The sequence below is a fragment of the Meriones unguiculatus genome (genome assembly GCF_030254825.1).
Source record: "Meriones unguiculatus strain TT.TT164.6M chromosome 13 unlocalized genomic scaffold, Bangor_MerUng_6.1 Chr13_unordered_Scaffold_47, whole genome shotgun sequence".
Lineage (NCBI taxonomy): Eukaryota > Metazoa > Chordata > Mammalia > Rodentia > Muridae > Meriones > Meriones unguiculatus.
Window position 1 is genome coordinate 1,338,462 of NW_026843653.1, and position 72,089 is coordinate 1,410,550.

General features: G+C 38.4%; 2 protein-coding genes across 5 annotated transcripts; both read left to right on the top strand.

The window, feature by feature from the left end:
• Nucleotides 1–5,605: 5,605 nt before the first annotated feature.
• On the top strand, nucleotides 5,606–8,132 carry LOC132651333 (zinc finger protein 431-like; the record flags this gene model as incomplete). Its single annotated transcript, XM_060376555.1, has 3 exons — nucleotides 5,606–5,726; nucleotides 5,939–5,973; nucleotides 7,554–8,132. Coding segments are annotated over 3 exons (735 nt in total), but the record flags the coding sequence as incomplete, so codon positions are not given.
• Nucleotides 8,133–26,479: 18,347 nt separating this feature from the next.
• LOC132651344 (vomeronasal type-2 receptor 26-like) lies at nucleotides 26,480–41,143 on the top strand. Of its 4 annotated transcripts, none has more exons than XM_060376563.1 (4): nucleotides 26,480–27,046; nucleotides 33,871–34,065; nucleotides 39,374–39,665; nucleotides 40,227–40,329. In XM_060376563.1, exons 2-4 carry the CDS (start codon nucleotides 33,899–33,901, stop codon nucleotides 40,308–40,310), a joined length of 543 nt encoding a protein of 180 aa, XP_060232546.1. In that variant the 5' UTR covers nucleotides 26,480–27,046; nucleotides 33,871–33,898; the 3' UTR covers nucleotides 40,311–40,329. The 4 variants fall into 4 exon arrangements, with proteins under 4 accessions (XP_060232546.1, XP_060232544.1, XP_060232547.1 ...); XM_060376561.1 differs by lacking the exon at nucleotides 26,480–27,046 and adding an exon at nucleotides 29,468–31,013 and having other exon boundaries at nucleotides 40,227–40,331; XM_060376564.1 differs by lacking the exons at nucleotides 26,480–27,046; nucleotides 40,227–40,329 and adding exons at nucleotides 29,480–31,013; nucleotides 40,932–41,143 and having other exon boundaries at nucleotides 39,374–39,543.
• The last annotated feature ends 30,946 nt before the right edge of the window (nucleotides 41,144–72,089 follow it).

Consider the following 72,089-nt stretch of genomic DNA (forward strand, 5'->3'; position numbering starts at 1 on the left):
ATATGAAGCTGAGAATTGTTCTTTCAAGTTCTTTAATGAATTGTGTTGATATTTTGATGGGAATATCATTGAATCTGTAGATTGTTTTGTTACGATGGCAATTTTTACTATGTTGGTCCTACTGATCCATGAGTACGAGAGATATTTCTATCTTCTGGTTTCTTTTTCAATTTCTTTCTTCAGAGGCTTGAAGTTTTTGGTTTTGTTGTTGTTGTTGTTCATATAGGCTTTTTACTGGCTTGTTGAGGATAACACCAAAATACATTTTTTTAATGCCTATTGTGAAGGGTGTTATTTTCCTATTTTTTTTCAGTCCATTTGTCTTTGGCATACAGGAGTGTATTTTTTTCAGGTTCCCTACAGTAGAATTTTGGGGGTCATTTTTGTATACTGTCATATCATCTGTGAATAGAGATACTTTGACTTCTTCCTTATCACTTTGTATCCCCTTAATTTCCTTTAGTTGTCTTATTGCCCTAGATAGGACTTTGAGTACTGTATTGAAGAGATTTGGAGAGAGTGTGTAGCCTTGTCTTTTCCCCAAGTCCAGTGGAATTGACTTAACAATCTTTTCATTTAGTTTGATGTTAGCTATATACTATTCTGTATATATTCTGTATATTTTCTGTATACTATCTTTACTCTTTTTAGATATGTGCCTTTGTCCCTGGTCTCTCCAAGACTTTAAACAAGAATAACTGTTGGATATTGTCAAATGCTTTTTCAGCATCTAATGAAATGGCTTTTTTTTCAATTTGTTTATACAGTGGATTACATTGATGGATTCCATATACTTAACCACCCTCGCATGCCTGGGATGAAGCCTACTTGGTCATGGTGGATGATACCTTTGATATGTTCTTGGATTTGGTTTGCAAGTATTTTATTGAGTATTTTTACATCATTGTTCATAAAAGAGATTGGTCTGAAGTTCTCTTTCTTTTTGGGGATCTTTGAGGATTTATCAAGTTGACTGTGCTCTCACCAAAGGAATTTGGTCATGTTGCATCCATTTCTATTTTATGAAATAATTTGGAGAATATCAGTATTCACTCTTCTTTGAAGGTCTTGTAGAATTCTGCTCTGAAATCATCTGGCCCTTGGCTTTTTTTTGGTTGGGAGTATTTTGATGGATGCCTCTATTGCCTTATTTACTATAAGACTGTTTAATATCTTTACCTGATGTTGATTCAACTTTGCTAAGTGGATTTTAAATAGAATTGTATATTTCATTTAGATTTTCAAATTTTGGGGCATATAGGCTTTTGACATAAAAGGTAATGGTTCTTTGGATTTTCTCAGTGTCTATTATATCTTTTTCTTTCAGACTTTGTTGGTTTGGATAGTATCTTTCTACCATTTACTTAGTTTGGCTAAGAATTTGTCTGTGTTTTTTATTTTCTCAAAGAACTAGCTCTTGGTTTCGTTGATTCTTTGAATTATTATCTTTGTTTCTAATTTATTGATATCAGCCCTGAGTTTGTTTTTTCCTAGTGGTCTACTCTTGCTGGGTGTGTCTGCTTCTTTTTTCCTAGGTCTTTCAGGTATACCATTAAGTTGCTTGTATGAGATGTCTCCAATAGCTTATGATGGCCTTTGTTGCTATTCAAACTCCTCTTAGGACTGCTTTCATTGCATCGCATATGAAGTTGAGAACTCTTCTATCAAGGTCTGTAAAGTATTCTGTTGGTATTTTGATGGAAATTGCATTGAATCTGTAGATTGTTTTTGGTAAGATGTCCATTTTTACTATGTTAACTCTGCCAAGCCATGAGTATCAGATAGTTCCATATTCTGATATCTTCTTCTAATATTTCTTCAGAGACTTGAAGTTTTTTCATACAAGTCTTTGACTTAATTGATTATGGTCACACCAAAGTACTTTATGTCCTTTGAGGCTATTGCGAAGGGTGTTGTTTCCCTGATTTATTTCTCAGCCCTTTTATCTTTTGTATACAGGAGGGCTAAATTTTTTATGAATTAATTTTGTATCCAGCCACTTTGCTGATGCTGTTTATCATCTGTAGAAGTTCCCTAGTAGAAGTTTTGGAGTTATTCAGGTATACTATCATATCATCTGCAAATAGTGATACTTTGACTTCTCCCTTTCCAATTGGTATTCTTTTGATCTCCTTTAATTGTCTTATTGCTCTAGTAAGGACTTCAAGAACTATGTTGAAGAGATATGGAGAGAGTGGACAGCCTTGCCTTGTCCCTGAGTTCAGTGGGACTGCTTTAATTTTCTCTCCATTTAGCTTGATGTTGGCTATAGGCTTGTTGTATATTGCCTTTACTATGTTTAGGTATGTGCCCTTTATCCCTGATCTCTCCAATACTTTAAACATGAATGGATGCTGGATTTTTTCAAATGCTTTTTCAGCAACTAAGGAGATTATCATGTGTTTATTTTTCTTTCAATTTGTTAATATTGTGGATCATATCAATGGATTTTTGTATATTGAACCACCCCTGCATACCTGCCATGAAGCCTGCTTGGTTGTAGTGGATGATATCTTTGATGTGTTCTTTTATTGGGTTTGCAAAGTATTTTGTTGAGTATTTTTGCATCAATGTTCATAAGGGAAATTGGCCTGAAATTGTTTTTTATGCTGCGGTATCCAGGGCTGCTTGCTCCTGGATAACTGGGTTCTGGAGATGCCATATTGCTCTGTCGTTTGTTGGTTGAGCTTTTATGCTGGCCTTTATCCATTTGGCTATCTTAGGTGTTGGGTGTTAGTTTCTGGTGGTTCCTAGAATCCTGTGCTGGGGAGAAGGAGAATCCCTTTGGCAGGAAGAAGATTTTTTCAAAGGAGGCTTCCTTAGCTTTTGGGGTACGGTCACTGAATGACAGGTGTTTTTCAGGAATTGTCACAGCTCACCTTAGGCATACAGACCTTAGTGGAAATTTTCCATGTTAGTCATGGGGGCTCTCTTCTCACCCAGAGAAATCCTGGAGACAGCTCCCCTGATGCTGGGGTTCTTGCTGTAAATTTAGTGAGCTGAAGCTGTAATCTGGGTACCCCATGGTTTGGTCAGTTTAGTTAGGGATAACTGGTTGTCCCTTGGAGCAGTATCTGGGGGTTGTTCTCAGGGAACCTAGGCTTCTGTAGGTCTGAGTTTGGAGCTCTGTGCCCCAGTACCCAGGTGGTAATCAGTGGCAGGTGAGCACCACTCTCATGTGTACAGCAGGAGGCTAGAGTCTGGAGCCTGTAGATAACCAGAAACTTTTCTGGAGCTAGGTGTCCTAAAGTAGGGCCAGATATTTCCCCCACCTTTGGGTTTTCTCCCAACAGAAAGATCCAGTCTGTACTGTTGGGGGATGTAGAGTGCATAGGCACTTGCTTGTGAATGGTGGCTCCAAGCTGGTGACTGGACAGGAACCTGGAAAATTTTTCCGATAATATTCCCATATGTGGTGGTGGTAGTGGTGGTGGTAGTGGTGGTGGGAGGGTCAGCTGAGTGCTCTAAGTTGGGACCTGCTGTTTCCCTCCCTGTGGGGTTTTCTTTCTACAGGGAAACCCATCCTTTAGTTCCCTGGGGCACACAGTTCTGTCTGTGATGGAGAATTGGTTACGTGGGTCTGGCGGGTGAAGTCCCACTCAGGGATGGCTGCTGTGCACCTGCAAGTCTACAGGACCTTTTCCATGGATAGACTGGATGACATTCAGTCAGTCCCACTTGCTTCCTTCCCTGTGGGTTTTTCTTGAGAGTGGGACTCCCAGTCTCTTGTGCTCTGGGGCACACAGTTCAGCCTGGGAAGGTGATCAGGACACACTTCTTGGGTCTATTTTCTTGAAAACTTTATTCCTGCCAAAACAGCCCAGGAAATTTTCCAGGGATTAGCTGGGTGCTCTGAGGTTGAACCCAATTGTTTTTCTCATCATTGGGTTTCTTATCACCTGGTAAACACAGTCAATGTTGTTTAGGGACCAACTGTTCCAACTATTTGTCACTGTGCAGTCTCTGTTATCCCACTGATCAGTATGCAATCAGCCCTACCATCTGGAATCTGTTTTTAATTTTTACTGAATATGAGTATTTTGATTGAAGTCATGAATATGAACCTCTTGTGTGCCTGATCGTCACAGTAGTCCAAAGATGTGTTCAGAACTTATGAACTTATAGCAATTGATAATAGTGGGTCCCAGTTAAACACTGACATTTCAGACCAATTATTTGCAAGAGCAGCAAGAGCTCCTCACTGCTGAGCCATCTCTCCTGCCTTATGTTGCTTACATATATCATCATTTACATTGCTAATATTTTCATCTTTCTATTTTTAGCTATTTAAACATGCATTCCTTTTAGTAAGATCTTATTAAAGTTACAGTTTAAGCTAGGGCATTGTAGATTTCTGAAAATTGAATACACAACTGGAGTGAATGTATAATTCCTTGTAGAAGCTTCAGTAAACACCTCTCAGTTCTTTCCATGTTTTATGTTTGTTTTATTGATTTAAAGGGGAGACTCTGTCTTACTATATAGGTCTGGCTGTCCTAGAACTCTTTGTATAGATCATGCTGGCATCCAATTCAATAAGATATACCTGTGTCTGCCTCCTGAGTGATGGAATTAAAGGCATGACAGAATATACCCAGCTTGTCCATCATTTTTTTTGTAGTTAGTAACTGTTCATATTTCTCTGATGTGTACTTAGTACTGTTCATCTGTTAATTTCTCTCTGTGTGTCTCTGTCTCTCTCTTTCTATTTTGCTCTCTTCTCTCTGTTTGTCTTTGTCCACATTAATTGCCATGAGTATTCCAAACCTCTATCCTATTCAGATATGGCACAGTTAAACTTTTTTATTCCGTTTTATTCTAAAATGACTTAGTGATAACATTCACACTTATTTTTTTAATAGAAAAGTTTTAATCTTTATTTTAAACTATAGCCTATACATGTTTTAAAAAGGAAAATATACAAAACAATGATCAAAGAATAATCATGTGTTCTATGCCTTTTCTTTTGTCTGGGAACTCAGAAATATGATGTTATCAGGTATGATTATTGTTGCTTGCCACTCACATTATTTTTATCCATCTATTCACTGTAATACAATTTCCCCTCCACAAATATATGAGCCCCCATTTTCATATATTGGTATGCCACATCTCTGATCCCTGGTCAAAACATGATATCCAGTGCCATGTTGTCTTTTGATTGACACCACCCATCTGTTCACTGTCACCTGATAGCCACATCTCATTTGTTGCTAGATAAAATATGATGACTGTGTTTTTTCCTTCTACCTGTCTCATGACAGGGTCCTGACCTACTTGCCCAAGTAACTAAAGATGATTCATACATTACTCAAGAACCCAACTAATGTCTAATTCATATTCATGCCTTACAAACTAATGAAACGCCTTTAACAAAGGTTTCCAAAGCATGCCTTTGGTTTTCCTTACAATCTAACCTTTAAGCTTTTTCTTCTCCTCTTGTTCACCTCATGCACAACACCCAACTATCTAACACTAGCACTTCTGTGTCAGAAAATAAATGGAAGCAGCACTAGAATTATATGATTCTATTGCCAATGAAGTATAAATTAATATTGTTGCTACTCTTTCTGTTGTACAAATGCATGGCATATTTTAGGATTCAGTGACCTTCAATGATGTGCATGTGAAATTCAGCCAAGAAGAGTGGGCTTTGCTGGAACCATCACAGAAACAACTCTACAATGATGTGATGCTAGAGACCTGTAAAAACCTCACTGCTATAGGTAAGACAGCAAATTTTCTTTCACTTTTAAAATAAGGAGACAAGTCTTACTTTGTTATTTATCCTTTTCTATGATTCCAATTGAGAATGAGGAGGAATGAGGTGACTAAATCAGGCATGGTTCTAAGGGTCATAGAAGATAGTGATTTAAGTTTTGCTTTAATAATAATATGATATTTCCAGTCATATATATTTTCTGGTACTCTATTTTAGGATACAATTTGGAAGACCATACCATTGAAGAACATTTTCAAAGTTCTACAAGTAATAAAAGGTAACTTTATGTGCACACTGATATAGATATGAATCTTAAGAAATTTTAATGTGTCCTGGAAGTTTGGTTTTTTTTGTTTGTTTGTTTGTTGGCTGCTTTTTATTTTCTGTTTTTGAAATAGTTTTTTTATTCTGTGTAGCTGTGGCTTGACTTAGACTTGCTTGTTAGAACAATGTGATCTCAAAATCACACAGATCTGCCTGCTTCTGCCTCCACAAATGCTGGGATTAAAGGAATGTACCAGCACACCTGGCTGTGTCCAGGAGGTTTTAAAGAAAAACAACAGTGTAAAAAGAGCACTACTTTAAGTGTACTGATGATCATTAAAATCTCATAATTCCACGTACCTCAATGTCAGGTATCTGATTTGTGTTTGCAAGGTACTCCCCTAAGATAGAAGAAAATAAAATAATGTTGTAACAGAAAATACCATTGAAATCATATAGACATTACAGCTACTGAGTTAAACTGCCAATCTGTTTAGTCTCATTCTATCTACTCAGATATTGTAAGAGATATACACATTGAATAGGTGATCAGTATGTTTCAAAACCTTCTAATGAGCAGATATTTCATAGTACAACCAGTGTTACACATATTCATGTAGTAACACTGTAAAGTTTAGTGAAAGGAGCAGCTTCTGAGAGTCAATAATAAAATTGTGGAGTAACCTTAATCCCTATATGACATGTCTATGATGAACAAAAAAAAAACGTGTTAATTCAATGTGGAAATCTTTTATTATTCTTGTAATTTAAATTGGTATATCATATGTCACAATGTTTATAAGACACATGAGCATAGAGATATTGAAAGAAGCAGTGTAACTATGTTTCTCCAAGAATAATTAATTTTGTAAAAGTCCCCACTTTGAGTAGATTTTCTGAATGTGATAAAAGATAACAGTTAATTGGTTTTGCAACTTCACTGAGAATTCATTAGCAAAATCATACTGCTGAAAATACCTAAGAATGCTAGAAATTTGGAACTTCTTCTGCTTGTCCTGGCTCACTTTGTAAATGAAGTGTCATTCATACTGTACAAAAATTTGTGAATGGGATTGCTTTGGTAAAGCTCTGAATTATTACAATACTCTTCATATACATGAGAAAACCTCTTATAGAAAAATGATGCTATAAAAGTGAACCACATAATAAATGTTCTTACCATCACAGAGATCTGCAAAAATACCCATAATGAAGGGGAATGCCATGAATGAAAACAAAATAATAAATGTTTAAGATTTGATTCTTCTTTATCATTAGACCAAATTATAAAATTGATTCATATAGATAAATATATTTACTAGTGTAATCAAATGACTGTGGTCAATATTTCACATGTGCCAATTATCTTTGCAGGCATGAAACAGTCGTACTGGAGAGAAACCTTTTAAACGCACTCTACGTGGTAAATCCTTCCACCATACCACTGTTCTCATAAGCCATGAAAGAACACACACTGGAGAGGAGCCTTACAAATGTAATCAATGTGGTAAAGCCTTTAAAAAAAAACAGTCAGCTCATACAGCATAAAAGAACACATACTGGAGAGAAACCTTATGAATGTAACCGGTGTGGTAAAGCCTTTGCACAAAACAGTCATCTCATAAGCCATAAAAGAACACACACTGGAGAGAAACCTTATGAATGTAACCAGTGTGGTAAAGCCTATGCACGAAACAATCATCTCTTAAGCCATAAAAGAACACACACTGGAGAGAAACCTTATGAATGTAACCAGTGTGGTAAAGCCTTTGCACGAAACAATCATCTCTTAAGTCATAAAAGAACACACACTGGAGAGAAACCTTATGAATGTAACCAGTGTGATAAAGCCTTCGCACATAACAGTACTCTCCTACTGCATAAAAGAACACACACTGGAGAGAAGCCTTACAAATGTAACCAGTGTGGCAAAGCCTTTGCAGTAAACAGTACTCTCTTAAGCCATAAAAGAACACACACTGGAGAGAAATCTTATAAATGTAACCAGTGTTGTAAAGCCTTTGCACAAAACAGTCATCTCATAAGCCATAAAAGAACACACACTGGAGAGAAGCCTCACAAATGTAACCAGTGTGGCAAAGCCTTTGCAGTAAACAGTACTCTCTTAAGCCATAAAAGAACACACACTGGAGAGAAATCTTATAAATGTAACCAGTGTTGTAAAGCCTTTGCACAAAACAGTCATCTCATAAGCCATAAAAGAACACACAATGGAGAGAAACCTTATGAATGTAATGAGTGTGGTAAAGCCTTTGCACGCAATAATAATCTCATAAGCCATAAAAGAACACATACTGGAAAGAAACCTTATTAATATACCCAATATGATAAAGCCTTTGCATAGCTGTCTCAGGAAACATGAAAAAACGCACAGTGGAGAGTAGCCTGGTGAGGATAATTAGTGTGATAAAACCTTTGCATATAACAGTCATCTCCTAAGACAACAACACATTCTGGAGGGAAACCATATGAATTAACTGTGTGGCAAAGCCTTTGTACATAACATCTCCTAATACATAAAAGAAAACATACTGGAAAGAAGCTATCTGACTTTAACCAATGTGAAAAAACTTTTGCACTTCAGAATCATCCTCACACTCATGAAAGAAATCCTAATGGACAGTGCTTTTAACATGGTGAAACCATTCCATATTTGTATAATCTTCATCATCATGAAAGGATTCATACTGGAGAGAACTTTTGAATGTGTTAAAATGGTGAAGCCTTGCACAAATCTAGAGTCATCATCATCATAAAAGTATACTTACTGGAGAGGAAGTATTTGACTATAAGCAATTTGGAAAGGCCTTTGTGTTCTTTGGTCTACTGAGATCCAACAGTACTGAAAAACTAACTCAATGGAAATGACTTCCCTTTTGTGAAGGGGAAGGGGAAAGGGAATAGGGGCAATAGGAATGGAGGGTAGTAATGGGGGAGTGAAGGGAGTGGGACTACATTTGGAATTTAAAGCAAATAAACTTATTTTTTAAAAAGAATACAATGAATGGTGAATATCAATTACATGCAAATGTATTATAAAATGTGTTTAGGGAAGACTTATTGATAAATCTAATTGTCAACATTTACTGTTTTCAGTTGCCTCACTTTAGACAAGAAAAGTTCAGTCCAGTGGATGAATATGTAGGGAATGGTGAACTAACACCACCCAGGAAGTTCTCTGAGAGTAATATAACAGTGGTAGTCTGTAGAAGTTTCTTTGTGTATACATATATATATTGTTCCAGGGGTTCTATTGAAAACCATCACAAGCCAGACTGAATTTTGAGATGTGAAGGAGGAGGTTTTCTCTTCCATGTATGACCCTGCTGCTGGCCTAGTTGTGTAACCATGTAAGGGTGAGTTTTCTGTGCCTGACTTCAACTGGGGAGTGTCTTTAGACATAGATGCTACTAGCCAAATTTGATAGATGGCTTTTGACACTGATCCCTGCTAACTCTCTCCTCCTTTTAAATATAGGATGATTAGGATCTGTGCTCTTGTTCATATGATAGGAATGTGCTATTTAATGCAAATCAAGCATTCTTGAAGTACCTAGTTTTGAACGATTATATACACCTCTCCATGGAGCATCCCAATCATTTCCCAAGGGGTATATAGCCTCTGTTTTCTGGAATTCAATTTGAACTTATTTCCTGAGGTGGTTCCTCTATACAGAAGGAGAAGCAAGTTCTTTGAAATGCTTGTGATCAAATGTTTCAGACTTCATAGCATTTCATATTTCACATGTTTCTGGATGTGAGGTGGTCAATTAAACATTGTCTTGTGAGTGGGACTCTGTAAAATGAGTTATACTTAGTGTTAATTTCACAGTAAGGTTGCAGGCAAGCTTCAGGATATGGAGTCATCTGACGTGAGCAGTGTGGCCTATGGAGAAGTAATAAGAGCAGAAATATTACTTCCTTGTTTTAACACCTGAGTAGTATTGTGATAAGACATGGGTGGATGGCAGAGGAGGGAAACTCACCTTTTGAGTGGACTAGGGGAAGAGAATAGAGGGAAGAGAAAGGATGTGATCAGTAGGAGTTGAGGGAGGGGCCTTCAGTCAGGATATATAATGAATAAACTGTGAAAAAATTAAAAAAGAATTAGAAAAACAAAACCAGAGAGCAAAAATTTGAGTTCAGTCTGGGTAATTGACCTTGCTCAAAAAAAAGATATAAAGAAAGAAAAGATTAAGCATCTTACCATGGTCTTCCTTCTTGATTACCTTCCCTAGGTCTACAGATTTTAGTATGAGCATCCTATATTATATGTCTAATATCCACTTATATGTAAGTATGTACCATGTGTGTCTTTTTGCTTCTGAGATACCTTACTCAGGATGATAATTTCTAGATCTCACCATTTGCCAGCAAATTTCATGATTTCTTTGTTTTTAATTACTGTGTTGTATACCATTGTGTAAATGTACCGTAATTTCTGTATCCATTCCTCAACTGAGGGACATCTGGCTTGTTTCCAGCTTCTGGCTATTACAAAGAAAGCTGCTATGAACATGGTTGAGCAAGTATCCTTGTTGAATACTTGAGCATTTTTTGGATATATGTCTAGGAGTGGTATAGCTGGATATTGAGGTAGCACTATTCCTAATTGTCTGAGAATGTAACAGGAGTCTATCACAGAGGTCCACTGAAAGACTATACCCAGCAGGGTATCAAAACATATGCTGAGATTCATAGCCAAATATTTTGCAGAGTGCAGGGAATGTTATGAAAGAAAGGGGAGATAGAAATATCTGGATGGAACAGAAGCTCCACAAAGAGAACAACAGAATCAAAAGGTCTGGGCACAGGAGTCTTTTTGAGACTGATACGTTAAACAAGGACCATGCATGGAGATAAATTAGAACCCCTACACAGAAATAGTCCAATGCATCTCTGTATCCAAGAAGGTTCCCAATAATAGTACTAGGGACCATCTCTGACATGAACTCATGGGCTAGTCCTTGGATCAGCTCCACCTGAGTGGGGAACTATCCTTCCAGTCCACAGAGAAAGACAAAGAAGCCAGTCCTGATGAGACCTGATTGACTATAGTCAGATGGAAGGGGAGGAAGTCCTCCCCTATCAATGGACTGGGGGAGAGACATAGGAGAAGAAGAAGGAGGGAGGGTGAGATTGAGAGGGGATGGTGGAGGGGCTACTGCTGGGATACAGAGTGAATAAACTGTAATTATTAAAATAAAAAAGAAAAGAAAAATTAAAAAAAAATGTTTAATAAAAGAAAGGAGAATCAAAGATGGTGGTACCAAGAGGACAGTTTCTGCAGAGAAGTAGAGCAGTGACTACACAGCAAGCAACAGACCAAACTCTGAGCCCTAAAACAACAGCAATTGAGTTTCCAAGTTAAGAACAAACCCCACGGAGTGGGAAGTAATCGCTTCTTTTCTCAGGCCACCCAGAAAAACCATGGAAGAGTTCCTGGGTCCCTGCAGGCAATAGGTCACCAGCCCAGAGCCACATGACTGTGTGCTCTGGTCACCATCCCAGAATGTACTGTGGGCCCCACAACACCAGAGATTGGGATTTGCAGGCTAGAAAAAACCCCATGGAGTAGGAAGCAATCAGGACTGACCTCAGGTCACCCAGAAAATCCCTGAAAAAGGTCTGGGCTCTAGAAGGTGCTCAGGCCAGAGAGCTGCTTGTCTGCCCAAATCACTGTCCCACACAGAACTGTGGGCACCAAAACACCAGGGACCAGGTTTCCTGTTGGGAGCAAACCCCATGGTGAAAGAAACATGAAGTCCAACCTCAGGGCATCCAGTGGAATTCCCCCACACTCCCCCAACAACTTCTCATGAAAAGTTTTTGAGTTCCTTCAGATGCCCAGTCAGCAGCATAGAGCCACTTACCTGCTCCTGTGTGTTCTACTCAACATCCTAGACTGAATTGTGGACCCGAAAACAGGACAGACTGGGTCACCCTGTTGGGAGGTAACCATAGGGTGGGGGAAACATCAGTTCCAAACTCAGGACAGCAGTTCAGGAAAAGTTTCTGGGTTCCCACAGGCTCCAGGATCTAGCGTCCTGCTGCATGCATGACTGCTGCACTCACCTGCTGCTGATTACCACTTGGGTACTGAGGCACAGAGCTCCAACCTCAGATCTACAGAAACCTGGGATCCACAGATCAACACTAGACAAAACAGTCCCAGCATGATTCTTAAATCCCTAGCAGGGTGGCAGTTCTACCCTAGCCTCGCTCTAACAACAGAGGAAACACTCTGTCTGTACACCCTCAGCCTCAGGGACACAGAGCTAAAGTCAGTTTCACTGTTATCTGCAGTCTGTGCCCTGAAGCACAAAATGCGGACCTGAAACCATTCAAGAAAAAGACTGGCAGGCATGAAGGTGCAGACTTGTAATTGGAGGACAAGAAGCTGAGGGAGGATGATGAGTTCCAGACCAACCTGGTCTTCATGTTTCCAACTGCTTGTCCCATCAAAACCCATAGAACTGGACTGAAGATATGGTTTAGTAGTTAAGACACATGCTGCTCTTGCAGAGGACTGGGTTAGGCTCTCAAAACCTGTATCAGGTGGATCACAATGACCTCTAGCTCTTTGGCATCTCTTACCCTCTTCTGGCCTTTGCCAGGCATGCATACCCACATTTACACAGATAAATAAAAGAAATCTACTTAAAAACTGAGAATGACAGACAGAGAGAGATGGACAAGTGGACAAAGCATGAGCTCGCCCTGCACTGGAGACTACTACTGTGCCTAAGACCCCTCACTGTGCCTGCCAACGTGCTGTGACCATCGACCTGCTGCAGCTCCTGCACCCATTGACCTGCTGCAGCTCCTGCTAACCCTACTGTCAAGTCCATCAAACCTTCTTCTACTTTCTCTGTTCATCACTGATCACTAGTTCACTCTTTTTTTTTTCTCTTTCTTGAGGTGTGGTCTCATATTCTCTTAATCTTGGTCTGTAGCTGAGGGTGACCACAAGCCTGAATAGTCTTTTGAGCTTTTGATCTTAGCCATTCTGATGGGTGTAAGGTGATATCTCAGGGTCATTTTGATTTGCATCTCTCTGATAACTAAGGGCATTGAGCATTTTTAAGTGTTTCTCTGAGATATTCCTCTACAGAAAATTCTATTTTTGGCTCTGTCCCCATTTTTTATTGGATTACTTTTGATTTAAAACAATGTTTTTGAACAATTTTTGAACCACGTTTCTTTGGAAGAAATAACAGTTTTTCACAACAATATGTGTGTGTAATAGATATATGACAAAAATTATAGATGATAGATGTGAGATAGATGGCTAGATAACTGAAATAATATGTGTGCAACAGTAGGAGGGATACTTGTTTAAAACATCGTGATAGCCTAGGGTCAAATGGAAGGGGAGTAGGACCTTGCCTATTAGTGGAAAAGGGGAGGGACTAAGGCACGGAAGAGGGAAGGAGGATGTGAGCAGATGGAGATGAGGGAGGGGGCAAAGCCACAGTATAATTTGAATAAATTGTAATAAATGATAACAATAATAAACAGTAATGTAAAAAAAAGCATCATGAATTTTATATTCATCTCCAAAGGTTATGAATTCCTAATTCTTTTAAACTGTTAAAGGTCTATGTGAAAAAAGGCAGCATTCAAAATCATTAAGACTGTGAACCTTAGAGTATAAGACATGCAAAAATCACAGCAGATTTTAAAGATGAATGCACTGTATTGAGATATAGTCAGAAGTTGCATGCACAGAGAATTCAGAAAGTTTTGAAAAGTGGAGAGGACTACACATGCTTATTAATATATAGCAAATTTTATATATTAATCCTAGAGACACAAAAAAATTTGACTGAAGAGATACTCTATCAATTTCATAATAAAATATGCAGTATACATTGAACATATAATAATCATGGACAAATTATTCAAAATTAGAATGCCTGTCTTTGAAATGATTGTATTTTGGTAAAATTAAAAATTTTTAGCTCTTACAAAGTGTTTAATTTCATTAATACATGTCATTATACAGTTCTAATTAAGATAACAAAATTCCACCAGACTGTAAAGTTCCTCATTAAGATATTCTACTGAATAATAGTGATATTAAAATTATGACATTTGGTTATGAGTCTCAGCATCTGCTTTGATACACTGCTAGGTAGAGTCTTTCCAAGGCCCTCTCTGGTAAGCTCCTGTCCTGTTTCTCGTTTTCCTCTACTTCCAATGTCCATCACATTTGTCTTGCTAAGTGAGGACTGACCATCTTACTCCAGAACCTCCTCTTGTTTAGCTTCTTTAGGTATACATATTTTAGTATGTTTATCCTATATTATAAGTCTAATACCCACTTATAAGTGAGTATATACCGTGTGTGTCTTTCTGCTGCTGGGATACCTCACTCAGGATGATCTTTTCTATATTCTACAATTTGCCTGCAAATTTCACGATTGCCTTGTTTTTAATTGCTGAGTAGTATTCCATTGTGTAAATGTACCACAGTTTATGTATCCATTCATCCTTTGAGGGACATCGGGGCCATAAACAAACTTTGGGCAGAGTGTAGGGAATCATATAAAAGAAGGGGAAGTTAGTAAGACCTGGAGAGGATGGGAGCGCCACAAGGACCAAATATATCTGGGCACAGGGGCCTTTCCTGAAACTTGATTCTCCAACCAAGGACTATGCATGGATATAACCTAGTACCCTTGAGCAGACATAGACCATGGCAGCTCAGCATCCAAGTGGGTACCCTAGTAAGGGGAACAGGGACTGTCTCTGACATGAACTCAGTGGCAGACTCTTTGATCTTCTACCCACCCCTGATGGAGGAGCAGCCTTGCTAGGCCACAGAGGAAGACTTTCAGCCAGTCCTAGTGAGACCTGATAAGCTAGGGTCAGAGGGAAGGGGACAAAGACCTCCCCAATCAGTGGACTTAGAGAGGGGCAGGGAGAAGATGAGGGAAGGAGGGTGGGATTGGGAGGGAATGAGAGAGAGGACTACAGCTGGTATACAAAGTAAACAACATGTAATTAATATAAAAAATAAAAATTATTAAAAAATGACATTTGAATATTGGAAACAAAAACACAACAGAAGGAAATCTATATAATGGCATGTCATAACTAAACCCATTACTATTGAAAAGGGCATGAATAGGTGTGATGAAAATAATCAGGCCTTCCTAATAGTTGAAAGTAGTTAGGTCCCAGGGAGTGAAAATATCCAAAAATTCCAGTCCTAGACCTGCTCAACATGCATTATCAAAGAAATTCTGGTGATTAGAACCAAATAATCAACAAAAAACCAAACATATAAAAAATAGCATTCATCAAAAATTTGTGAAATATTTCTTGTCCATCAAAGTAGCCATTCTCCTTGCTCCAACAAAAGGGACCTGAGGATCTCTATTGACCTGTGGCTCCTATCAGGATACCAACACCCATGGTGGCCTCCAGGCTACCTAAAGGGGAAGTACATGTACTTGTCACACATCTCAAAATGCACGTCTAGTTTCCTGTCCCTTCCTAATCATCCTTATCTCTCTTTGCACTATCCAAATCTCCTAAATATTCTAGAAATACCCTGTCTTTTTTCCACTAATTAATTTATTAATTTTTTATCTTCATAATAGGCCCCTCCATTCTCGCCTCACAGTCCCAAAATCATTTTCCCCTCTCCCATTCCTTCTTTCTCATCAGAGACACACCCTAAATGTACCAACCTACTCTGACACATCACATCAGGCAGGAGTAAGAGCATCCTGTCTCACTAAGGACAGGCAAGACAGCACCACTAGGGGAAACAAAACTAATGGCAAGCAAGAGTCAAAGAAAGCTCTCAGTCCAATCGTTAGAGTACCCACATGTTGAGTAACCTGCACATCTGCTACATATACATGTAGAGGGACCTAGGTTCAGCTTGTGCATTTATGAAAGCACAGTTTGTCTCTGTGTAAGCTATCTCTACTTTTCTCCTAATAGTCTCCATTCTCTTCTAGGCAGTCTTGGTCATATCAAGTCTGCTTCTTTTACTCTCTGCTCTTAACTCTTTCAGGTGCTTCTGAACATTTTCCCTCTCTGAGTCATAATAAAAAACATTCCCTCTAATAACGAAGTGGCTACTATTTTGCTTGTCTCTTTGCTGTCCCTGCTCATACAGTTTGAATATTTAAAGTACATATTTTATTAAGTGAATATTACTATGCCTAAATCGTGTTACACCATTCAAGGAATATGTACTGAGAAGCTACAGTTTTTACTTGTGGAGGATTAAAGATACCTGTGAATAGAAGAGTCAAAGAGAGGCATTGGCAATGGTTGTCATCAAACACACCAGGCAGTAATGTAAAGGTATTTTATAAACTATTGTCAACTCAGTTTTATGATGAACTTGAAATTAAATGAGTATGACTGGAAAGTCATTCCTATCTAGCTGAATCCATGTTAAAATACTGACAAATAAATGTTTAAAACCATAATGTTGTTGTACTTTGGGCTGAAATCTGACCAGTTTCCAACAAATCTTTGTTGGCATAGTGGGGAAAATAACTAGATGAAACAGAAAATAATCTCTCATAACTTAGGCTGATAGTTTTGAAGAAACACAGATATCATTTTCTTGTATAGCTCAGAGCACACCTCTCTGACATGATAACTTTGTTTGGGGTAATGGTATTGACTATTTCACACAGGAGTGGTTGTCATAAAGCAACTGTTAAGAATTAGGTCATATGTTGTAGAGAAATCAAGACCAAAAACTTCCAGAAACCACTAGTCTATCAAGAAAATAATAATAGTAATTTTAAAATACCTTCAAAGTGGAGCCTGGAATAGAGAAACTCTCATTGAGCATGAAATTATACTTTTCTTTGCTGGTTCTAACCAAAAATGGCTACAGCAGTCTGTATACAAACCACTGAAGTGTAAACATTGTGTAGTAGTCGGGGAGAAACCACTGTGATGTCAACATCCCAAGGCTCAGGCCATAACTGACAAAGTGACACATGCATTTCATTTCCTTCAAATTTTTGACTTTAAATCACTCTTTTTGATCAATTTTTGAAACACATGTTTTTGGAAGAAATAACATTTTCACAACCTTTTGTGTGTGTCCCTGTGTGTATAATAAATATATGATATAGATGATAAACAGATGATAGATGTTAGAGAGAAGGCTAGATAACTGTAATAATATGTGTGCAACAATAGGAGGAATACTTGTATAAAACATCGTGATAGGCTAGGGTCAAATAGAAAGGGAGTAGGACCTTTCCTATCAGTAGGCTAGGGGAGGGGGTTAGGAGCAGAAGAGAGAAGGAGGGTGTGATTGGATGGATATGAGGGAGGGGGACACAGACACAGTACAATTTGAATAAATTGTAATACATGATAATTAACAGTAATGTAAAAAAAGCATCGTGAAATTTGTATTCATCTCCAAAGATTATGAATACCTAATAGCTTCAATAGCTTCAAACCTCATTACCACAAGTAAACAGTCAACAGGTCATACAACTTGCTAAGAGAGAAAGAAAGGAGACTAGGCCACCAGTCTGCAATCAAAGGCATTAACCTGTTTTCCAGTAACGCCGTATTTTCCCAAGGTGTTACCTCATTAGTATTTGTAGCTGAAAAAGAATGACAAGGCTTTGAAAGTCTTTAGCAGCAATTCCCTAGACTTCAACACTAAAACACAGTGTTTACAGCTTCCTGAAAGCTAATTCTGGTGGACATGATACCTATTTCTCCTAATTTTACTTACAGAATACAAAGAAAAATTATTCTATTTTTTTTGGAAATATTGAATATTAAGTTAAGTTCTGTGTTTCCCTTTCCTAAGGTAGAATGTGCACCTTATGAAACTAAAACCTGCTTTACTTATGGAATTTATTCACTCTTTTTCTATGGTTTAACAGTTGTTCTGGTTTGTTTCTCTGTTGCTATGATAAACACTGATCAAAGCAACTTTGGAAAGGGTTTATCTGGCTTATAATCCATTGAGGAAAAACAGGGCAAAAACTCAAAGTAGTGACTGAGGCAGAAAGCATGAAGGAACAACACTCATTGGCTTGCTCAGTTACCTTTATTATACAACCCAGGCCCACCTGAAGGAATGGTAACAAACACAAGCAGGAAGGTACTTCCACAATGGACTGGGCCCTCCTACATCAATTAGCGATTGCCCCCATGGCAATCTGATGGAAAGCAATTTTTATTTAAGGTTCCTTTCTCTCAGGTGAGTCAACCTGACAGTTCAAGTTAGCCATTATAACAGTCTTTGGCTATAGAAAAAAACAGGGCTGGGCATATAGCTCAGTCTCGTAGGGAGGTAAGAAGTGGGGAGGAAAGAGAAGGAGCAAGAAAAGGAGGGGAAAGAGAGAAAATGTGTGTTTTCTAGGCACAGTCACTAGTACAGGGAAAAAAGAAGGGAAGAAGGGAGGAAAAGAAGAAAGAAAAGGAAATAATAAGGCAAAACAGGGCCTTCTAATATTCTTCAACACCCAGGACTGAGAAATGAACTTGGGGCCTCACTAGGCAGGTGATTCACTATACTGAGCTATGGCCACAGACATTTTTCTAATTTTATTTTTGTTTGAGATTAAGTTTCCCAGTCAGGCCTTGAACTCATTCTGTAACTCACAAAAGCCTTGAACTTGGCATCTTCCAGCATCTGTCCCCCAAATAGCTGGGATTATAGACATGTACCACCAGGCTGAACAAAGAAATTGTTTTTATGAAAAAAAAAAAAAAAAAAAAAAAACGAAAAAGATTTAAACAAAGAAAGCCATGCGAAGAGAAGAAAAAAAAAATAGAATTATGGTGCCATAAATGGTAGAACAATGGGGACCACCAGAAACTAGAAGAGATGAATATTCTTCCCTGAAAGCCTTCAAAGGAGGTTACCTCCTGACAAGTAAATTTCAGAGCAACCCCCCAAAATTATGCAAGAATAACCACCTGTTGTTTTAAGCCTCCACATTTATGATACTTTGTTATAGCAGCCCCTATGCTGGAAAACTAACTTGTAACTAGTATGTAATATATCATTAAGAAACAGAGTTAAGCCTGATGGTGATGGCCAACACTTTAGTTCCAGAATTTGGGAGGCAGAAACCAGCAGATCTGAGTTATGTGACAACCAAGACTACACAGAGAAACTCTATTTCAAAAATTTAAAATATAAAAAGTGAAAATGAAATAAACTCAGAGAGGAAGATAAAATGATTTTGTAAAATAAAGATTTGAACTCAGGGAGGCAGAGACAGGTGGATCTTTGAGATTTACAGGCCAGCCTGGTCTACAAAATGAGTCCAGGATAGCCAAGCTACAAAGATCAACCCTGTCTCAAAAAAATATTTCCTTTGTATTTTCCTCTTAAAATGTAATGTTTGCAAGTACCAGTGGCAACTACCTAGTGAGTTACAGGCCAGACTAGGCTGCAGAGATCCTGTCTCAGAAGGAAAGAAGGAAGGAAGGAAGGAAGGAAGGAAGGAAGGAAGGAAGGAAGGAAGGAAGGAAAGTAAAAAGCCAGACCAAACTAGTACATGGAACTGGTCTTTTTTTAAATTTAAATAAAACACATTCAAAGTATTCCAAACATATGTTCATACCTATCACAATGAGATTTCTCACATGTGGGGTGTTTAATCAGCTAACCTCAATTCTTATCATTTCTTCTACCAATATTCTGTAATTTGGTTAGTAAAACAACAATCAAATAAAAAAACTCAGAGTTAAAAATTATCCTTTATGCCAAGCAGTGATGGCACACACCTTTAATCCCAGCAGTGCTCAGGAGGCAGAGACAGGCAGATCTCTGAGTTTGAGAACATTCTTGATTTACAGAGGAAGTTCCAGGATAGTCAGGGCTACACAGAGAAACACTATCTTGAGAAAACAAACAAACAACAGCAAACAAAAACTGAAAAAAAGGAAAAAAAAACTGTATAAATTCTCAGAAGAGTACATCATTCATTAGCGTAAACTTGCAGTTCATGATTTGCTGTTCAATGATGGAGTTAATTACTCACAAGAAAAAATGGGAGGCCACAGGAAGGAGGGAGACTTTACAGTCTTCTCTTATCTGTACATTGCATATAACTGATCATCTGTACATTCAACCACAAAGTTCTTCAATAACTGCTTCTCTCAGTGATGCCCTCAATTGGTTAAATATGACACTGAAAAGCATTCCTTCACTATCAATGTTCCTGGACCCTGATAACCCATCCAGTCACCTTATACCTTTTTTGCCAGCATGAAACTGAAAACTCAGATTTATAGTGCTTTAAACATATGTTATTATTTATCATGTTAAAAACAAAGAAAAACAAAATACAAACCAGCTATCTAGATCTACTATAGCAACCCTACTGTCAGTCATTAGTTATCCAGGATCCTTCTAGCTCTTTGCTCTGTTACTCCTACCCAAGATGGCTGCTACATCTCCAGTCCTTTGCTTGCTTGCTTGCTTACTTGCTTGGATTGGGTTTCTCTGGGTAGGTTTCCTGGCTGTCCTGGAACTAGATTTATAGAACAGGCTGGCCTTTAATGCAGAGATCCAAATGCCTCTGCCTTGCTTCCCAAATTCTGGGATTAAAGGTGAGCCAGCACCTCCCAGCTGATCTCCAGTCTCAGCTAATGAAAGGCTGGGAATACACACCATTACCTCATTAGAACACATTTGAAACATTATATTTATCAGTCCACTTATATTCAGCTAATGTAGACATAGTCACATGATTATGTCTGTTAAAAATTTTAAGAGAGCTGGAGATGACTCAGTGATTAAGAGTACTGCCTGTTCACCAAGTGATGCAAGCCTTTAATCCCGGTGCTTTTGAGGCAGAGGCAGGTGGATCTCTGTGAGACTGAGGCAGAATTCCAGAACAGCCAGGACTACACTCACAGAGATACCATTTTTATGGCCCTTTTCCTCCCCCACAAAAAAGAAGGAAAAAAAAGAAAAAAGAAGAGAAATCTAAAAACTTTGTTTTAATTTGAAAACAGTCTCCTCTGTACAGCCATGTAACTAGACAAAAATTATGGCTCATATCACCTACAAGAAAAATAATATCTATTAGGGAGAGCTGAATATCTCTTCCAAGTTGACCAAATGCATTTGCTGCTCCTCTTCTTCAATCCCCTAAGCAATGGTGTACCCCAAAGCCTGGGCCTTCGTCATTTATTCATATCTTTGCTATGCTTGTAGACAGGAGACCAGCATAACTGTCATCTGAGAGGCTTCATCCAGGAAATAATGGAAACAGTTGCACAGACCCACAGTCAAACAAACATTAGGCAGAACTCTGGGAATCTTGTGGAAGAATTAGAGGAAGGATTGAGGGAGCTGGAGAGGTAGGACACCACAAGAAGACCTACATAGCCAGCTTACCTGGGACCATGGGGCCTCATAGAAACTGAACCACCAACAAAAGAACATGCCTGGACTAGCCCTAGGCCTCTTACACATATAAAACTGATGGGCTGCTTGTCCTCAAGTCAGTCCCCTAGCAACTAGAGCAGGAGCTGTCTCCGACTTGGACTCTGTTGCCTCCCTTTGGATCCCATTTCCCTAGCATGGCTACCTTGTCTTGCCTCAGTGAAAGAGGAGGTACTAATCCTGATATAACTTGATGTGCCTGGGTGGGCTGGTTGGGGGAGGTACAGGGAAAATGTTTGGGAGGTTGTGACTGGCAAGGGATGAGGGAGTGGAGTTGTGAGTGGGCTGTAAAATGGACAAATAAATAAATTAATGAAGAAAAATATAACTGACCTATAGTCATCAAAGTGACAAGATCATTAAAAAGATGAGGGAACTGTTCCATATTGAAAGAGACTAAAGAGATAAAAGACAATGCAACACTTAAATGTACCAGCTTCTTTTGACATTTATGTGAGTAATAACATAGTCAATAAATCCCACATTAAATGGAATACTATGCCACCGTGAATTTCTTATTTTAATAACTGCACTGTCATTATGTATGACAACATTCTGTTTGCATAAAATTGACACTAAACCACTCAGAGTGACAGGGCATTAAGGTCACCAGCTTCTCTCAAAATGTCCAAAGTAAAACAGCAATTAAGTGTGTACCATACTTGGAACTTTTTTCAAGTTCGTTATTGTTTCAAAATTGTTGTGGGGAAGTTGCGTGTGGTCTTTAACTCCAGCATATGGGAGGCAGAGGAAGGGAGATCTCTGTAGGTTCAAGGCCAGCCTGATCTACATAGGGAATCCCAGGACAGCCAGGACTCTATAGAGGAAATTTGTCTAAAAAAAAAAAAAAGAAAAAGAAAAGAAAACAAAATTAAATAATATTGTTGTAGGGGGAAGAACAATGTAACTAAAAACAGAACAAGATTAAAAACAAAACTGATATTCCATACTAGCATTCTGGGTAAGACTATGTCTGTAAGAGACTGACAAGTGAAATGACATGACATTTTGGAGCAGCAGGAAGATTCTCTAAGTACAGCACAATGTCTTCTTTTTTTTAGCCTGTGTGTGTGTGTGTGTTCATGATGCCGGTGAAGCATGCATACTAGGGAACACATAGGAAGGTTAGAAGACAACTCTGTGCAATCACTTCTTGCCTTCCACCTTTTCATAAATTCAGGGATCGAACTCAGTTCTCCAGGCTTGCCCAGCAAGAGCCTTTATCTGCTGAGCCATCTCACCAACCTACAAGCGATTCTCTTGAGTGACCTCAATTAGGCAGTAGTGAGAAAAAATATGAACGATTCCTTCTCTTAAACAAATTCGTAGGGATAAATAAACAATAAAAAGAGATGAGTAGAACAGCAGTACTCTAGTGCTACCAACGACCAACAATCAGCAAAACAACCTAAGCACCTCCTGAGACAAGGGGCTACAGAGCTGGTAGCTAACATTCCTTGCAAGTGTAAAACTGGAATTACCATGAAATAAAAGAGCTTTCCCAGCTCTACAGTAACCTTGTTATTACATCCTGATTGTCTACACATAGCAACACAAAGAAATACAAATAGGAAAATAAGCCCGCATGAACCCTGTATACTCCTGGTTGTGCAAGTCCATCAGAGTATAAACAGCAATGTATATACCAAACTGTGTCTTAAGAAGAATTCTCTGATGGAATAAAGAGAACAATCAAATCACTTGAAAGCTAAATGAGAGAGAGCACCTGCAGTGGTTGGCTGGCTGTCTTAAGAAGAGTCATTTCATTTTGGAATGCCGGCACATATGTCCTGAAACAATAGTCCTAGAAATGTTTCAAGGTGCAAGGATCCTGTGGCCTTTCCAAGCAGCAAGTGTTCATTCCACTGGGATGTCCAAGCCCCCCTCCCCCGCTGCCCCAGGCCAGGCAGGAGGCAACACCAGACTCTCTGCACTTCCTTTCCTGGAGGCCTGGCCCCAGCATCACTCTTCCTCAGGATGCAGGGCGCAAGTGTATCCCTAGGAACTACACACAGTGTGCTCCCGCCCTCCCAACCACTGCGGCCAGAGTGCACAGTCCCGGGTACCAGCAGTCAGCACAGAAGCTCTTGTCTGAATGCAGGCAGGCTCTCCCGACCCGCCCAGCCTCTGGCTGCAACGCCGCGGTCTCTCCCCGCGACCGCCATCCTGCGGGTCCCTCACACACGCCCACAGCCAGCCACGCTCGGCTGCACCGCGATGGCTGACACCGGTGAACCCGCTGCTTCTCCACCGCGGGACCCACCCCTCTCACTTCCCCACCTCCCAGCAGCTATGCCTGCCCCAGCAAAGCCCACTGGACAGCTGCCAGGGTCGGAAGGGAAGCCCAGGGCAGAGGAGGGGGGCGGAGCACGGGGGAAGGACAGAGGCAGAGCCCGGTGAGGGCGGAGGAAAGGAGGGAGGTGGGGCCCGAGGGGCGGAGGCGGAGCTCAGGGGAGGAGGCGGAGCCCGGGGATGGAGGTGGAGCGCGTGGAGGCGGAGCCTGGGTGGGCGGAGGCGGAGCCCAGGATGTGTCCGCCCCACACCCTTACCTGGTTTCTTCTGGTCTCAGCCACGACCGCCGCCACCGAGCCCGGGAAGCGGATTCCCATCGCCGCCCTCACCGCCGCCGCCCACCAGGCCCAGGCGAGCTCAGCGATAACCCTTCAGCGTCTGTATTTATAGCGACGGCGCTTCCGTCACGCTTGACAATGGAGGAGCGCTCTGCGGCTGCGCCTGCCCCTACCCCGCCCCACCCTCAGAGGGCTCGGCCCTTAGGTTCCTCCGAGGCTGCTCGGACACGCTGCTAGGGAAGTGGGCGGCCTGGAGCATTCTTGCCACCAAGGCTGAGCTCTTAGAGGCCGGGCCTCTGCTTCAACGCCCGCCTCCCCTATTCTTTATTCTCCTGGAGCGGGGGTCTTTCCTTCCGCCTTCTCTCTCCCTTTTGCTGTAGGAGGATAAGGGCGTGGAGGGACGCGGGGTCACTTGCAAAGTTTGCTCTTTTCTGCTGCCTGCTTGCCACTGGCCGCGCAGCAGAGATTCTCCCGCCCTCGGCTGGAAGCTTGGAATTTGCACCGGCAAGGCTTTCTGGCTGCACGTTTCCTGTTTATGTTGTGCAGATTGGGATTTTAGAAACATGCCACCGAGCGGGCGGGGGAGGAAAAGACTTGCGCAATCTTCAGAGGCGCCTACGGTTTCTGGGATTCCTTGCCTGGGAATGTTCACCTTGGGCTTTCCTCTGAGTGCCCAAGAGAGTTGGGTTCCTCCTAGGAACAGGGCATCAGGGCATCCCTAGGATCCTCCTGAAATGTTCCTGTCGCTCCCCAGGGAGCCCTGCCCAGCTGAATTTCACTGATTTTTTTGTTTCAAAGCTCTGGTAGCTGAAATAGGTATTAACTTCCAAATTGCTCTATTGCAAAAGTGCAGTCAGATAAATTCATGGGGTTCTTTGTCCAGTCTAGAGATTATCCTAGTTGATTGAGTTTATTTTTTTATTTCTTTATTTTTATTTTTTTATTTCCATTAGTTACAATTTATTCACTTTGTATCCCCCCTGTAGCTCCCTCCCTCCTCCTCTCCCAATCTCACCCACTCTCCCCCTTCTTCATCCATGGCCCTCTAACAGTCCACTGATAGGGGTGGTTTTCCTCCAATTCATTCTGATCCTAGTCTATCAGGTCTCATAAGGACTGGCTGCATTGTCCTCCTCCGTGGCCTGGTAAGGCTGCTCCCCCCTCAAAGGGAGGTGATCAAAGAGCAGGCCGATCAGTTCACGTCAGAGACTGTCCCTGTTCCCAAAATATCCACTACTGATGTTTTCAGATTTGGCTGGCACAACACTTGGATGAGTTTACTTTGTCACTTCTTAATGATTATGAAGTTTTAGTAGTAGAATATGTATGCAAATTAAGACTGAAGTTTTCAGAAACTTTGGTTTAGAAATTATCTCAGTGAGGACATCATTTGCTGAGGGGTTTTATCCTTAATATATTGTATATGGTAGATGCCAATGTGCTTAGCACAACACCTAAACCTTCTTCTGCCAATGACTAGCAGAAAGCTAGTGACTAGAGCTGTGAACTCATAGAGTCCAAAGGGTCATCAGTTCAGCAGTGCCTTCAAATTTATCTCAAGCAATTGGCACAGTGAATTCAGGTGGCACTAACCGCTCTGGTGACTGCAGGGAATTTGAAACTCCTCCAGAACTCCTCTCATCCAGGAAGGGTTTGGATGAATTCCTCCGCAAAGGTTCCTGGGTGTGTCTGAGCTTGGAAGCATCTCTGGAGAGGAGGAGGGGGTCTCCATTTCCTCACCCTTAGTGTCTCTCATCATCTCTCTGTGCAGGCCTGACCTGGGCGCATTTGCCATTTATAAAACCATGAGGGTGTGCAGTTCTGGCCTGTGGTCTCCTTAAATGGCATAATCACTATGACAATATTCTCTCCTATTCTAATCTGATTACTATAATCCTAGAGAAACTTGTTTTTTTTTTCAGAAGTCCCAACCCAAACGTGAAGTTGTTGTCATATGCAGCCAATATGGGGGAAGGGGATTGGGTGGAGTGGGTAGGGTGTGTGTATGTGTGCTCAATGCAAGAATTTTTTGCCTGATAAGAAACAGAGAATTCAGAAAACCTCACCGCTGGCTGGGGAAAGCAGTGGAAGTTGATTGCTTTGTTTTCAATGGCTGAGTATTATCTTTTGTGTAAATGTGCCATGGTTTCTTTATCCATTCTTCAGTTGTGGGACATCTAGGTGGTTTTCAGACTCTGGCTACTACAAATAAAACTGCTATGAATGCAGCTGATTAGGTGTCCTTCTTGTAGAGGCTTTTTTGGGTATATATCCAGTAGTGGTATACCTAGGCCTTCCTAATTTTCTGAGAGAGCCCCAGATTGTTTTCCAAAGTGCTTGTAAAAGTTTACACTCACACCAGCAAGGAAAGCATGCTCCCCTTTGTCCTTATCCTCAACAGGATGTACTATAACTTGAGATTTTATCTTAGCCGTTCAGACTGGTATGAGATGGAATCTCAGAGTCCTTTTGATTTGCATTTCTCTGATGATGAAGGAAGATGAGCATTTCTTTAAGTGTTTCTAAGCCATTCAAGATTTCGATGTTAAAAATTCTTTGTATACTTCTGTGCCAATTATTTAATTGGGTCATTTTTATTGGAGTTTGATTTCCTCGGTCCATTGTATAGTTTGGATATTAGCACTTTGTTGAAAATAGGATTGATGTGTTCTTTTCCTAATGTGTAGACTGGCATTTAGTTTCATTGATATTGTTTCCTCCTTATAGAAGTTTTCAGTTTCATGAGGTCTCATTTATTAACTTTTGATCCTAGAGCCTGATCTGTTGGTGTTCTGTTCAGGAAGTTGTCTCCTGTACCAATGAGTTCAAGGCTCTTTCTAGCTTTCTCTTCAACAGATTTAGTGTGTCTGCAGTTATATTGAGGTCTCTGCTCCACTTGGATTTGCTATTTATTTCAGGGAGAAAAATATGTATCTATTTGCATTTTTCTACATGCAGAGATACAGTTAGACCAGCATGGTTTATTGAAGAGGCTGTCTTTTTCCATTGTACGGTTCCGGCTTCCTTGTCAAAAATCAATTGACCAAAGGTATGTGGGTTTATTTCTGGGTCTTTGATTCAATTCTATTGATCAACCAACCAGACTATCTCTATGCCAGTACCATGCAGTTTTTATTACTACTGCTGTGTGTTGTAGCTTGAAGTCAGGGATGGCGATAACTCCAGAAGTTCTTTTATTGTATAGGATTGTTTAAGCTGCTCTGTTTTTTTAATATTATTATTCCATATGAAGTTTAGAATTCTTCTTTCAAGGTCTGAAAAGAACAGTGTTGGTATTTTGATGTGATTATATTGAATGTGTAGATTGCCTTTGGTTAGATGACCATTTTCACTATGTTAATCTTATGGATCCAGGAAATTGGGAGATCTTTCCATTTTCTGACATCTTCATTTTCTTTCTTCAGACCATTGAAGTTCTTTTCATGCAGGTCTTTCACGTATTTGGTTAGAGTCACACCAAGATACATTATTGCATTTGTGGATATTATGAATGGTGTAGTTTCCTTAATTTCTTTCTCAACACATATGTCCCTTATGTACAGGAGAGTTACAGATTTTTTTAAATTAATCTTGTATCCAGATACGTTGCTGAAGCTGTTTATCAGCTGTAGGATTTCTCTGGTGGAATGTTTAAGGTTGCTTACATACACTACCACCTCCTCTGCAAATAGCAATATTTTTACTTCTTCCATGCTGATTTGTATGCCCTTGATCTCCCTCAGTTGTCTTATTGCTCTAGCTAGAACTTAAAGTACTATATTGAAGAGGAACAGAGAGAGTGGGTATTCTTCTCCTATCCCTGAATTTAGTGGAATTGCTTTGAATTTTTCTACATTTATTTATTTTCTACAATATTTCTACAATTATTTATTTTGATGCTTGCAAACAGCTTGCTGTATATAGCCGTTATTATGTTTAAATATAGACCTTGTATCTTTTTATCTCTCTAAGACTTTCATCATAATGGGATGTTGGATTTGGTCAAACATATTTTCTCCATCTAATGAGATGACCATGTGATCTTTTTCTTTAATTTTTTAATATGGTGGATTATAGTGATGACATTTTTTATGTTGAACCATCCCTGCATCCCCGGGATGATGTATATGATGTGTTCTTGGATTCAGTTTGTATTTTATTGAGTTTTTCGCATGGAAGTTCATGCATGAAATTGGTCCGGAATTATCTTTCTTTGTTGGATCTTTGTGTGGTTTAGGTGTCAAGGTGACTGTGGCCTCATAAAATGAATTTGGCAGTGTTCTTTCTGTTCCTTTTTTGTGGAACAGTTTGAAGAGTATCTGTATTAATTCTTTTTTGAATGCCTGACAGAATTCTGCACTAAAACCATCTGGATCTGTGCATTTTTTGGTTGGGAGATTTTTGATGATTCCTTCTATTTTCTCAGTGGTTATTAGACTGTTTAAACTTTTTCCTGATCTTAATTTATCTTCAGTAGGTGAAATCTATTCAGAAAATCAATTTTATTTTGCTTTAGATTTTTGATTTTTTTTTTTGTAATACAGGCCTTTGAAGTAAGTCCTAATGATTTTTTTTATTTCCTCATTGTCTGTAGTTATGTCCCCCTTTTTGTTTCTGATGTTGTTTATCTGGATACTTTTCTCCTGCCTTTCAGTTACTTTGGCTAAGTGTTTGTGTATTTTGTTGATATTGTCAAAGAACCAGTTTTTGTTTTATGGATTCTTTGTATCAGTCTCTTTGTTTCCAATGTATTGATTTCAACCCCAAGTTTGAATATTTCCTGTCAACTGCTCCATGTTGGTGTGTTTGCTTCCTTCTGTTAGAGAGCTTTTAAGTGTGCTGCTAAATTATTAGTATTGGATCTCTCCAATTGCTTTAGGAAGGCACTTCATTTATCAAAATGATGTAAGCTTTTCTATTAGCACTGCTTTCATTGTGTCTCATAAGTGTGGGTATGTTTTGCCTTCATTTTCATTGAAAACTAGAATGTCTTTTTTTTCTTCCTTTGTTTCTTCTATGATCAAGTGTTTCTCTTGTTGTTGAAGTCTAGCTTTAATCCATGAATGTCTGATAAAATTCATGGAGTTATTTCAATCTTCTGAGTCTTCTTTTGTGACTGATTATATGGTCAAATTTGGAGAAGGTTTCATGAGCCGCTGAGAAATGTTCTATAGACAACTGGTAGGCCCATTTGATTCAAGATGTTTGTTAGTTTCTTTTTTCGCCATTTACTTTCTGTTTTGATGATCTGTCCTTTGGAGAAAGTCGGTGCTGACGTCTCTGACTATTAATGTATGAGATTCAGTGTGTGATTTAAACTTTAGTAATATTTCTTTTATGAATGATGATATCCTTACATTTCCATCACAGATGTTCATTATTGAGAGGTTGTAGTGGTGGATTTTTCTTTCGGTAAGTATAAAGTGTTCTTCCCCATCTCTTTTGATTAATTTTGATTAAAAACTTATTTTTGAGACATGAAAATGGCTACTTCATCTTGTTTTTTGGGTCAATTTGCTTTCAAAACCTTTTCCAGCCCTATACTCTGAGGTAAGGTTTATCTTTATTCATCATTATTTTTTAAAACACCTAAAAACAGTCTCTGTCTAGTATCCCTAATGACCTATCAAGGCACACACTCAGAAGAATTCTCTATAAGACAATACACAGCCAACACCCTTTCCTAAGATCCAGAGATGAAAATAAAAGTGAAGAAATTAAACACTATAAACCAAAAAAATAGACAAGTCCAGATAGCAACAGCTAGAATCACAATCATGCCAAATCCAGATAACTAAACACCAGAGTGAAACCAAAATCATTAACACCATGACACCAAATCACCACAACCATCCTAGAGGAAATCAAGGTTATAACAGAGGATATGGGTAAAACCTCAATGATGTCTGTGAAAACAAACAAAAAAGTGAAATAAAACACTGAAGATAGCTGAAGATATTTTATTACAAAAGGAATCAATAAAATTAAAAACTGAGATGTGCCTAGAAATAAAAACTGAAGAAGTCTAACAAAAACTCAAGTGATAAGCCTCATCAACACAGTCCAAAACATGAAAAAGACATTCTCATAACTAGAGAAAATACTCTTTCTTAATTTCTCATCCATCAGATTCTCTGTTTACTGATTTTACTGAGCTCTTCAATCTATTTTTTGGTGAGTTTTGTGCAGAGTGAAAAATAGGGATCTATTTTAATTATTTTACATGCATACTTCCAGATTGACCACAACAATGTACTGAAAATTCTTTTTTTTTTTCAGTTGTCAATGAAAGTATGCTGGACTTTGTGTCACTAGCATACAACATGAGAATTTTTCCCGTGCTGCAAATCTGTCTAAACAATTGTCTAGCTATATTTTAGGTAATTGGACTGGAGAATTCGATACTATGATGGAGCAGCTGAGAGTGGCCATTGTCACAGTAAATTCTACCAGAGTGGACGCAGGACTAGCCACAGGATTATCATCATGGATTGCTGCAGCCATGAATCATCTGAAGGAATGGGCGGGCATTGGAGCGTTAGCAGGCCTTCTGGTGTTGGTCTCCTTGGTTTGCCTGTGGTATATATGCAAGATTAGAGTCTCACAACAGCGTAATGCAGCCATGATCATTTAGGCCTTTACAGCCATTGAAGCAGGACAGTTTCCCTGAGCATGGTTGGCTACCATAAAAAGCTAAAATGTTATGCTCAGGATGCGAGGCTAAGCACTGCACTCAGGGTCAGCTGCTTTGGACCCAGAGAAGAGCATGTCTGATGCATGCAGGTTGATGCCCCAGGTCCCGCCTCTGAGAAAAAGGTATCGGTCGGGTCTGATGCTCTTTGGGTGGATGACACCTAAATGAACATCAGTACAAAGTCCCAATTTATTTCTAATATCAGAGATCAGACCTCTACTCTTGCCTGATGCATCTAAAACAAAAAGGGGGAACTGTAGAGAGCTGTGGAATGCTATGCCTTAAAGATGGAGCTGGTTTCCCGCCTTCCACCTTCCCGATGGTGAGTGCTCTCTGTCACGAACAATTCCACATTTGGCTAAGGCTGAGGATCTGGCTTGCTTCCATGTATGTGGACCTATCTGCATTGCCCACGTGGCACGCTGGGGTTGGCTACCCAGAGGCTATTTAAGCTGTGGGCTGGCTTTCCCCAGGGTCAGATGATTGTTCAAGGTTCCTGAATAAACTGCATTGAAAAAAAAAACCCAAAAAAAACTTCAGTCTCTGAAGAAAGAAATGGAAGAAGATATCAGAAGAGAATTCTTAAAGAAATAATTCAAATGGCTGAGGAACATTTAAAGATATGTGAAAAGTCCATAATCATCAGGGAAATAGAAACCAAAAGTAGTTTGAGATATGGTCTAAAGAGAGTCACATGGCTAAGAATATTCAGACATTGCTAGTAGGAGTACAAACATATTCTGCCACTAAGGACATCTTTGTGGCTTTTCCACAGCAAGATGGGGATTGTTCTACCTCAAGAACCAGCAATACCACTCTTTGGCATATATCCAAAGAATGTTTCATCCTTCCATGGAGACATTTGTGCAAACATATTTATGTTGCTCTAATCAGCACTTCCAGAAATTGGATATAACCCAGATGTCCATCAACAGAAGACTAGATAAAGAAAATGTGGACATTTGCACAACAAAATGTTACTCAGTCATTTTACAAAGTAAATTATGAAATTTCAAAGTAAATGCATATCTACAGGTAAACTAGAAAAAAAATCAGTCTGAGTGTAATAACACAAGTTGAAAAATACAAATATCGCATGTATCTACTTACATCTTAATATTACTTGTAAAGTGAATGATAAGCAATCTATAGTACATAAAACCATGTAGGATACACACAGAAAAAAGGACTAGTGTCCGAGAAGAAGTAAATAGATCTCCCTAGGATAGGGCAATAAAATATTTATAGATGGAAAACGGGCTCATAAGAGAGAATCAGTTGGAAGTTGGGAGGCAAGGGGACATTAAGGAAAGTAATATGAAAAAAGACAGCTAAATTTAAATGTTATTTGAATGTTACTGTAGTAATCTAATCTAATTCCTAAGCAGAAGCAGAAGCTTCCTAAAATATATACATAACTGAAGGTGATCCAAACGAAAAAATAAAAGAGATTCCCAACAGGATGCCACTTGTCATCAAATGAGGATTCCAATACTTGGAATGGTTTATATCTACTTGAGGTGTTGGCCAAAGGAATCTTATGGGAATGCCTAAACAATGCAGACTTTTGTCAAGATTATAGTTTGCTCTCCACAAATGGATTGCAAGTCTTTATTGCTGAATACAGCACATAAACACCTCACTGAACATAGAGAAACTAAGCTGGTGTAGGTATATTTATCTATATCTAGGGAGATACACACGTGTGTGTGTGTGCAATTTGTATACATTTTTTAAATTCCAGTAACCAAAATTGTATAAGATTACACATAGGAGACATTATTTTGTTTGTTTATATATAAGAATTAACATTACATCATTTTTTTCACATTCCTACCTTCAAAGCTTCTTGCAGTTTTAGCTCTTTTGAAATTTTATGGTCCTGTTTTCATGAATAGATTTTACATAAGTTAGATATCAATTTTGATTTGCATTATATTGTTTATATTGTATTATAACAATAATATATAATACAAAATTATATCACTAGTAAGTATGATAAATAATATTTCAGTAAATTAGAAAAAGTATGGAGATGAAGTGTTTTTCTTTTTGTTTGTTGTTATGAGACAGATGGCTGAGTCCAGCCATCTCAAGACATGTGCTGCCAGGTTCGAAACTAAATTCATATTTACAGGCTCCAAAACCCACTCCAATTCTGATTCTTCAGGTGATTCATGTATGACTTTTAATCAGGAAATAGTGTAAAGATGAAAGTGGCTGATAATCTAAACTAAGCACACAATTCATAAATTTGTTGCCTGTCATGACTTATATTGACTATGAGCAGCTTTCCCCCTCTTTTGATCCTGTATAATTCTGAATTTGGTGCCAGACGTCCAGGAGGAGGTCTGAATGCAAAAGCTGAGTTGAGAACCCTGAACCCAGGTGTCCTGCATAAGGCTGAGTCACTAGTGTTTACTTTCTTGGTCAAAACCCCATGTCCCTCCTCTAATCCACTGATAAGGGATGTCTTCCTCCTCTATCTTACTGTAGCTTATCAGGTCTCATCAAAACTGTCTGGATCTACTTTCCCTGTTGCTTAGTTTAGCCACCTTGACTAGTGGAAGTGATCAAAGAGCTATCAAACTGGTCAAAGTCTGACTGCCCCTGCTCCCTTTCCTAGGAGAAATCAAATGTTCAAACCACTCTCACAACAGCAATCCAAAACAAACAAGCTGTTTTTGGATGAACTACAATTTTGTCTCAGACTCTGGTCCTCTCCAAAGTCACTGTGGACCATGATGAAATCGTACAGATTGTTGAAGAAAGAACCAAACATGTTTTTCACCCACATGGAGGAACCAGGTGTAGAGCCCCAGGGCTATGGGATTCCAAGAGTACATGGATGAGAGGAAAACAGAACAATAAAAAGACAGCAAATTCAGAGCAAGTCTGGCTACAGCAACAGAAATATCTCAGTACTGTGACCCTCAGATGTCTGGACTTTGCTGCAGTGTGTGTGCTGGCCTCTCATGAGAACCATTGTGTATGCACAGACTGAGAGCCTGAAGCAACAGTAGGAAGCAGCTGTAGCATTCAAAGTCTTCTCTGATATTGTTGAGGTCTGAGCCTGTTCCAAGGCCTAAGTCAATAATCTCCTTGGATCTGCCTTGACGCAGGGGTCTGTCTCTGTGTAGTGAAGAACCTGACATGTCCCTTCCTTTGCTTTGCCTCAGCCTCCTCCTACAACCTGTGTATGCATCGATGGAGTTTCCTCTGTTCACTTGTGGTTATAAAGGAGAGACCAACACCTACATGGAGGCAGATGTTAACCTCGCTACATTTATTCCCATTTCCATCCCACTTGATCTATCACAATACCTCCATATCCTTTTTGACAGAAAACCAACTCTACTATGGAAGTTCGACCTGTGAGTACTTGCTTGAATGTGCTATGGTTGTTCTGGTTAAAATATACTACATGACCTGCTAAACACATGTAATTCCATTGAGAATAATGAACTAGATACAGAACAATGTGAAAAACAGTTTCACATTTTTTTCTCCTTCATTGTGCCTCTGCAAACATTTCCACTTCTCATTGTTATGTATCCAGTGAGAAAGAAATCAGGGATAGAAAAAAGAACAACTTTTATGTCTGCCTCATGGTGTGTTTGCATGGTGAGACTTACATATTTTTGACACACTGACTTTAATATGTTAAGATAAGTTTCCATTCTTCTCAGGTCTATTTGGCCATCTAAATATCTTATGTTTGAATATCTGTTTCTTTCTAAAGACTTGGAGAGTTTCTGATAAAGTGAAATTGAATATCCCTATGTGCTCAGCACAAATATTAGAATCTCTGGTTTCATGTGTTCTGGCTTTAGTATCTTTAAAGTATCTCAGTGTTTAGACACTGTGGTGGTCATATTTATAACTTATTTATTTATAATTGATATTGTAATGGAGTGTTCTGAAATTCATGTCATTCATGCCTATATTCTGTCCTCTGCTTAGTTAGCTCTACTGACAAACAGTGTTCTCTGATTTGATTGGAGGTTTTATGATTTTCATTTCCAACCTTTCTATCTGTCTTTCTCCTCCCTCACAATCTCAATTTTGTCTTGTGATTTGTTTTTTCTGGTACTCAGTCTTTCTTGTGTACAGCTGTTTATTCTATCTCTCATCCAAGTTCTGGTGGAGAATGCTGATTCTTTTCTCAATGACCAGTTGAATTCATTGCTTGGTTCTGTCTGCTTTTCTGTTGTTCATCTCTTTACTTTCTGAAGTATTCATCTGCCATTTTATCTAAGAAACTCTGAGATAGGTTGTTGGTTATTTATGATACTGTGGAGGACTCATTAGGCTTTTTCATATTACTGTTTTTCAGTTAATGCTATAATTGGTACATATGTTCATTAAACATCAATTTGGAGATTAAGTTGGTCCTTTGCTGAAAAGTACCTTATTGAAACTTCAATATATATTTCCTTTCTGAGTAGGAAACAAACATACTAGCCTAAGGTCCTGGTAGTTTTATTATTATGGAGTATTTGAATAGAAAAAAAAAAGAAAAAAACGCCCAGGAAGTCCAATTTATTCTGGAAGTAAAGAACTCTTTGGAATGCTTTTGCAAGATAGAGAAACCATAGTTTAGTAGCCCACTTCAGCCAGAAATAGAAGGAATCCCAACATAGGAGGAAGAAAAGAGCCCATCCTCAGAGATGGAGAAAAGACTGAATCATTAATTGACCGGTCTTAATCTAGATTCTGTTTGAGCTGTGATAGGTGGATCAAGTCTCACCTCCTTGAAGTTTAAATCATAGTTTTTAAAGTTTACACACAGATATACAAGTTCTTAATATCTTAACATGACCACAATCTATAATCTACACTGAAATTCTCACTGTAGGAAAAGCAGGGAACAAGTGTCTGTAAACAGTTGGAGTAGACTGATGTTTTATGTTAAGCTTGGGCACCAAAAAACAATGGTTCTGGGATAAAAAAAAACAAACAGCCTTTCTTCTATCTGCATATGTAATGACAGATAAGATTTCAGCACAATGAGAAACATTGAAGTTTGTCTTCAGCAGGAATAAAAGGACATTAAAATTTTGATCCTGTAACTGTGAGAAGTCTAGCCAGTGCTTTCACCTGGTGGTTTCCATAGTATATAAGAACTCCACTGGTTAATATTTTAAAAATCTGAAATTTTAAACTCTTTAAGTCTCATTTTCACATACTTTAAACCACTTTCTCAGACATTTACAACTTGCATTTACATATCTTACATCCCATTTTTAGACATTCAAACTTTCCATCAACTTTAAAGTGTTTGTTTCCCCCATTGATGCATTTACCAGGAGAAAGAGTCATTTGATAACTGGGAAAAATGATTGAAAAGTAAGTTCTTTTAAGTGAAATAACCATAAAATATAAACTGTTAGGTATTAGTAGACTCAATTTGAATCTCATTTAAATCGAATTTTGTGAGATTAGATTTTTCAGTGTGAAGCCAACAAGGTAATGCCTTCTTCAGCAGGGACTCTACATATCTGTAGAAAAGAACAAGGCCTGACTTTTGTGTATGATATGAACTGACCATGCAGCTGCAGCATTGTTCAGAGGAGCTGCCTAAAATTTCATAAATTCTGCTAAATTTCTATAGTGACAACCTGCTGTGAACATGACAAGAGCTCTGAGAGGGATAAATTTGAGCAGGACGTATAATCCAAATGGCCTCTATATCAGTCAAAATGACAGAGACTTACTGAATATGTGGGCACCCAAGCTGGGGTCCTCCATTGCTTTCTCAAAGATTTTGTAGTTAGCAGAGGTTGACAGTCTTTGGATGCCACACAGAACAACATGGTCTTCAGCTGCCACACAAGGCATCGTGACCCACCAAACATCAGACTTGTGAGGCCTGAGTTAATTTTTATGGAAAAGTAACCTACCTTGGCCAGGCACAGTAGAACATTTAACTTAACAATGTCCAAATGTTGGGCAGGGATTTATTGTTGGATGAAGCATGTGACAATTCATGGTTCAGTTGTCATCATTATCACAGTTGAAATATCATCAAAGGAAAGGCCATTTCTGCCTATCTTAGCTACCAACTAAAGATGTCTGGCAGAGAAATCATTTTCATTACATTCCTTAAATCCATACTCAGCAGAACTCTATGAGGGCCTTGAAGGAAAGCATCTAACTTATTGCCATTTTTTTCACTTGAATATTTTTTATTAATTAATCCAATTTACATCTTGGTCATAGGTCCCACCCTCTTCTCCTCCAACTCCTACTCTCTCTACCATATATATCCTCCTCCACTCTTCTGTCCCCTACCTACACACCCCAGCCCCTGTAGTCTTATAATGACTGAGTTTGTGTTACTCCCCTGTGGTCAGTTAGGTCAATTCCATCAGGGCAAAGTGACCAACAAACATAAAATATAGTAATGTCCACTCCACTAACTAGTAGGCCAGCATGAACCCTAATCAGCACATCAGCTACTTCTATGTAGAGGACCTAGTTTGAGATCATGCATTGTCCTTGGTAGATGCATCAGACTCCTTAGGAAACTCTGGGCCCTATTTGATTGGCCCTGGTGATATTCTTGTGGTATCCCTGTCACACAAATATAAATGAATAAGTATACAGGTGTAACCAACTAAATTGATTCTTTAGTCTTTAGTATCACTTTTATGTGATTGAAAAAAACATAAGCCCTCGGCTCAAATGGAAAAAGATAGAATTTCTTCTATAAATTTGAATAAATTTGAGAGTCTGTGAATACAGTTTATGTTATCCCAAATTCCATCATACAATGTGGAAGCAGCTTCATGAATTTTCATAGTAACAATAAATAAAGAAAACTATAAATCCAATACATCACTGGAAACCTCAGAGAGGACATTAAACAGCAAAATGGGGCAAGTTATCATACAGGCCCAAGATGGCTATGTGATGTCATTCTCATCTTTTAGATTGGCAAAAGCCAGTAGAGTGCTGGGTTACTATATTCTAAAATGATTTTATTCATCAGCTATAGGATAGATAGATAGATAGATATAGAGATACAGATGCAGATATATATATATATATATATATATATATATATATATATATATATATATAATCTTAACCACAGAGGTGTCCAAGAAATGGCTACTCAGGTAGCCCATGCTATGGTAATGAGCCTTTCAAACTACAACATTGCAATCTTACCACATCAATGAACTTTTTATAGCCAGTCTTTGCAGACACTGCTCTGTCCAGGAATTTTCATGTATATATGTATATATTCCTACAATTCAATATTTAGTATGGTATAATCCTTGAGGAAGACTAATTGTCTTTCTCTCGGTTTTTGGTAATTGCCTGCTTTTGCCTGGTAGATTCTCTCTTAACAGAACATCTAGCCACAGATCCCAGATTAATGTAGTAAAACCAAATGGAATTTCTTCTTGATGATGGCAGGTCAGAAGGCAGAATCCTTCCTTCAGTAGAACACAGTTGACTTTAGGCTGATGATTTCTGTTAAGCTCCCTCTATTAGGGTCACCCAGACTCTTATCTACCACAGGTTTTGAAAAAAAAGCTTCTGAGGACCCATCCCCAAGTGCTGAAGGCTCTGTGTGACACAGTTCAACTAACCCACCTGCAACAAATTTCCACTTTGTCCCATTGTGAGCACTTTTGTACTGTCTTAATGTACTTGGTGTTTTCTTTTTCATATGCTACTTTAACCTACTTTTTCCCCCTGCCTTACCTAGGAAACTCTACTCATTCATTTAATCTGCAAGCTTAGAGAAACATCTTTCCTTTACTACTTTTTTACTACTTTTTTAGTTTTTGTAAAGATTTATTAATTTTTACATTATGTTTATGAGTGTTTTGCCTACATGTTTGTTTGTGTGCCACTTATGTAAAGGTTCCCTTCAGAGGCCAGTGGAGGACATGGATCCCATAGAACTGTTGATACACACTATTCAAACCTAAAACTGGCTACTGTGACTTGAATCAGGGTCCTCCATAAGAGCAGCAACTAGTCATAACATATTTTTCAAACCCAAGAACACTATTTTGCACATGGTTATTTATTCTTATTTCATTTACTCAAGAGCTCACCTTCTTATATATATGTGAATACCACAGGTGTCCCTGGTGCCCAAAGATGCCAGAAAGGATCTTATGAACTGGAGCTAAACATGTTTCCAAGGCCACCCTGTGGGCACTGAGATGCTAGCTTTTATTCAAAGTGATCTATCTATAGATAGATGCCCGGGCATCTGTCTATACCACAAAGAGACACTTTACCACTAGTAATGCACATAAACTTGTTAGAATTTTCATAAGTATGAAATTGAATCATTACAAAAGAAAATGGTAGGAAGCTCTTTTTTATATTCCTAGTGAAACCTTAGTGACTCCTCTGTAACCCAGTGATTCCATGAGCTGAAATGTCATAAGCACATATGTATTCAGTAGTCATAAGATACAAACAATTGATATTTAATGCACACAATGTACACCAAAAATATTTGAAACATTTAAACCTCTGAGAGTTTAGGAGCCGTTTGATGATGTTCCTGGGCTGTCATGAGCTTATTCACACAAGACTTACATGTCACAGGAAAAGTCAAAGGCTAGGATCTCTAGGTTCCTGTATTTGATAAAGACTTTTTTAGAAAAATGTACTGACAATACCCAACCTTTTGTTCCTCTGGTTTAGAGTGACTTGGAGAAACTATCAATATTTGCTGACCTTATACTTTGCCATTGAAGAGATAAATAAGGACTCAAACCTGCTTCCCAATATGACCTTGGGTTCCCACATCTACAATGCTTTTAATTCTAACAAAATAACCTTGGAGGACCCTCTGATATGGCTGTCTGGAAGGAGTGAGTATATCCCTAATTACAAGTGCAACACTCAATACAAACCTCTAGGAATCATTTCAGGAAACAAGCCGGAATTTTCTGCTGCAATTGCAACACTTTCAGAGCTCTACAATGTCCCACAAGTAAGTTAGAAACATATTTTAAGCACAATTCCATCTTAGACTTGATGAAAACAAACAAACCAACAAAAGAACAATAACAGAACAAACAAAAGAAAACAGAGAAGTGGATTATGTTTACTGTAGGCAGATTTCAAATAGCAGTGAACGAATTACTTTGATATGTTAATAGTTAACAGATGGCAGAGTGTGGCAAAATGCATGAACAGTTAGTTCTGGGAGTTTCTGAGCAGATCACTTAGTAGTATCCATGATTCTATCTCCAAACAATGGATGATGTACTGTGGATACTCAGTCTGCATTTGATCATAAGTCAAATTCTACAGCAAAGATACGTAACTACCCAATCTAGCATATATACATCTCAAAATTCCTACGGTTGTCAATACCTGACATATGGAAAAAGAAAGTTCAGGACATGTGACTAAGTTTGGAACAATGTTTAATGCCATCACCGATGAAAATCTTTGAAGGAATTAATGATCTCATTCAGGAAAGTTGATCTCAGAATAGCACCCACGAGACTAACCACTTAGCTGTATCATCATAATTGACTCTTGCCAGGCTACACTGAAGAAATGCATAGCATCTATCAGCACACATTACTACAAACAGAAAATGCCTGGTGAGCACAAGAGTCAGCAATAATCAAGATTAAAAAACCTACACGGTAACTCTCATTGTTATCACTCAGTTAAACAATTCATAATTGTAGTTTAAGCTAATGTAATAAAAAATAAAGACAATAATTTACATCTGTCTGAGTTTTGTCTCTATTGAGAGGGATGATACAATAACCCCTGGCAATGAGGCCCCAGGTAATCACAACTTGAATAATTTTAACTTGGGAAACTGAATCTCTGAAAATTGTTAGTCTCTTTCCATATTTGCTTTCCTAAAAGTGAAGGTTCTCAGAGGTGTTATGAGAATAGAAAATACCTGTTAATGCCTTCTGCAGTTTTCTCTACATCAGATATTCTTTTGCATTGTTATTGTAGCAAGAGAGATCTATCATTCCTTTCAAGCCAATGAACAGCTTATTGTTTACCTCTTGGCTGCTTCAGACACCTCAGTAACTTTGGAGCTTATGGTATTTGTAAAAGACTGTATAGCACCACATAATTTCGGGACAAGCTAAGAAGACATCCTCCTTAACAATAGTCAGTCCTTTAACCCTCATATTTGAATTATAAAATCACTTCCTCTTAAGGGTGATGATACCAAATGCCTGAAACTCAGAATCACTTTTTTTCTTTCTTTGCTTCCCAGGTCACATATGGACCATTTGATTCCATGCTTAGTGACAAAGATACATTTGCATTCCTTTATCAGATGTCTACTGAAGACAGAGGTCTAGCCCAAGGGCTGATCTCTTTATTGCTCCACTTTGGCTGGAAGTGGGTGGGGATCATTGTGTCTGATGATCAGAGAGGAAGGGAGTTTCTCTCTGACCTGAAAGTAAAGATGGTAACAGAAGATATCTGTGTGGCTTTTTTAGAAAAACTCCCAGATAATTTGAATGTAAATGTAAACTATGATTATTGTTTGCAAAACTTGAAACAACATACTCAAGTAAATGTGAATTTATTCTATGGTGATATAGATGACTTGCTGTTCTGTGTAGACATTAGTATCTTTGTAACCAGAAAGAAGGTGTGGATTTTGGCAAAGCCACACTCGACATACTTAGAGTCTATAATAAATGAAAAGCATATTATGATAAACCTATTCAGTGGAAGCTTATCATTTTTAAAGAAGAGAACTATCCCTGGCTTCAAGCACTTTCTTGAGGCCCTTACACCCTCCCATTACCCAGGAGATGTTTACTTCTCTAAACTCTGGATTGACAAATTTAATTGTTCACCTCCTGCTTCGCAATGTGGAAATTTTAAACCCTGTCCTTTGAATAGTTCCCTAAAGACTAAGGATAAAATAAATGATATGATGTCTATTTCTGAGCCAAGCTATTCCTTATGGAGTGCAGTACATGCAGTGGCCCATGCCCTACATAAAATGCTATTGAGCAAAATTGAAATGGGATCTAAAGAAGACAGAAACACAGACTGGCTTCTACCATGGCAGGTAAGCCTCACTCATAAGCAGGTGAAGCTTAGAATCTTACATTATTAGTAAGTAATTTGCTGTGGTCAAGCCAATAAAACATTTTCATCTTATAATTTAAAGTACAAGTTAAAATAGAAAAGGGTTTAAGTTTCTCTCCATTTAGTTTGATGTTGACTAGAGGCTTGCTGTATTTTGTCTTTACTATGTTTAGGGATGTGCCTTGTATCCCTGTTCTCTCCAAGACTTAGTTAAACATGAATGGGTATTGGATTTTGTCAAATGCCTTTTTGGCATCTAAGAAGATGATCATTTGGTTTTTCTCCTTCAGTTTGTTTATGATTGATTACAGTGATGAATTTCTGTCTATTGAACCTGCATGCCTGGGATGAAGCCTACTTGGTCATGGTGGATGATATCTCTTATGTGTTCTGGGTTTTGGTTTGCAAGTATCTTATTGAGTATTTTTGCATCAATGTTCTTAAGAGAGATAGGTTTGAAGTTCTCTTTTTTTGGGTCTTTGTGAGGTTTTGGTATCAAGGTGACTCTGTCTTCATAGAATGAGTTTGGTAATGTTCATTCTGCTATTTTGTGGAATAGTTTGAATAGAATTGGAGTTAGCTCTTTTTTTTTTTACTTTTTTTAATTAATTACACTTTATTTACTTTGTATCCCCCCCTGTAGTTTCCTCCCTCCTCTCCTCCCAATTGTTCCATTCCTTCTCCTTTACCATGCATGCCCCTCCCCAAGTCCACCGATAGGGGAGGACTTCTTTTTCTTCCTTCTGATCCTAGTCTGTTAGGTCTCATCAGGAGTGGCTGCATTGTCTTATTCTGTGGCCTGGTAAAGCTGCTCTCCCCTCAGGGGAAGGTGATCAAAGAGCAGGCTAATCAGTTTGTGTCAGGGACAGGCCCTGTACCAAATACTATGGAAACCACAAGGAGACTGAACTGTCATGGGCTACATCTGTGCAGGGGTTCTGGGTTATCTCTCTGCATGCTACTTGGTTTAACTATCAGTCTTAGGGAAAACCCATGTGCCCAGATTTTTTGGATCTGTTGCTCTCCTTGTGGAGCTCCTTTCCCTTCCAGGTCTTACTAATTGCCACTTCTTTCATAAGATTCCCTGCAATCTCCTCAAAGGTCGGCCATTTGTCTCAGCATCTGCTTTGATAGTTTGTAGGGCAGAGCTTTTCAGAGGCCCTCTGTGGCAGGCTCCTAACTTGTTCCATTTTCTCCTTCTACTGATGTCCATCCTCTTTGCTGTTCTGGATGGGAATTGAACATTTTAGCCAGAGTTCTCCCTCTTGATTACTTTCTTTAGTGTACAGATTTTAGTAGGTTTATCTTATATTATATATCTATATGAGTGAGTATATACCGTGTGTGTCTTTCTGCTTTTAAGATGATCTTTTCCAGTTCCCCCAATTTACCTGCAAATTTCATGATTTCCTTGTTTTTTTACTGCTGAGTATTCCATTGTGTAGATATACCAATATATATATATTCTGTGTCCATTCTTCAGTTGAGGGGCATCTGGGTTATTTCCAGCTTCTGGATATTACAAATAAAGCTGCTACAAATTTGGTTGAGCAAATATCCTCATTGTGTACTTGAGCCTCTTTTGGATATATGCCTAGAAGTGGTATGGCTGGATCTTGAGGAAGCGCTATTCCTAATTGTCTGAGAAAGCTCCAGATTGATTTCCAGAGTGGGTATTCAAGTTTACATTCCCAGCAGCAGTGGAGGAGAGTTCCCATTTCTCCCTGAACTCTCCAGAATGTGCTGTCACTTGAGTTTTAGGTAGTAGTCGTTCTGACATATGTAAGGTGAAATCTCAGGATTGTTTTGATTTGCATTTCCCTGAGGGTTAATGACGTTGATCATTTCTTTAAGTATTTCTCTGCCATTCAGTATTCCTCTATCGAGAATTCTCTGTTTAGTTCTGTTTCTCATTTTTTAATTGGATTACTTAATTTGTTTTATTTTAACTTCTTTAGTTCTTTATATATAGTGGATATTAGCCCCCTGTCAGATATAGGGTTGGTGAAGATCCTTTCCCAATCTGTAGGTAGTCATTTTGTTCTGAGGAGAGTGTCCTTTGCTTTACAGAAGCTTTTCAGTTTCATGAGGTCCCATTTATTGATTGTTGCTCTTAGAGCCTGTGCTATTGGTGTTCTGTTCAGGAAGTTGTCTCCTGTGCCAATGAGTTCAAGGCTCTTCCCCACTTCTTATTCTAACAGGTTTAGTGTGTCTGGTTTTATATTGAGGTCTTTGATCCACTTGGACTTTAGTTTTGTGAAAGAAAAATTCTCAACTTCATATGGAATAACAAGAAAACCAGAATTGCTAAAACAATCCTCTACAACGAAAGATCTTCTGGAGATCTCTGATCTCAAGCTGTAACATAGAGCAACAGTAAAAATAAATGCATAGTATTGGCATAGAAACAGAATGGTGGATCAATGGAATGAAATAGAAGACCCAGAAATAAACCTACACACTTATGGACACCTGATCTTTGACAAAGATGTCAAAACCATACAATGGAAAAAAGATAGCATCTTCAACAAATGGTGCTGTTCTAACTGGATGTCTACATGTAGAAAAATGAAAATAGATGCATACTTATCACCTTGCACACAAACTAGAGTTAGCTCTTTTTAAGGTCTGTTAAAATTCTGCACTGAAACCCTCTGGCCCTGGGCTTTTTTGTAAGGGATACTTTTGAGACTGCTTATATTTGGGGCATATAGGACTTTTTAATCTATTTACACAATCTTGATTTAATTTTGATAAATGGAATCTATCAAGAAAATTGTCCATTTAATTTAGATTTTCAAATATTTTGGCATATAGAGTTTTGTAGTAGACCTAATGATTGTTTAGATTTCATCAGTACCTGTCATTATGTCTCCTTTATCATTTCTGATTTTGCTGATTTGGATAGTTTATCTCTGCCTTTTAGTTAGTTTGATTAAGGGTTTGTCTATCTTGCTGATTTTCTCAAAGAACCAGCTCTAGATTTCATTGATTCTTTGAATTGTTTTCTTTGTTTCTAATTCATTGATTACAGCTCTGAGTTTGATTATTTCTAACCATCTATTCCTCTTGGGTGTGTCTGCTTGTTTCCCCCCCACCCCCAGGGATTTTATGTGTGTCATTAAGTTCTTTGTATGAGATGTCTCAACCTTCTTTCTGTCAGCACTTTATGCTATGAACTTCCTCTAGCACTGCTTTCATTTTGTCCCATAAGATTTTATTACTATTTCTCCGTAGTACAACTTGAAGTTAGGGATGTATAACCTCCAAAAGTTATTATACAAAAAAAGTTTTAGCTATTCTGTTTTTCATGTTGTTGTTTCTTTGTTTTTGTTTTGGTGTTCGATATTAAATTGAGAATTGTTCTTTTAAGGTCTTTGAAGCATTGGGTTGGTATTTTGATAGTAATTGCATTGAATCTGTAGATTGCTTTTAGTAGGATGGCCATTTTTACTACGTTAATGCGACCCGTCCACGAGCATGGACAATCTTTTCATATTCTGATATCTTTTTCAGTTTCTTTTTTCAGAGATGTGAAGTTCTTAACATAGAGGTCTTTCTGTTGCTTGGGCAGTTCTACCAAGATATATTATATTATTTCTGGCTGTTGTGAAAGATGCTGTTTCCTAATTTTGTTATCAGCCAATTTATCATTTATAGTCAAGAGGAATACTGAGTTTATGTGTTAATTTTATAGCAGACAGTTTATTGAAGGAGCTTATCACCTTTAGAAGATCTCTGGTAAAATTTTGTGGGTCACTTATATATACTAGTGTATCGTCTGTGAATAGGCATATTTTGACTTCTTCCTTTCCAATTAGGACCCCTTGATCTTTTTTAGTTGTCTTATTGCTCTAGCAAGAACATAAAGTACTACACTAAAAAGATTTGAAGAGAGTGGACAGACTTGTATTGTCCCTAACTTTATTGTAATTGCTTTGAGTTTCTCCCTATTGAATTTGATTTTGGCTATCAGCTTGTTGTATATTACCTTTATTATGTTTATGTATGGGCCTTGTATCCCTGATCTTTACAGGACTTTTATCGTGAAGTGGTGCACGGTTTTATCAAAAGCTTTTTTTTGTATCTAATGAGATGAACATGTTTATTTTTTTTTTCTTTCAGTGAATTACAGTGATGGATCCTTGCATCCTGCATCTCTGGGATGATACCTATTTGATCATAGTGGATGATGTATTTGATGTGGACTTGGACTGGTTTTACCTGTATCTTACTAAGTAATTTTGCATCAAAGTCCATAAGGGAAATGGGTTTGAACTTTTCTTTCTTTGTTGGATTCTTGTGTGGTTTAGGTACCAGTGTGACTGTGGATTCATAGCATGAGTTTGGCAATGTTTCTTCTGTTTGAGTTTTTCAATAGTTTCTGAGGTATTGGTATGAGCTCCTCTTTGAAAGTGGTAGAATTCCATGCTAAAGACATCTGGTTCTTGGATTATTATTATTATTATTATTTTGGTTGGAGACTTTTGATGACTGCTTCTATTTTCTTAGGGGTTATAGGACACTTTAACCTGCTTACCTGATCTTGATTTAACTTTAGTAAGTGAAACCTATCAGGAAAATTTTCGATTTCCTTTAGATTTTTGAAACTTGTGGAATTCAGTCTTTTGAAATACTATCTAATGATTCTTTGGAGTTATTCCCCCTTTTCATTTCTGATTTTGTTTATTTGGATACAGTCTCTCTGATTTTTTGTTAGTTTGTGTAGAGGTATGTCTATCTTGTTGATGTTCTCAAAAGAAACAGCTCTTGGTTTTTACTACGATACTGATTTCATCCATGAGTTTGATTATTTCCTGCTGTCAACTCATCTTGGGTGTGTTTACTTCTGTCTGCTCTAGAGCTTTTATAGGTGTTTTTAAGTTGCTACAATGAGAATTCCTTAATTCTTTTTAGGAAGACACTTAATGTTATGAAAGTTCTTCTTAGCACTGCTTTCATTGTGTCCCAGAATGTTGCCCCTTCATTTTCATTGAATTCTTGATAATCTTTAATTTATTTCTTCCCTTACTCAGTGGTCACTGAGTTGTTCAGTTTCCATGAGATTTTTTTAGGTTTTCTCTTGTTTCCATTGTTATTGATATCTAGCTTTAAGCCATGGTGGTCTGATAAGACATAAAAGGTTATTTCAACTTTATTGTACTTTTTGAGGCTCACTCTCTGTCAAAGTCAATGGGCAATTTTGGAAAAGCTTCTGTAAGGTGCTGAAAGAAGGTATATTCTTTTTGTCTGGGTGAAAATTCTATAGATGTCTGTTAAATCTATTTGATCCATGCATATGTTAGTTTAATTGTTTCTGTATTTTCTGTCTTCATGACCTGTACTTTGGTGAGTGTGGGGTTTTGAAGTCTCCCTCTATTACTCTGGCTGTATTAGTGTATAATTTAAGCTTCAGTAATGTTACTTTTACAAATGTAGGTGCCCTTGTATTTGGAGCAAAATATTCAAAATTGAGACATCATCTTGGTGGATTTTTTTTTCTATCATATGCATCCTTTTGCTATATGTGTCCTCCCATATCTGTTTTGAATAAATTCAGTTAAAAGATTATTTTATTAGATATTAGGATGGCTTCTTTCAACTTGAATCTTGGGTCAGTTTCCTTGAAAAACCTATTTCTATCCCTTCACTCTGAGGTGAGGTCCTCCTTTGTTTTTAAGATTTTTGTATGCAGCAGATTGATAAGTCCTGCTTATGCATCCACTTTGTTAGTCTGTGTTTTTTATTGAGGAACTGTGTCCATAGACATTGAGGATACTAATGATTAATGATTGCTAGTGCCTGTTATTTTGATTTTTAAGATAGCAGCAAGTTTTTGTGTTTCTGTTCTTTTGGTTTTGCAGCAGCTGTGTTATTTATTTTCTGTGTTTCTCTGGGTGTTGTTTACTTTCTTTGGTTTGGCTTTTCCTTCCAGTATCTTCTGTACAGTTGTAAAGCATAGACACTGGCATTTTCGAGTCCACAGCATGACCTCTCACTTGCTGTGAAGTCACTACAGTCAAATCCTTAGTAAAAATGTACACTGGGTGTTGCCATTTTGGATCCTCTTCAAATCTACATCTTCTAAATGGAAATATTATTTTCTAGTGCTGGAGAAAGACACAGGACCTTTTTTCAACTAAGGACATGCTACACACTATACTATCTTGCATCTCATAGACAATATTTCTACTTGTGTTCAGTAGCTTTTGCATTATTTCTATGGGGAATAATTTTAATCTCACTAAACAACTGGGAAGACAAATAAACAAACTAAGCACTTTCAAAAAGAAAGCCATGTTACAGAGAGGGAAAATGAAATTCTCTTTAAAGTCAGCCAGTAATCTGTGTGGGCCACTCATATCATATGATGTCTCTCTTCAGCTGCATCCATTTCTGAGGAAAATTAAATTTATAAATGCTGCTGGAGATGAAATAAGCTTTGATGAGAACAAGAATATTAGGGAAACGTATGACATACAAAACTTTATTGCATATAGTTTTCGAAATGCATTATTACTTAAAGTGGGAGAGTTTGTCTTCAAGAGTGCACAAGATCAAGGCTTTTTCATCAATGAAGTTCTGATTCAATGGCCAAGCAACTACAAACAGGTCTGGAAAATTTTCAGTATTTAATATGAAGGGAATTATTTGTAAAGAATTATAAAAAATGATTGTGTAATGATTCTTTGAATTTTTAAAATAATTGTGAAATTTTAATTCTTAGCTCTATTGTGACTGTGAGCTTGTGTGTGGGTGTTCATGCACACGACCACATGTGCTTCTTAAGTCCACAGTAAACTGTGGTTATCTTCTTCAGTTACTGTGAACTTTATTTTTATCTGTGTGAAACCCTTACTTTCTGATTTTGTTGAACTCAGTGGCCAGCATTACCTAGGTTCTCTCTCTGTCTTCATGATCATAAAGTTTTGATTACAGGCCTATTTTTTTCTGCACCCAGCTTGTCTTCCATCCTTTCATCATGATCAAATTCACATTTTCCTGCTTATGTGGCAAGCATGTTAAATACTAAACATCTCTTTAGTTCTGTTTGAATACTTTAAATCAGAAATGAATCAATATTTTAGAATTACATATATTTATATATACATAAATACACATACAAATGCACACATAAGGTCAGTTAATTCCTTATCTAGAATTAGATGAATTGAATTTGAATGTTTGTGTTTGTTCATAATGCAGTGAATGGATAATTGAGAGCTCATGGTGATATAGTGGTATGTATGAGTGTTTCTATATGTAAACATACACATGCACACAAACTTATGAAATTTTCACATATGTTAATTATACAGGTTAGCTGATGCTCAAGCATTCTTCCATTCACACAACTTATGGTCAAGCATATCAATAATTCCACAATGTTGTGAGCTAGCATAAACAATAAATTATGGATTTGGACACAAGACATTTCTGTAAACAATGCATATGAGCTGTCCAAAATGTGTGTCAGTTACTGAATTCATATTTCAGTGCAAGAGCTGTATGCACTCTTAACAGCTGATCCAGTTATCCAGAAACACATTACTGTTAATATGTACATATTAGACAGAAACTGAATCCAAACCAAGGCAGAAAAGAGGTCTAAGATAGAAATATTCTCTCTCCTACAAAATTTCTAATATATAACAAATTAAAATTGCATTAGAATTTTATTAGTTATGTGATTATCTAAGAATGCAACTGCTGAAATCCCATTTAATGACTACAATAACGTTTGAAAAGAAAGGCAAATAACAATCACTAGCTTTGGGAGTCAAGGGTAAAAGTCACAGTAACAGATTATAATTCACCAATGGCCAAACCATTTTCATGAGAAAATTAAACTTCTTTTTGCAGCTGAATCAGAGTGCATGGGTGTTACTACAAGACTGAAAATATAAAGGTAGAAACAAGTGTGCCTGGAGGCAAGTATGATTGGATTCTTGTCTTAAAAACAAACTGTTCCAATATTCATACAATAAAATGAGTTCTGGCTGGCTGCATCACAGAAGAGAATATGTTGATGCCCCATACATTTCACACAGGCTAGGTAGTAATGAGTCATGGTTTGGTCACATAAAGGGATGTTGAACATTTAGTATTGAAAAGCATGGTAAGTTTAAATCTCTATTCTACATTCCCACATTAAAACCTCAGAGTTCCTCATAAACAAATACAATTTTCATAGGTTATGTGTATTTAGCCTAAACTATTTTAAACTGATGCTCAATATCATGACCAGTTTTTCTGTGTTGCTTTTAGACTCCTCAATCTGTATGTACACAGAGCTGTGGTCCAGGATTCTGGAAAGTTCTACAAAAAGACAGACCGGTCTGCTGTTTTTCTTGTGCATTTTGTCCAGAGCAGCACATTTCCAACCAGACAGGTAGAAAAATAATACTTTTACTCAAAATGTTTGGGAATGCAGAGGGGGAAAGTTAAGAAGTGACTTTGGTGTCATAATGTAGTGCTGTTCCCTATGTCTCTAACATTCATCCCTTAATCCATTATTAATCATTGCTGAAGCCACACAATGTGTGAAGTTTAGAGTAGCAATTCTCATGCTATTGTGTCAAATGCTCCCTACTTTTAAAAACCTGCCTTTTGGTGCATGGAAGGGCCATCTTAGCTCTTAAAGTGTACCAGCTCTTGCAGTGTTCCCCATTAAATATGAGATCTCCAGCTGTCCAGAATCTATTTGTATTTCTGTGTTTAACAAGCCTAATGATTCTTGCCTCAAAGTAACTCCAGGAAAACTACATGTCTGATTGTTTCTGAATGTACAAGAAACTGAACTGCATTTACAACACAGTTGTCATTTTCAGTATCAACAATAGGAAAAAAGCAAGTCTTTGTAAATGAAAACATGGCTGCCTATTTAGGGTTGTGGTCAACTATGTGATAACATATATAAGTAACATCATATGGAATGAGCAGGTTGCATTGTTATATACAAACACACACACAAAGAAACAAACACATATAATGAGAAAATAGCCTATGTATTTGAGAGTGAAGAACTATGAGGTGGGTCCGGGAGAAGGTTTAGAGAAATGAAAAAGAAGAGGCATAGTGAGGCAAATATATTATTTTTTGTTGTTTATTATTATTAATTACATTTTATTAACTGTATCCTGCTCCCTTATTCCCTCCCAATTCCACCTTCCTTCCCTCAGCTTCTCCTTGCCCCTTTCCAAGTCCACTGATTGGGGAGGACCTCCTCCCCTTTCATCTGGCCCTGTTTTATCAGGTATCTTCAGGGCTGGCTGCAAAGTCCTCCTCTGTGGCCTAGCAGGACTGCTCCTCCCTTGGGGGTGGGGAGGTCAAAGAGCCTGCCATTGAGTTCCTATCAGAGATAGTCCCTGTTCTCCTTACTATGGGAAACCAATTATATTATTTTTAAAATGAAAATTAAAAAAATATAAAGTCAGAAGGAAAATACATTAATATAATGATGAGAATCTACTATTTATTATATTAAAAAGGCTAATCCTTAGACAATCATAATACAAACAATTTTTTATGTATTATTGCAAATGATCAAATGTTGAAAATTAAATATTCTTTATATACTAAGATCTAATGCTATCATGGGTTAAATTCCTTGCAGAGTGACACATGACTTTAATTACTATGTTAAAAAGATATGGAGTGAGCAGGCAGCCTTGCCTTATCCCTGATTTCAGTGAAATAATGAAGCTTATATATGACATGAATCAAATTGGGATTGATTTGAGTTTCTCTCTGTTTAGGTTAATGTTGGCTATAGGGTTGCTGTATATTGACTTTACTATATTTAGGTATGTGCTTTGTGACCGTGATCTCTCCAAAATTTTATACATGGACAGGCATTGGATTTTTGAAATCTATGGAAATGATCATGGAATTCTTTTCCTTCTGTTTGCTTATGGGGTAGATTAAATTGATGGATTTCTATAGACTGAACCACTCCTGCATGCCTGGGATGAAGTTTATTTGGCAGTGGTGGATGATATCTTTTTATGTGTTCTTGTACTTGGTTTGTGAGTATTTTACTGAGTTTTTTGTGTCTGTGTTCATGAGGGAAATTGGTCTGAAGTTCATGTCTTTCTTGGGTCTTGACTGTGACGTGACTGCAGCTTCATAGAATGAATTTGTTATTGTTCCTTCTGTTTCTATTTTGTGGGATAGTTTGAAGAGTATTGGTATTAACTCTTCTTTGAAGGTCTGTTAGAATTCTAAGCTGAAACCATCTGGCCTTGGGCTTTGTTGGATGGGAACTTTTGATGACTCCCTGTATTTCCTTAGGGGAGTTAGGACTTTTTATTTACCTGATCTTGATTTAACTTTGGTAAGTGGAATCTATCAGGAAAATTGTCCATTTTAAGTAGATATTAAATTTTCATGTTGTATAGGCTTTTGCAGTAAGACTTAATGATTCCTTTAATTTCCTCCGTTTTTGTCCTTATATCACCCTTTTCATTTTTTTATTTTGTTTATTTGGATAGTATCTTTCTCCCTTTTAGTTATTTTGTCTAAGAGTTTGTCTCTGGTTGATATTCTCAAAGAACCAGCTCTTGGTTTTGTTGCTGCTTTGAATTATTTCATTTCTACTATGTTAATTTCAGCACTGAATTTGATTATTTCCATCCATGTACTCCTTTTGGCCCTGTCTACATTTTGTTGTTTTTTTTTTCTTGGTCTTTCAGTTGTGTTACTAGAGTGCTTGTATGAGATGTCTCAAATTCCTATATGTAGGCACTTACTTAGTGCTATGAATTTTCCTCTTAGCACTGCTTTCATTTTGTCCCATAAGTTTGGACATGTTGTGCCTTAATTTTCATTGAATTCTAGGAAATCTTTAATTACTTTATTTCTTCCATGACACCAGTCATTGAATAGAATTGTTCAGGTTCCATGTGTATGTGTAGGCGTTTTGCTCTTTCTGTCATTGTTGAGGTCCAGATTTAGAACATGGTGTACTTGGATCTAAGGGATTATTTTAGGCTTACTATATCTGTTAAGACTTGCTTTGTGCCTGACTATATGTTCAAGTTTTGAGGAAGTTCCTTGATTTGCAAAGAAGAAGGCATATTTGTGCCTGGGTGAAATTTTCTGAGGACTTCTATTAGGTATTTGCTTCATGACCTATGAAAGCTTCATTATTACACCGTTTAGCTTCTGTGACAATGATCTGTCACTTGGTGAGAGTGGGGTGTTGAAGTTTACATTACTACTGTGTTGGGAATGATGTGTGATTGAAGCTTTAATAATGTTTCTTTTACAAATGCAGGTGCCCTTCTATTTGGGGCAGAGCTGTTCAGGATATTGTTGTCCTCATGGTGGATTTTTCTTTGATGAGGCTTAAGTATCCTTCACTTTTATTTTGATTAATTTTGGGTGGAAGATTATTTTATTAGATGTTAGGATGGTACTGCCACTGGCTCCTTGGGTCCATTTAATTGGAAAACTTTTTTTCTAGCACTTTATTCCAAGGTAGTGTCTATCTTTGAGGCTGAAGTGTGTTTATTGTATGCGGCAGAATGTTGGATCTTGTTTCCATAACTATTCTGTTAGCATTTGTCTTTTTATTGGATTGTTAAGTTCATTGGTATTGATAGATATTAGTCACCAATGAATTTTAGTTCCTTTTCATTGTGGTGTTGCTCTGGATACTCTGTTTGTGTGCTTGTTCTGTTTTGATTTTTTTTTGTTTTGATGTTATCTATATCCTGTTTCCTGGGTGTAGTTGACCTCATTGTGTTGGAATTTTCCTTCTAGTAGCTTCTCTAGGTCAGCGATGCTGCATAGATATTGATTTAATTTAGTTTAGAATATCTTGTTTCCTCCATCTGTGTTTATTGTAAGTTTTGCTGAGTACAGTATTCTGTTTTGGCATCTGTGATCTCTTCACATCTGCATGACATCCTCCCAGGCCCTTCTGGGTTTCATAGCCTTTGTTGGAAAATCTGGTGTGATTCTGATAGGTCTGTCTTTATATGTTTCTTAATCTTTTTCCTATACTGCTTTTGATATTTTTTTCTTCATTGTGTAGATTTACTGTTTTGATTATTATAAGGCAAGAGGATTTTCTTTTCTGGTCTAGTCCATTTGGTGTAGTGTAAGCCTCTTGTATTTTTAAGGTTATCTCTTTCTTAAAGTTGGAGAAATTTTCTTCTATGATTTTATTAAAAGTATATTCTGCACCTTGGATCCTGGAATCATCTATTTAGTCTATTCCTATTGTTCTTAGGTTTCACATTTTCATGGGGTCCTTGAACTTTTCTGATTGTATGTTTTCTTTGAGAGATATATCAGTTTCTTCATTGCATCTTCAATGCCTGTGATCCTTTCCTCCATCTCTTATATTCTGTGAGTGATGCTTATCTCTGTGATACTTGATCTCTTCTCTAAGTATTCTATCTCCAGGGTTTTCTCTGTTTGTGTTTTTTTAGTGATTCAGTTTCCATTTTCAAGAACTGAATAATTTTAATAATTTCCTTCACCTGTTTAATTGTGGTTTCTTTTCTATGATGACTCCTCTATTTTTGCTTTGTATTTCCCTGTATTTCTTTGAGACATTTGTTCTTTTCCTCATTATATGCCTCTAATAACTACATAAACATGGATTTAATGTCATTTTCCTGTGTTTCCCCTGCATTATAATGTCTGTTGTTCTGGGGGATGGGTTCTGGTGGAGCCAGGATGTCCTTGGTTTTGTTGACTGTGTTTCTATGCTGGCCTTTAACCATCTGGTTGTCTGTAGCTTTACTTGTTTCTTCTTGGAACCTGCACCAAAGACTGGATCTTCCTGTCTTTGGAGTTTAGTGTTCAGGAAGATGTCAAATGTGCACTGGCTCAAGAATGGGTGCTGGCGATTCAGATGCCAGCATCTTGAAGGGCAGGGCACAGGCAGTGTACAGGCACAAAAAATGTAGGGGCTAGTGTATTGAAAGATATGGGTGTGCATTCACTGGAACCCTGAATCTTGGGTATAAGTACTGGTGCTCATCATGAGCATGGTACAGGTGCAGGTGCCCCAGGTGACATCCATGGGGTTCCTCAGAATAAAGCTGGGCTGGATCCCTGTAATTCTATTGTTCACCTGGTGTCCACAGGGTGACCAGAAGAACAGTGGCTTGGTGGCTGGGATGCTCTCCTAGTAATCCTTAAGCTGACCCATACGGAACAAGAGGTTTCTGAATTCTGGCTGCTGGAGCAGAGAGTACCTGGATATGGGAATCCAAATTCACTAGAGTATGTGAAGAGACAGGTGGCCCAATGTTTGCTAATCTTGGATCAGTGAGATGGCTACAAAGGGCCTAGATCAGGTCAACTGAATTTCCTAGATGACCTGTCCATAACAGGAAGCCGCAAAGTTGATGATCTGGATCTAGCCACCTGTCCATACACTGGTCTCAGAGTCTCTGAATCTCTGCCCCTCAGATACAGTGCACACTGGTCTCCACAATTTGGAGTCTCCTTTTTTTGATCTTTCATTCTTCCTTTCTTTTGTGGTGGGAGCCTTTTGTGGCCTTTTGAATTTCCTCATGGGTCTGTTTAGATCTATTAAGGCTGTTGATTTGTTGTTGACTTCATCTTTGAATAATGGTTGCTTGGGCAAAGCTAAAACTTAGCCATCTCATGTACATTTTTAAGCTTACTGGAATATAATATGTTTTAAAAACGTTTCCTTAGAATATTCTGAATTTCGTTGGTTTCTGTAGTAATGTTTTTTTCTGTAATTGCTGATTCTATTAATTTGAGTACTCTATTTTTTCCTTAATTTATTTGAGATATGGGTCTGTCAATTTTCTTTACCTTCAGAAAGAGCCAGCTCTTCCTTTGGCTAATTCTATGTATTGTTTTCTTTGTTTCTATTTCATTCATTTCTATTATTATGTTATTATATCATTTTATTATATTATTAATTAATTTGTGTGTACTATCACAGATCTGCTCACACCTCTCCTCCCAGACCCTCTGTCTCACCTCACCTCCCAACCCAATGTGCCCCTCTTCCCTTTCTTTTTTTTTAAAGAAGTCTCCCATGGATATCAACCAACATCGGCATATAAAGTTGCAATAAGTTTATGCACAAAACTTCTGACACTGAGGCTACACAAGGCAGTCCAATTAGGAGACAAAAGAATCAGAGACATCTTTGATATTTCTGTTAGGTGTCCCCTTAAAGACCAAGCTGCACAACTGTTGTATATGTGTAGAGAGCCCAGATCTGTCCCATGCATTCTCTATTGTTGGGAGTTCATTCTCTTTGAGCTTGTGTTAGGAACCTTTCTGTGGGGCAATCCTGAGCATGGAAAGGAGAGGTCTTTGCCTTCAGGGTGCTACAGAAAGCAGATGATGAGTCAGTGATGAGAGAGAGAGAGAATTAGTCAGCTGAAGTGGTCAGAGGAATCTAGCAGCTGACTTCTAAAATTCAGACCTTTCTTTGGCTCTGGCTTATTGTTCACAAGGCTCTTCTTGTTTATACAAGTTTCACATTACAAACACAGATTAATGATTATACAAGTTGTACAGAATGGGTGTTTGATTTTTTTTTCATTATCCAGGGATAAAAGTTCAGTTACAATTTAAGCAGTACACACAGGACATATTTGATTATCATTATTAGTCCTATAACTCTACTTTAAAGAATCTAAAGAATGTCTCCTTCACAGAAAACACATTTAATATGTGAAAGCCTGCTTTCAGGCTCCCATTGTTTGCAGTATGAGTGTAGTCCAGAGAAACAGAAAACGCTTTAACTGGTCTCTTTATGCATAGCAAATACAAATAAATAGCTCCCTTTACTATATGTATCATCATGTATGCTACAAAGTAGAAAAAGTTTATTTAACATTATCTTATTTACTAAGTTTTATTACATAAGGAGTGTATCCTCTGTGACCTTCTATGTATAAACTACATTTTCAGGGAGCTCTAAGCCTATAATAAAAGATCTTAAACCTATATATGAATCTCCAGGCCTTTCAGGCTTCGCATATTGCCTTTGTTTACCCTGCACAAATATACTGTTTAGGGGCACAAACCCCAAGAAAACTCCTAAAATAATGGACTCATCTCTCTATCTTAATAATCTCCAGGGCATAAAGAAGATTTGCAAAGAGTGCACAGATAAAGTTTAGTATTATTCATGTTTAGTATTTTTATAAGGCTCGGGTCTCATCAGGGCTGGCTACATTGTCTTCCTCTATGGCCTGGTAAGGCTGCTCCCACTTAAGGGGACGTGATCAAAGAGCCAGCCACTGAGTTTATGTCAGTGGCAGTCCCTGTTCCACTTACAAGACAGCCAGCTCTGATGAGATCTGATAAGCTAGGGTCAGAGGGAAGGGGAGGAAGCCCTCCCTATCAGCAGACTTGGAGAAGGGTATAGGAGGAGATGAGTGTGGGAAGATGTGGAGGGAAAAAGGAATGAGCAAGGGTGCTACAGCTAAGATACAAATTAAATAAACTATAATTAATTAAAAGTGCCTAATTAAAAAAAAAACTCTGACATAATTTTTCTGTAGAAAAAAAAAAAGAAACCAGAAATGTAATCATAGTGCAGAAAGTCCCTAGTAATGCAACACCCAATTAAAAAAAAACCAGAAGTTAGAGACAGAAGAACAATTGTAACAATCTACTCATATTTGCTGGAATAGCACCTAGCAACTGTACTGGCTTCATGACTATGAACAATTTCAGTGAATATGGCTATGTCATTCTCCCTTTCTGATTTAACATTTTTGTAGATTTATTGTATTTATGACATGTAGGTCACATTTTAGTCTTAAGAATATTACTGGAAGAACAAGAGTGAAAATTAGAACAATTCTCAGGATTCTACTGGAATTAATAATGGAAGAGAAAGAATCCTGTCCTGAGTCAAAGGATGTCAAAGACTATAGAAATTTATTTGCAACTTCCATAGGTGAGATAGGTAATGATTGGTCTGAGCTTATAGCTGGTGTTTGTTGATGCAAGTATTGTATATTTACCGCCAAATCAGAACCGTTCCATAGGTCCTGGAGGTGGGACCAAACTTATCCCCATGTTACCTTAGAAAAATTATAGGAGTGGGATAACAAATATCCACTGAAACAGTGAGTAACAAGAAAAAATGAGAAGAACCCATGATGATGGAAACAAGAAAGTGTATTTTTATACGATGATGTCATCAAAATACAATGTACACATACTTAGAAACTCAAAGCATAAAAAAGGATTTGAAGGGTTACTTGACAGTATTACTTTATCTGAATATGAATAAAATATATTTCACTGCCCTAGAGAAACAGTGATAAGTTGTTAGAGAAAAAAACTTATTTTTTTATTAAACAAAATAAACAGTAGAAATGGGAATTATAAAGAGTTCATGTTCTTGGCTGTAACAGGAAGCAAAATATACCTGGATACACACATCATTGGAAAGCACTAACATGTAGTAATGAATTAAATGTGCAATGAGCACATACTTATATAAGGTGAAATGTTGATCTAATTTCTCCACACAGATCAGCAGGAGTGCATCCCTTGCCCAAGTGTAGAGTACCCAAACCCTGAGAGAAATCACTGTTTGCCCAAGGCAGTGACCTTCCTGTCTTTTGACGATCCTCTGGGCATGACTCTGGCCTGCACAGCTCTGTGTTTTTCCGTCAACACAATTGCAGTTTTGGGAGTCTTTCTCAAACACCGAGAATCAGCCATTGTTAAGGCCAATAACCGGACTCTCAGCTACATCTTGCTCATCTCCATCCTCCTCTGCTTCCTCTGCTCCTTTCTCTTCATTGGCCAACCAAACACAAACTCCTGCATATTTCAACAAATAACATTTGCACTTGTGTTCACCTTGGCTATTTCCACCATTTTGGCAAAAACTATAACTGTAATTCTTGCCTTTAGGGTCATGAAACCAGGGAGAACAATGAGAAAGTTGTTTGTCTCAGGTGTCTATAATGCTGTCATCCCCATTTGTGTGGTGATCCAACTTATTCTCTCTGGAGTCTGGCTGGGAACCTCACCTCCCTGTATTGACACAGATGCACACTCTGAACATGCTCATATCATCATTTTATGCAATAAGGGCTCAGTTACTGCCTTCTACTGTGTGCTGGCTTACTTAGGGACCCTAGCCTTAGGCAGCTTCACTGTGGCTTTCCTGGTGAGAAACCTGCCTGACACATTCAATGAGGCCAAGTTCCTGACATTCAGCATGCTGGTGTTCTGCAGTGTCTGGGTCACCTTCATCCCTGTCTACCAGAGCACCAAGGGCAAAGCCATGGTGGCTGTGGAAGTCTTCTCCATTTTGGCCTCCAGTGCAGGACTTCTGGGATGCATCTTTTTCCCTAAGTGCTACATTATTCTCTTAAGACCTGATACAAACTCTTTGAGATGTATTAAAAACAAAAAATAGCAAAAAATTGATCCTTTTGATGTATTAGTTTTCTAATAAAACCCATTAGTATACTAAAATTAAATTATTTACATACTTTTAAGTAACCTTTTTCTGAAATGTATATTTAAACAAAAATATGAGCTCCTCACTTTGTCTCACAATCACAGGCATTCTATTTCAGAATAGAAGCTGCTGCTGAAATAATTTTAGTAAGATACTCATGTTACTTATTAATTTGTGTACAATATTCAAAATGTAATTACATGATAGTAATTTAGATATAAACAGTGCATGAACTAAATGCTTGTTTTATTTCTTATTTTTGGGAGTATAACAGGGCTTTTGGTGGTATTTGAGATTCTTCTATAGAACAGGCATGAAAATAGATCTCTGGAAAGGGGGAGGGTCTTTTAAACAGTTCAGCCATTCCAAAAATCAGAGTAGAGAATTTTCTAAAAGAAAAAAAATAAATCTACTACCTGGCCCTGCTCTCCTTTCCTAGACATACGTAAAAGTGACTCAGCACCCCACTCTAGAAATACTTGCTCAGTCACCTTCATTGCTATTGTGTTCACAATAGGTAGGAAATGGAAAATCATAAATATGTTTAACATGATAAATATCATACACATAATTAGTTGTAAGTAGAAAAATTATAATTTAGGTAACCCATATCCAGAAGACAAATATCTCTCATTCTCTACACTGTGGCATCTAGATCCCAAGTTTCAGATGTGAGTATCACCATGGAATAACTGTAGAAACAAGAAAAAATGTTGGGCAAGCAATAAAATGGCAGGTACAATTGATCTGATTGGGATAATGTGGGCAAGGTCCCCTAATTATCAAGGTGGATAAATATGAAAGAAGGAAGCAGAACAAATAACAGTAAATATTTGTGAAGGGGTTTTAACCAATCATACTGGGAATTAATCTACATAAAATCCCTATAATACATGTAAGTCCATGCATGAATATGTTACATGTTACAACCTAAATATTTTTAATAATGAACACAGATAAGTATAGTTCACAACTGTCAGAAGAAGCTTTTCTTTGCAATAGCAATCATGACTGAAAAACACAACCAATCACAAGGCAGAATTCTGGAGAACAGTCACACCTGATAAATCTACAAAACAATTCCCAGATCTAAGGCTCAGAGATCATGCAGAACAGATGATGAAAAATTATATAAGGCAGAGGATCAGAGTATGTTCTGGTAGTGTGTCTCCTAATAATACCAGAAGCTACATCCATAAGATGAACCAATATTAAAAGAAAAAAAAAAGAAAAAAAGGCTTACCAATATACCTGCACAAACATGAAGTGAAAAATGGAAAACGCCAATAGGCATGCAAAAGTGGTCCAGGAAGCAACCGTTGTCTTTAATCCTATGTAAAAAATATGTAGGGAACTAGTAAAAGCTGAGAATGTAAGAAAAAAAAAGTCTTTCCAGGAAAGAGCATAAAATCAGTTAGTTATTCAACACCAAACAATCAACCCTGAAAACATACAGGGGACCCAGAAATATCCTGCAAAGCCCTTTCCAGTTGCCACATTGCACACAGAGTTTCCCCTGGTTCCCGGTGTCATGTAAATGTCCCCATCCTTCACCACTGGCTGTCTTAAGGATCCAGAGCTTTCAGGGTTTCGGGATTCCTGATGCCATTGCCCCGCCTATCTGCTTCCAGAAGTAAACAGGCCCGGATGCTGGAAGTCTCATTTGTGCGAAGGAAAAATGTGCCCTTTGATTTCTCCTGATCTTACATAGTCCGGCTGGTCCCTGGTCCCTGGAGAAGGGATTCTGGAGTCTCTGCCCCCCTTTTTTAGTCATTTTGACTCTCCCAGTCAAAGCAGAGCTGGTCTCTGGAAGGCAAAAAAGCACTCCCAGAGATAATAAATCTGTTTAAAGATAAAAAAAAAAAGACTGGAAAGATGGCTCAAAGGTTAACAGAGCTGGCTGCTCTTCCAAAGGTCCTGAGTTCAATTCCCAGCAACCACATGGTGGCTCAAAACCATCTATAATGAGATCTGGTGCCCTTTTATAGTGCACAGGCATAATGCTGTAGAATGAATGAATGAATGAATGAATGAATGAATGAATGAATGGATTTTAAAAAATAAAGAAACAAACGCCGGACCCAGTGTCTCACGCCTGTCATCCCAACAGCCAGAGTGCTCTATGAAGCAGAGAATCCCTCTCTCTTCCCGAGGTGCCTGGTTCCATCCCCACCGACCACAGGGTCATCTGTCAAGGGATGTGGTGTCCTCTCGTGGCAAGCATGTGTCACTTAATAATGCTTTACATAGATGCTGTACTTAATTTAATACTATGTATTAATTTCAATTTAATAAGAATAGAGCAAGGAGTATCTTGAGAGCCAGCCTCCTCCTTGAATCCTGTGGGGTTGGAACTCAGGAGGATTCTATGCTAGATCAAAACAGGGCCTGGAACCACCTAACTTGTGTCCACCCTCTTCTGCTCTCCCAAACATGATGGTAAGATTCTATTGCTGAGAACAACACCTCCATCCATTGGACACAGAGAATCCCAGCTGGCACCTACCTAGAACCTTCACCCCCTTTGGACTACTGTTCATGATACTGGAACATTCACTGAGTGCCACTGGAAGAGAAAGGTCCACACCAACCCAGCCATGCAGCCTTTGCTCTCTAATGGTGACATGCCTACAAGATTTACTGGTGCACTTGTTGTACAAACATCATGGAAGTGATCAACTAATATCTGGTTGGGTTTCAGGAGGCCCACGCCATGAGAAGGAACCTCGATCCAATACTGCTTGGGTACCCAGGAGCCTGAGTCTACACATGCCAGGAATATAAGAGAAATCTAAATGCTACAGTTACTCTAAAGGAGAACAGCCATAGTCACAGATCTGTGCCTTCTTTGGACATCATTGGGAACTTCCTCCTGCAGCAGATGGGAACAAATAAAGAGGCCCATGTCCAGTCGACCTGCAGAGAGAGAGAGGCCTTGAACCATCCCACCCTAAATGAGATGTCTCCAGCAAACTCTCACCCCTAAGGGCTCAAGGTACTCTTGTGTCTAGAGTGTAAGTGCCAGAGGGGATGAAGGACAGGAGGGTAACAATGCCTTGTAAACACTTCAGGACCAACACACATAAGAATGCACCCTGACCCACAAGCTATCTTTTCTATCACTTTCCCCTTTCAGGGCTACCTCACCAGGCCACAGGGGAAGAGGATGCTCTCAGTCCTGATGTGACTTGATATGCTGACATGGGTGGACTTGGGGTTGGCGGATCCCATTCTCTGAGGAGCCAGGTGAGAGGTGATAGGGGAAACAGGGAGGGTAGGCCTGGGAAGAGAGGAGGAAGGGGTCTACGACAGGGATGTAAAATGAATAAATAAAAATAAAAATTAAGGGAGCTGGAGTGATGGCACAAAGCTTAAGAGCACCAGCTGTTCTTTCAAAGGTTTGGAGTTCGATTCCCAGCATCCACGTGGCAGCTCATAATCATCTATAGTAAGACTTGGCGACTTCCTCTGGCATGCAGACAGAATACTGTACAAATAATAAACAAATCTTCTATAATAAAAAGAACTACACCACGAATCATAAATAAAGTTTCACTCCAAAAAGAACACTCTTTATCTCTTTAAATACTACTACTACTACTAATAATAAATGAAACACTTAGTTTTCTCCAAGAGAGTCTCATTGGGGCAACAAACCAGACTAAAATCCTAGGTCCCATGAACAGCAACAGATGGCAACAGAAAAGATCAAGGGTATACTTGTGGTTTGTCAATGCTTTATATGTATATAAACACACACACACACATATAAACATATATATATATATATATATATATACACACACTTCTGCCTACATACACACACACACACATATATTTATATACTGTTCCTTTGTGTACATTATGGCTTCTGGTTTCATGCTTTTATGGTATTTCTTTGTGAATGGACATCTGTATCTCTGCACCCACATGTATCCCACATGTTCTTTCTTTGCTGTTTTATTAATTACAATAGACATGTAAATCATTTTAATGATTTCTGGAAAACTGGAGCCTAACAATTTCCTCTTCATGAAATAGGAAAGTGTGTGTCCGTGAGATAAAGCCACTTCCCCAAACAAGTGATCTGCCCCACCTTTTAGGGTCCTCTGGTTATCGCTTTGGCACAGCTCTGTCGGTCTTTGTTATCACTGCTGTGGGTTCCAGTCATTGTGTAGATTACTAAGCCTTGACCCTTTGTTGATGGTCCCAGAATTCTAAGACATATCTTGATTATCTGGTGCTGCTGCTGCTTCATCTGCAGTGATGTGATGATGTTGGTATGTCCAGAGCCTAATAACGATTTGTGTTGGGCCATCTTTAGCCCTTATTGGCCATTCTTTGCCAGCCTCTTTGGTGGACCTACTCTACTAGGACTGAGGAATACCTGTACGGTTGTGCTAACTGTAACACAAACTTCTACCAGACCCGGTGTTAAGAATTTTACCTGATGGCACTGGAGGCCCATAGCTGAGTTTTCTATGCTCTGCCATAACCCACTTTTGTAAGGTATAACTGAGAGAATTTATGGCTGTTCTTATAGTAGAAATACTTCGTGTGACTACCTCAGATGTGCTCAGTTCATGAGACCACAAAAGACCACCAGGAGTTGAATCCATTGCAGAACACATGAGGATCTTTTTATTACAAGCTATAGGGCCCACACCCTCACTGACTCAGTGGTTGAGAGTAGAGTACCTTGTGCTTAGGGTAGGCAGACTTGACTCCTTTCTGTTACAGAGTGCCAACTCTCCTAGTCAAAACAGGGCTGGTCTCAAAAAGGCAGACACATACACAGAGATTATAAATCATTTTTAATGATTATAACAAGAAGCCAGGTGTGGTGTCACACACCTGTGATCATCAGTGGGGCAAGCAGAGGCAGGTGTCAGTTCCAGGACATCCAGGTTTGTAAAGCAAGTCCAGGACATGAAAGACCACACAGAGAAACCCTGTCTCCAAAAACAAGGGCTTGCATCCCCTGCCAGCTCATCACACTCACATGTCTAGACATGTTCTAAGTTACATAGTATGACTTTAACCAGGCTATAAGAGCATGCTGCCAAGCATGGTGGCACAGAACTTTAATCCCAGCACTGGAGAGGCAGAGGCAAGAAGATGTTTCTGATTTTGAGGCCAGCCTGGCGTACAGAGCAAGTCCAAGACAGCCAGGGATACACAGAGAAACCTTGTCCAAAAAATTCAAAATATTATTAATATTAATATTAATATTAAACCAAACATCAGAGCCATGCCTGCAGGCAGTTTGCAGGGTTCCTTTCACAAGGAAGGCACACAGTAGAGTTAATAGAAAAAATGGCAGATGGAAGAAAGATTTAAATCTTGATTTTATTTCAATATTTAAATCTCCATTATAAGAAATTCTTAATGGGTTGAAAACAAAAGAAGTCAAAGATGGCAGGAGAAACTACAGAAGACCCATGGGGCAAGGGCTAGGGGGAGACACAGGGTTCTATTTTTATTTTGCATAGAGAACATGTGAACACCTTCTACTGAAGAAGAATGGTATGAAACACTTGAGGAAATATTCTGCACATTAAGGTCACATTATCACGGTGCTTCTCAGCTACATCTCTTCAAAATGTGCTTTTCTGGTTGTGATGCCGATTACACATTTACTTTTTAAAAGACACATTTGTTCATGTGTGTGTGTGTGTGTCCCTGGAGGATAGAAGAGGATAGTGGATTCCCTGGAATTGGAATTTCAGTTGCTTAGGGGTTGCCTGACATGGCAGAGTGATACATTTTAATATCTTATTAAATGTGTGAGACATATTAAACATATCAAGTTTGGAAATCTTAAAAGGTGATAATCATCACAAACAGATAAATATACCATCTGCTTCAGTATTCTTACTTTAGTGGCCCAAGCTTTGAACCCCAGCATTCAGAAGGCTGAGACAGGAGGATCACAAGTTCAAGGTTGGCCTCCCCACCTCCTGATGAAAAGGCACAATTTACTCATCCATCCAATTAGCTCAGCTAAGGCAGCATACAGCCTCCTAGTGGTCATGAGTAAGAAACACCATCCTGAAAACACAATGATAAATTTGATTCACCACATGGTGATATAAACTGTTGAGATATACTCGACAGTATTCAAACTTATGTGTGACCATAGTAAAGAATCATTAAGACATCTGTTAATCATCTTTTCATTTTCTTCCTTGAAAAAAAATGCCTCCTTCTACATATGTTCGTAAGACATCATTTATGTTTTAGAAAATTTAAGTAACATGAAGTAAAGAAAAGTGAGACCAGGGCTAGAGAGGTAGCTCAGATGTTAAGAGCATTGGCTGCTCTTGTAAAGGTCCTGACTTCAATTCCCAGCAACCACATGGTGGCTCACAACCATCTATAGTGAGATCTCATGCCCTCTTATGGCTTGCAGTGGTATATGCAGGCAGAACACTGTAAAATAAGTAAGTAGATAGATAGATAGATAGATAGATAGATAGATAGATAGATAGATAAACTAATAAATCAGAAGAAAGAAAGTAGGAAAGAAAAAAAGCACCATGAACAAATTAATACCTTAAATTCCTTCTTAATGTTTTTGGATGATGCTGGAGAGGTGGCTCAGAGGTTAAGAGCACTACTCGATATTCTTCCAAAGGCCATGAGTTCAATTCCAAGCAACCACATGGTGGCTCACAAGCATCTATACAGAGATCAAGTGTGGAGGCAAATGTTGTATAAATAGTAAAAAAATCTTTAAAAAGTTTTGGAAATGTGATCCTCCTGTCTGTGCCTCCTGAGTGCTTACCTTGCAGGTGTATTCCCCACACCTAGCCTTACCAGGCCACAGAGGAATACACTGCAGCCACTCCTGACTAGTCCTTATAGACTAGAATCAGAGGGAAGGGGAGGTGGACATCCCTTATCAGTGGACTGGGGAAGGGGCACTGCTGGGAGATATGGAGGGAGGGTGGGGTTAGGAGGGGAGGTGGGAGGGAAATACAAAGGATACAAAATGAATAAACTGTAATTAATAAAAATAAATTAAAAAATTCAAAAACATGATGTAGCCTTGTAAGAGAAACGCTAATTAATAGACATAAAGAAGGGGAGACAATTAAATAGATCAACTGTGCTTAGCCCACCTCAGAGAAATTGTATGAACAGTTCCTAAGTATAAAAACAATGGGTAAGCTGGGTGTATTTTGTCATGCCTTTAATTCCAACAACCCTCAGGAGGCAGAGGCAGGTATATCTCATAGAGTTGGATGGTAGCCTGGTCTATGCAATGAGTTCCAGAATAGTCAGGGGCACAGAATACTCTACCAAAAATTAATCAAACAAACGAAAATTAATCAATCAAATCAAAGAACTGACAGCTCTTTGCTCAATTTTCTACACAAGCTATTCATTCCCTCTAATTATGTACATATCATCTAGAAACTTGAAGTGCCTCACTTTAAATTATAGCATTGATATGATCTTCCTAAAATGAAATCTATATTTAAACAGTTACAAATAACAGATGAAAGCATCAGCAATGTAAATGGTGATCAAAAATAGGCAACATAGGGCATGAGAGTTGGCTCAGCAGAGAAGAGGTTTTGCTGGTCTTGCAAATAACTAGTCCTGATTGCCAGTATTTACATAAATATGGAAATCAGGAACCATGGGGAACTGGAATGAGTGGCAACGGGGCCCACGCAGAATCCTGGGAATCAAACACCAGAGACAAGACTAAGAGGGGCATATCTAACTTTATTATCCATTGTAACAGCCTGTAAATGACTGAAAGCCCAATCAGAACCTCCCATGCTATCCTCAAGTACCAGGAACAATCAATGCAGTTGGTTCAACTATAAGGAAAAGTGGGAGTTGAGTGGAGAGGCAAGGTCATGTTAGGAGACACATTGGGAAAGAATCTTCACCAACCCTTTATCTGACAGAGGGCTAATATCCAGTATATATAAAGAACTAAAGAAGCTGAAAAGCAGCAAACCAAGTAATCCAATTTAAAAAATGTGGAGCAGAGCTAAACAGAGAACTCTCTGTAGAGGAATATCAAATGGCAGAGAAACAATTAAAGAAATGTTCAACGTCATTAGCTATTAGGGAAATGCAAATCAAAACGACCTTGAGAATTCACCTTACACCCTTCAGAATGGCCAAGATGAAAAACTAAAGTGACAACACATGCTGGAGAGGTTGTGGAGAAAGGGGAACCCTCCTCCACTGCTGGTAGAAATGTAAACTTGTACAACCACTCTGGAAATCCAGCTGCCGATTTCTTAGACAACTAGGAATAGTGCTTCCTCAAGATTCAGCCATACCACTACTAGGCATATATCCAAAAGAGGCTCAAGTACACAATAAGGACATTTGCTCAACCATGTTTGTAGCAGCTTTATTTGTAATAGTCAGAAGCTGGAAATAGCCCAGATGCCCCTCAACTTAAGAATGGATACAGAAATTGTGGTACATGCACACAATGGAGTATTACTGTGCAATGTAAAACAAGGAAACCATGAAATTTGCAGGTAAATGGTGGGACTTGGAAAGGATTGTCCTGAGTGAGCTGTACCAGAATTAGAAAGACACACACGGTATATACTCACTCATATAGACATATAACATAGGATAAACCTACTAAAATCTGTATATCAAAAGAAACTAATTAAGAGAGAGGATCCTGACTAAAATGCTCAATCCCCATCCCAAAAGGCAAACAGGATGGACATCAGAAGAAGAAGAAAACAGGAAACAACCTAGAAACCTGCCACAGAGGGCCTCTGAAAGGCTCTGCCTTGCAGACTATCAAAGCAGACACTGAGACTTACGGCCAACTGTTGGGCAGAGTGCATGGAATCTTATGTAAGAAATGGGAAATAGTAAGACCTGGAGAGGACAGGAACCCCACAAGGAGAGTAACAGAACCAGAAAATTTGAACACAGGGGTCTCCCCAGAGACTCATACTCCAACCAAGTACCAGGCATGGAGATAACCTAGAACCCCTGCACAGATGTAGCCCAGGGCAGTTTAGTGTCCAAGTAGTTTCCATAGTAATGGGAAGAGGGACTGACTCTGACATAATCTGATTGGCCTGCTCTTTGATCACCTCCCCCTGAGGAGGGAACCAGCCTTACCAGGAAACAGAAGATGACAATGCAGCCACTCCTGATGTGATCTGTTAGACTAAGGTCAGAAGGAAGGAGAGGAGGACCTCCTTTATCAGTGGACTTGGGGAGGGGCATGGGTAAAGAAGGAGGAAGCAGGGTAGGACAGGGAGGGGAGGAGGGAGGGATTTATGGGGGGATATAAAGTGAATAAAGTGTAATTAATAAAATTAAATTAAATTAAAAAATTCAGGCTTGGCATGAACACTCACTTTCTGGGTTTTTACCCATTTTTATTGAATAAAATTCCTAGGGTTTAGGAAGATGTGCTGCTATTCAGATGAATTAATTCCTGATTATATAATTTCTGATTTGATTCAAACAATTGTAGAAGTTAACTTGCTTAGAACTTCTAAAACAATTTTACAGTTTTATGGCTGCAATAAATACTTTTGTGGTTCTCCATAAGCCTCCCTAAGAGAAGGGCTTGAGACTAATTGTGGCTTCAGATAAGCTCTCACTCTAGGGATAGCTCCATTCATTCTTGTATACAGCAAAAATATAGGCAATTTTACACTTCTAAAAATGCAAATTATAATGGGGCAACCAAGAAATGACTAAATTAAATACAAAACTTGATGTCAATATATACAAACTGTTTCACTGTAATTCCTATGCCTTGTCAGCTTATGGCATAAAATACTGTCAGTCTAAATTCACTTTGTATCTTGGAATGGAAGACAGATAAAATTTTGGCCCTGAACTCACTACAAACTAAGAGATAGCTGGATAATGTGTAGCCAGGTCAGTCCTAATTGAGCAGACATATATCTTCTTCTAATCTCTTGGACCCTGTTAACCTTTAACCCCTGTCAACCTTTGTCATTCTGAACTCGCCATGAAATTCTATAATGGATACACAAATACAAAATATTTAGTTTTAATGAAAATACATGTAACCTGTTACATTTTTTAATTCCTCTTTATCTGTAATCAATTACTTTTTTGATTATGAATTTATTCCTTTGTCTCAGAAATAAAAAAAAAGCTAAGACCAGGCCATAAGCAGGACTGAAGCCCCCTGGAAGTTGCTTCATCCATGAGTTGTAAATATATAAATATGTGTATTGATGTGTTTGCATGAAATATGTCTGCTTTTGTACATGTTAAATGAGTGTATGTCAATTGCTGCCTATAAGGTGCTCCTCTTTTGCATCATCCATGGAATATGTGCATAAATATGTACAGGTTTATATATCTGATCATTTGTCTATGTGATTGTATGTGGGAGCCAGCCATAACTGGTGAACAGGGAAGATCTTCTCCCAAAGGCAGCCTAAATTTGCTGCAGTTTATGCAGAGGAAATGCTAGCTAAAACCAACACCATCATCATCATCATATGTAAGCTTGTGGGAATTTGTTTGAAATGTTTCAGTGAGTGTGTATGCCTGAGACCTCTTTCTTTCCTCTCCATTTCTCATTCATCATTCACAGAAGGACAATGGGACCCTAAACCTCTACCAGCCCTGGGAGCCTACCTCAGAGAGAGGACAGAGGATGGCCAGTGAGCCCATAGTGTCCTAAAGAAAGTGTCTGAGTAAACAAGCCTGAAGCACTTTGTCAGTCTAATTAAGACCACCTGTTGTTAAGCAATAACAACATTAGGGAAAGAGTAATTTTGGTGGGAGGGAGACCAAAAAGCCTTAAGTGGCTCAAATGGTAAAGCACCAGGCTCCAAGTAAGGAGACTGGGGGTTAACACCTAAATAAAACTACTTTTGACTTCCTCATCAAGATGCTCAAACTAAGTTTAGGTATACAGAAAGATACAAATATCAGTCTCTGACCCTGAATTCATGTGCCACAGTCTTTTCACCCTCAGTATTTACTTCTGGATATTAAAATTTATCAATTATTTTGAGTCTATGGTTTCATCACAAAATTTCTTCCTTCCTTTTTTTCTCCCTCCAGGCCTTCCCACATACCCACACACACATACTCACCTTCAAATCAAATACTTCTTTCTTCATTGTTACTTCATGTGTGATATATATATATATATATATATATATATATATATATTGAAATACAAACTGCTTATTTTTTACAATGCTAACTATATGTATGTTTTCAAGAATGAACATTTCTTTTTTTTAATTAATTAATTTATTTTTTTATCAGTTACATTTTATTAACTCTGTATCCCAGCCATGTCCCAATCCCTCATTCCCTCCCAGTCCCTCCCTCCCTCCCTCATCTCCACCGTGCCCCTTTCCAAGTCCACTGATAGGGGGGACCTCCTCCCCATTCATCTGATCCTGTTTTATCAGGTATCTTCAGGACTGGCTGCAAAGCTCTCCTCTGTGGCCTAACAGGACTGCTCCTCCCTTCGGGGGTGGGGAGACCAAAGAGCCAGTCATTGAGTTCCTGTTAGAAATAGTCCCTGTTCCCCTCACTTTGGGAAACCAATTGGTTACTGAGCTATCACAGGCTACATCTGAGTGGAGGTTCTAGGTTATATCCATACATGGTCCTTGGTTGAATGTCAGTCTCAGAAAAGACCCTGTGCCCAGATATATTTGGTCCTTGTGGAGCTCCTATCCTTTCCCCATCAGACTAACTCCCCTTCTTTCTTATGATTCCCTGTACTCTGCCAAAGGTTTGGTCATGAGTCTTTGCTTTGAAAACACTGCTAGTTAGAGTCTTTCAGATGCGCTCAGTAGACTCCTGTCATACGTTCAATGCACATCCCATCTGTCTTTCTAAATGAGGATTGATCATTATACCCCATGTCCACTCAATTGAACATTTCTTTATATAAGACTAAGATCAGAAAGAAGGAGAGGAGGACCTCCCCTATCAGTGGACTTGGGGAGGGGTATGCATGCAGAAGGGGGGAGGGTGGGGCCGGGAGGGGAGGAGGGAGGTGAGTATGGGGGGATACAAAATGAATAAAGTGTAATTAATAAAAGTTAAAAAAAAGAAAAGAAAACTAAATATTCTAAGTGATTGTACTTATAGTTAAATACAGGAATGAAAGTAACCAATAATAATCAATTTTAAAAAAACTAAGGAAACACCAAAATGAACAAAATAATGGGAATTTATAAACATCTTTCAGTAAAACCTCAGTAGTAAGAGACCCAATCCTACAACAAAGTGGCAAAGATTGTTAGACAAAACATTTAGACAAAACAATTAGAATTTTTGCTGCATTCAAAGTTTAATACATCAATTACAGTGATTTTATTTGTTGTTTTTATTATTTTTTATTTTATCAATTACAATGTTATTTCAAGCATAATGTAATTTCATCATTACCCTTCTCATTCCTCCTTTGAAACACTCTCATATACTCCTCATTGTTCATTTGCAAAATTGTGGTGTCTTTTTTCATTGTTATTACACACACACACACAAACAAACACACACAGTTTTTGAGCATAGCATTAGAAACAATAACAAAGAAAAAATACCAGGCTGGAAAATGCTTGCTTAAAAACTACCCCACACTCAAGAATAACTGCCAGCTCTCACAATTCCTGAATGAAACCTCAGAGGCAGAACTAAGTCCAGAAATTTATACACTGAAACCCCACAATATGTCCTCCAGCATATCAAGCCACTTAAAATCCCCAGCCCCTAGTACTACAGCACAGATTCTCCACTTCTTCCCTCAAAAGACTAGCACATCAGTGTTCTGACTGTGAGAAAAATCCTGCTTCTGGAAATACCTGTCTTCTCTCTATTAATTCCGTGTCAACTGCATCAATTTCGATATAACAG

What these genes read in the sequence shown, in the direction of transcription:
- LOC132651344 (XM_060376561.1), top strand. Translation starts at nt 30,979, where the DNA reads ATGGAGCTGGTTTCCCGCCTTCCACCTTCCCGATG. An exon ending in CGCCTTCCACCTTCCCGATG is followed by an intron (nt 31,014 to 33,870) that starts GTGAGTGCTCTC and finishes GCTTTGCCTCAG; the next exon opens with CCTCCTCCTACAACCTGTGT. An exon ending in AGCTCTACAATGTCCCACAA is followed by an intron (nt 39,666 to 40,226) that starts GTAAGTTAGAAA and finishes GACTCTTGCCAG; the next exon opens with GCTACACTGAAGAAATGCAT.